General features: G+C 36.8%; 4 protein-coding genes and 1 long non-coding RNA gene across 6 annotated transcripts; 2 read left to right on the forward strand and 3 right to left on the reverse strand.

The window, feature by feature from the left end:
- Window positions 1-947: 947 nt before the first annotated feature.
- Window positions 948-2,468, reverse strand: LOC113080936 (GTPase IMAP family member 4-like). The gene is made up of 2 exons (XM_026252993.1): window positions 2,419-2,468; window positions 948-2,092 (listed from the first exon to the last, which is right to left on the reverse strand). The coding sequence occupies exons 1-2, from the start codon at window positions 2,435-2,437 to the stop codon at window positions 948-950; spliced, it is 1,164 nt and encodes a 387-aa protein (XP_026108778.1). The 5' UTR covers window positions 2,438-2,468.
- Window positions 2,469-21,595: 19,127 nt separating this feature from the next.
- LOC113080935 (GTPase IMAP family member 4-like) lies at window positions 21,596-22,776 on the reverse strand. The gene is made up of 2 exons (XM_026252992.1): window positions 22,751-22,776; window positions 21,596-22,598 (listed from the first exon to the last, which is right to left on the reverse strand). The coding sequence occupies exon 2, from the start codon at window positions 22,590-22,592 to the stop codon at window positions 22,110-22,112; it is 483 nt and encodes a 160-aa protein (XP_026108777.1). The 5' UTR covers window positions 22,593-22,598; window positions 22,751-22,776; the 3' UTR covers window positions 21,596-22,109.
- A 967-nt stretch (window positions 22,777-23,743) lies between these two features.
- LOC113080933 (prolactin-like) lies at window positions 23,744-27,019 on the reverse strand. Its single transcript, XM_026252990.1, has 5 exons — window positions 26,907-27,019; window positions 26,638-26,759; window positions 26,392-26,499; window positions 24,480-24,662; window positions 23,744-24,319 (listed from the first exon to the last, which is right to left on the reverse strand). Exons 1-5 carry the CDS (start codon window positions 27,004-27,006, stop codon window positions 24,131-24,133), a joined length of 702 nt encoding a protein of 233 aa, XP_026108775.1. The 5' UTR covers window positions 27,007-27,019; the 3' UTR covers window positions 23,744-24,130.
- Window positions 27,020-30,913: 3,894 nt separating this feature from the next.
- On the forward strand, window positions 30,914-37,646 carry LOC113080934 (uncharacterized). Its single transcript, XR_003282048.1, has 3 exons — window positions 30,914-31,075; window positions 36,239-36,344; window positions 37,373-37,646. It is a non-coding gene; the product is annotated as an uncharacterized LOC113080934 (long non-coding RNA).
- A 5,188-nt stretch (window positions 37,647-42,834) lies between these two features.
- LOC113080932 (serine/threonine-protein kinase BRSK2-like) lies at window positions 42,835-58,284 on the forward strand. Of its 2 annotated transcripts, none has more exons than XM_026252988.1 (18): window positions 42,835-43,640; window positions 44,015-44,100; window positions 44,268-44,408; window positions 45,343-45,459; window positions 45,541-45,574; window positions 45,693-45,761; window positions 45,960-46,106; window positions 46,633-46,664; window positions 47,245-47,409; window positions 47,647-47,744; window positions 49,289-49,439; window positions 50,974-51,034; window positions 51,498-52,101; window positions 52,179-52,227; window positions 54,157-54,280; window positions 54,388-54,601; window positions 54,682-54,771; window positions 55,762-58,284. In XM_026252988.1, exons 1-18 carry the CDS (start codon window positions 43,521-43,523, stop codon window positions 55,977-55,979), a joined length of 2,520 nt encoding a protein of 839 aa, XP_026108773.1. In that variant the 5' UTR covers window positions 42,835-43,520; the 3' UTR covers window positions 55,980-58,284. The 2 variants fall into 2 exon arrangements, with proteins under 2 accessions (XP_026108773.1, XP_026108774.1); XM_026252989.1 differs by having other exon boundaries at window positions 42,842-43,640; window positions 51,819-52,101.
- Window positions 58,285-72,089: the final 13,805 nt, after the last annotated feature.

The following is a 72,089-nucleotide window of genomic DNA, read 5'->3' on the forward strand; positions in this document are numbered from 1 at the left end:
GTTTTTCCGGGAAAAATCGGTACAGACTATCTTTCTCTTATGAATATAATAAAACTAAAGACTTTTTGGAGTTATGAAGGATGCAGTACTACTCTATAGGTACTCAAGATTAACAGGATATTGAGTGAAAACGAGCATTTCACCCACCCTTTAAGTTTCCTTTTAAAAAATGAGGAAAACACATCTCTTGGTTTTATTAGTAAAATGTCCTTATTATTTTCTATAAAAAAACTGAATAACAATTTTTTTTAATGAAATCTACACATTTTTAATTATCACCTTAACTTTTTTATGAAAATAACAAGACCCACGATCAATTTTTTACAGTGTACAGATCTTTTCATTACATGTTACCCCAAGAACATGTTAATATGCAAGTTAGATACAATGTATAGATACATTACATGAGTTTTACACACGTAAGGCATAAAGTAAAATAGTATATCTAACTGTGCTGTAATATCCTTCATAACAGTCAATTATTATTATTATTAATGGTTTCAGTAGGATATATGTTTTTTTTTTCATGTTTCATTTTATTATTATTATTATTATTTTTATTTGCATGTTTTGTGATAGCTTCTCATCCTATTGGAACTTCCAGGAACATATTTATTGATTATACCCAAAATCACTAAATGTTTTGAACTGTCATGTGCAATATACAAATTTAGTGTGCAATAAGCTTTTCTTAAACCACTTTAATTTTCTGTTTTATCATGGTTCGTGTCCTGATAACATCAAAATATATGTGAATAAAAATGTTCATGAGGAATGACTCTTTTTTAAAAAAATGTCTGCATTATTAGGTGGTAAATCTTGAAAAACATTTGACAGCTGAACTATTCAGATTTATTGCTGAAGAATATTTAAAATCACTTTTTTAATATTTTCTATAGTCTTTAAAACTTAAGAGGTTATATATTATTGTCTAAGTATACATTTTCTTATGAAATAATACAGTTTTTCTTTTTTCTAATGTTTTCCCGTAACCATTCTTGCGTTTCAGCCTCTCTCCTCTGTTTCTGTTGTTCCAGCTGAAGAATTGTTTTTGATATTTCTTGCTTCTCTCTTTCAAACCTCTGCCTCTCCGTCTCCATTCTCTGACTATGATGAGACGCTTCATTTTTTCTCTTTAACTTCTCCTTCTCCATGTATTGTTGATGTTTTAACTGCTCTTCTCTCTGTTTTTGCCTCTCTAGCTCCATCAACTTTTGATGTTCTGCAGCCTGGGCATGCAATGCTTTCTGTGTCCTTTCTTCCTCTTGTCTCCACTCATGTCTTTCAATTTGCATGTGCTCCAGCATAGTAACCATAATGAGGTTGTTTTTTGTCATTTGTTCATGCAGCTGTGTTTCTCTTAGGCTTAGGCGCTGCTGCTCCTGTTGCATGAGATTAATCAATCTTTGAAACTCAGCCTCTCTGGCTCTCATCTCTCTACTAGCAGCTTCAGCTTTCCGTTGTAGCTCAGTCTCTCTTCTCTTATATTGCTCCAGTAGCTGGTACGTTGAGTTGGTGTAGCATCCACCGCCATTGTCCTGAACCATGTTTTGTATCTTTTTAAGGAGTTTGGACACTTGTAAATAGCTTCTATCTTTATTGTTGAAAACATGGCATCTGCCTCCACATTTGTCAATTAAGGCTTTGAGATCTGCTGTAGCCTCTCTCAGATAGTCCTCAAAGGTTGTGTCCTCCAGGGCATCCCCCTTTGTGAACAAAATCAATGTGTATCTTGTAGCTCCTTCCCCAAAGATCTCCTGTAGCTGCTGGACTGTTTGCTTCTCTTCGTTTGTGAAGCGATTGCCAATCGCCAGGATGAAAAGAAAGACATGAGGACCAGGGTACGACATGTCGATGCATTTCACCGTGGCCTCTGTGAGCTCAGCCTCGGAGAGCTCTGTGTCACACCAGCCTGGAGTGTCCACAACTGTGATCGTTAACCCATCAAAAACAGTGGTGGCCAAACTGCATTGCTTCGTCACAGACTTAGAGCTTGCTGCTTTGTGAAAATGATCTCTTCCAAGGATGGTGTTACCAGTAGCACTTTTCCCAACGCCTGTTTTACCTATAAGGACAATCCTAATTTCTTGTGCTAGATAGACCAAGAAAGAAAATACAACAGTATAAAATAAAATTATTTCTATATAATAAAATATTAACAACGTATTAATAATGTCTTTTTTAGAATGTATTTGTATTTAAATAAAATTATCTTAGCAGTGTGAGGAAAATAAAACATGTTTTTTACAATTAAGGAACTAAATATCTATATAAAATAATATAATATAATATAATATAATATATCACATTATTAATGTGTGGCAGACAAGATCTAAAATGATCAAATAGGAACATTCAAAAAAAGCTCAATTAGAAAAAAAGAGTAAATAATAATAACAGTAATCATCTGCTACAGACCTGAGAGCTGTGCACTCATTTTGGCTCAGTTTAACAGAGACCCATAAGAGACACACTTGAGGAATATTAAAGAGAGACACTACAAGAGAATTTATACTGTGTTCTTTGTTCCAGCCCCTTTTAGATATTGGCAGTTTGACAAATTACTGTCTCAACTAGAAACTGAAAGCCAACCAAACCAAACCAATGCATTTTAGCAAACTTCCACAAGACATTAGGTAAAAGATGTTTGTCTCTTCCTAAATCAACAACAAAAACAAAAACAAACACAATATTTCATTTCATGTCTGTGGTTTTGAGAAAACAATGTAGGAAATTGCTCAAATGTTCTCCAACGAAAATTATGTGAAAAGTACAGCAATAATCCTTCTTTATTATTTATGTAAAATTTGTCTGTGTGATCCATGAATTCTCACCATTCTATTTCCACCTGATTTAAAGGTCAGTGGGGTTCGATTTATTGCACACATACTTACAGTAATCATGTGCCCTCATTGTATTTACCTTACCTTTGGTTGCAAAGTTCACATTATAAATCTCAACATCAAACAGGTCCAAAGATTAATCAGTTATCTATAGGGGTGCTCCGATCACGATCGGCCGATCGTTAATACGCATCTCATCAGTAAAGCCGGTTTTCTAATCAGCGGTTAATTCCATCAGGTGCCTGATTTCACATAGAGCAGCTGTTAATACACAGAGCCGTTGTTAATAGAGAAGATGCACAAATCCACTTCATTTTCAGCGTTTTTTGGTGCATCTTCTCAGTTAACAACGGCTCTGTGTATTAACAGCTGCTCTATTTGAAATCACGCACTTGATGGAATTAACCGCTGATTAGAGAACCGGCTTTACTGACTAGAATCGGCCAATGGTGATCGGAGCACCCCTAGTTATCTATAGAGTTATCTGAACTCTCGTATTTCCTCTTTTTAAGAGTTAAATTTAAGAGTTATTTCCTCTTAAATTTCTCTTAGATTTGTTAGATGATAGCTTCTGTGAAATTTTCATAATAAAAATGCAGAAATATTTGTATGTGGATTAGGTTTAAGTTATTCAATTCAATTCAAGTTTTTTTGTATAGCACTATTTACAATGCAAATTGTTACAAAGCAGCTTTACAGAAAATTACGTTTCTACAATATTTAGTAATAGCTTATAAGTGGTAACTGTCAGTTTGTGCATGTATGACAGGATTTGTAGAAAAATTAATACAAGACAAAGTCAGCCAGACGATGAACATTATTAATATTATTAATAATTAATAATTATTATATGATGCAGTCACACTTGTAGCAATATTTGTTAGTTCTGTTTGTTGATTCAGGGTTAGTATCATCTGGGGTCCTCTGAGGGGTCAGTTTCATCTCTTCTCAGGTGTTCTGGATCCAGACTGGAGCTTAAATCCTAGTTTAATCCTGAAACATATAAACAAATAGAGATATCATTAGTATAGCTGCTGTTCCAACAAATTAAAATAATTAGTTTAACCCAAGCTAAAGAATAAGAATGTGCATTTGATCAGATGCAACTACACTCACAATTTAAAGGCCATGTTGCAGGTTAACCACCACTTTTGATTAATGGGTACATAAATCACTCAAGATATGTATATCATTTTTAAAATGTCATCTAGTTACAATTCCGTGCTCTCAGAAAGTTTGGCGTAACTTGCCTGGAACGGTACAAAGTTGTTAGTAGTGATATAAAATAGTGATAACGAGCTCAAAAACCTGCCTGGAACGCAGCATCAGAACGCGACTGACTGGGATGAGGAAGAGGTGGCAAGAGCCAACATGTATGATGGCCCGCAGCCGTGTAATTTCGATCGAGCCAGCCGTGAGAGGGCAAATGAGGAATTGCCAAGAACTGATGTCCGTCAAAGCCTTATAATTTTATAGATTTTTTTTTTTTTTTTTTACTGTCATTGAGTAGCACCGAGTGAAAAAAAATCAATGTTTTCTTTATATCTAGTGGCAGTGATCATGACGTTAGTTCAGAGAAGTACTGGTAACCTTTGTCATAGTGTCGTAGTACTGGTAAACTTTGTCTTTTTCATCTAGAAATAGAAGGCATCATGCTAGCTATATGGACGTTTCTAAGCATTTATCTCTTCCTCCGGTGAAAATGTTGTTGCAAACGTAGCCGCGTGTGTGTCGCTGTGTTTGGCAGGTGCTTGTGTGGGCGGTGCTGTCCCATGTAAACTGCGTTGGAAAGCTTGTGCTGTAGGGAAGTGAGTGCGTTTGGGTCGCTGTTGGTCAATATCTCTCTATCTATCTGTCTGTCTATCTATCTATATATGTAGTCTATCTATCTATATATATATATATGTATTTATCTATTTATCTATAATCTGCGCTATCTGAATACTCTCGTCTACTACTCGTCTCTCTCTAGTCACTATCAATGCTCTCAAGGCGGCTTTGGTAAATTTTCTCCCCAACGTGACGTGATGCAATGCATTGTTCGGGAAAGGAGACCGCTGCAAGATAGTACCTACTTTTTCATATTATATTCCGTTTTGTGATACCCAACAACATAAAATACAATGGATTACAGTTTAAATGTGTATTACCAACAAGCAAACTGAACAAATTCGTTAGAAAATTAACCTTGCAACACGGCCTTTAAGAGATACATTATTCGCTTGGCAAAAGAGATGTGTTTTTAATCTAGATTTAAACAGAGAGAGTGTGTCTGAACCCCAAACATTATCAGAAAGGCTATTTCAGATTTTGGGAGCTATCCATCCATCCATCCATCCATCCATCCATCCATCCATCATCGTCCGCTTATCCGGGTCCGGGTCGCGAGGGCAACAGTCTAAGCAGAGACGCCCAGACTTCCCTCTCCCTAGCCACTTCCTTCAGCTCTTCCGGGGGAACCCCCGAGGCGTTCCCAGGCCAGCTGGGAGACATAGTCCCTCCAGCGTGTCCTAGGTCTTCCCCGGGGCCTCCTCCCGGTGGGACGTGCCTGGAACACCTCCCTGGAGGCATCCGAAATAGATGCCCGAGCCACTTCAGCTGGCTCCTCTCGATGTGGAGGAGCAACGGCTCTACTGTGAGCTCCTCCCGCGTGACCGAGCTTCTCACCCTATCTCTAAGGGAGCACCCAGCCACCCTACGGAGAAAGCTCATTTCAGCCGCCTGTATCCGGGATCTTGTCCCTTCGGTCATGACCCACAGCTCATGACTATAGGTGAGAGTAGGAACATAGACTGACCAGTAAATCGAGAGCTTTGCCTTACAGCTCAGCTTCTTCTTCACCACGACAGACCGGTACAGTGACCGCATCACTGCAGAAGCTGCACCGATCCGTCTGTCAATCTCCCGTTCCATCCTTCCCTCACTCGTGAACAAGACCCCAAGATACCTGAACACCTACACTTGAGGCATGAACTCTCCTCCAACCTGAAGTGGGCAATCCACCCTTTTCTGACTGAGAACCATGGCCTCGGACTTGGAGGTGCTGATTCTCATCCCAGCCGCTTCACACTCGGCTGCAAACTGTCCCAGTGCAAGCTGAAGGTCCTGGTCTGAGGAGGCCAACACGACAACATCATCCACAAAAAGCAGCGACAAAATCATATGGTCCCCAAACCAGACACTCTCCGAACAGAACCGGTGACAAAGGGCAGACCTGCCAGAGTCCAACATGCACCGGGAACAGGTCTGACTTACTGCCGGCAATGCAGGGGCCAAACAGCCCTAAGCAGGGGTTTGCCAACCCCATACTCCCAGAGCACCCTCCACAGGATGCCATGAGGAACATGGTCGAATGCCTTCTCCAAATCCACAAAACACATGTGGACTGGTTGGGCAAACTCCTATGAACCCTCCAGCACCCTGGAAAGGGTATAGAGCTGGTCCAGTGTTCCACGACTGGGACGAAAACCCCACTCCTCCTGAATCTGAGGTTCCGCCATCGTCCGAATTCTCCTTTCCAGTACCCTGGCATAGACTTTCCCGGGGAGGCTGAGAAGTGTGATCCCCCTATAGTTGGAACACACTCTCCAGTCCCCCTTCTTGAGAGAGAGACCACCACCCCGGTCTGCCAGTCCAGAGGTACTCTCCCGAACCGCCATGCGATGTTGCGGAGGCGTGTCAGCCAAGACAGCCCCACAACATCCAGAGACTTGAGGTACTCAGGGCAGATCTCATCCACCCCTGGTGCCTTGCCACCGAGGAGCTTTTTAACTACCTCAATGACTTTAGCCCGGGTGATGGATGAGTCCTCCTCCAAGTCCCCAGCCACTGCTTCCTCAATGGAAGACAAGTCGGTGGGATTGAGGAGATCCTAGAAGTATGCTGGTAGGATGCTGCTTCCCCCTCCTGAGGCGTCGAACGGTTTGCCAGAATCTCTTAGAGGCCAACCGATAGTCTTTCTCCATGGCCTCACCGAACTCCTCCCAGGCCCGATTTTTTGCCTTCATGACTACCCGGGCTGCAGACCGCTTGGCCTGACGGTAGCTGTCAGCTGCCTCCGGAGTCCCACAAGCCATCCAGGCCTGATAGGACTCCTTCTTCAGCTTGACGGCATCCCTTACTTCCAGTGTCCACCACCAGGTTCGGGGATTGCTGCCTCGACAGGTACCGGAGACCTTACGACCATAGCTCCGAGCAGCCGCAGCGACAATGGATGTGGAGAACATGGTCCACTCGGACTCAATATCTCCAGACTCCCTCGGGATCTGGTCGAAGCTCTGCCGGATGTGGGAGTTGAAGATCTCTCTGACAGGGGGCTCGGCCAAGTTTGGGAGCCAAATGTGAAAAAGCTCTACCTCCTGGACTTTGCTATCCTAGGAACTACCAAAAGTCCAGTGTTTTGTGACCTTAAGGAGCGTGATGGATTGTATCGTGGTAGAAGACTAGTTAGGTACACAGGAGCGAAACCATTTAGGGCCTTATAGGTAAGTAGGCACAAACTGATTTGTAACTGATACAGAACTTAATAGGTAGCCAGTGCAGAGAAGGTAAAATTGGGGTAATATGATATTTTCTTGACCTGGTAAGGACTCTAGCTGCTGCACCTTGGACTTCCTGTAGCTTGTTTATTGAAGAAGCAGGACAACCACCTAGAAGTGCGTTACAACAGTCCAGTCTAAAGGTCATGAATGCATGAACCAGCTTTTCTGCATCAGAAACAGATAACATGTTTCGTAGCTTGGCAATGTTTCTAATATGGAAGAATGCAGTATTTGTAACATGGGAAATATTATTTTCAAAAGACAAGTTGTGTCTAATATAACACCCAGATTTCTGACTGTAGAGGAAGTAACAGTACAGTGCTAGTTGAAGTTCCTTCCATGGAAATCTGTGAGTGTTTTTAAATAATTGCAGTGACTTTTGTGTTAAATGAGTGTCTAAATGTTTGTGTGTGTTGCAGAAACAAAAAATAAATATTATGCATTTCTTAAAAAACAGTTATTAGCAATAAAATCAAAGTTATTCTTTAGTTTGTGCCTATATGGTTTTTCACCAGTGTGCCTGGGATAGTTATTTCTCATGTCTGCAAAAAAACTGTGCATTGAGTTTGTGGCATTGGAACAATTTTTAATAGATTAAAGTTTTTCCTGATTGCTTAACACCTTTCTTGAAACTATGCCTCATATCCTCGTAACAGTACACAAACTTCTAACTCAATCCCACAAACTTCCTATATTCAAGTCAAAATAAAGCTCTCAAAAACTCAATCTAGCTGAAAAACCAAACTATGCTCTCTAAAATGACACACAAACAGTCAAAAACAAACACAATTCACAGTTTTACAAACTGATTAAATAATTTCAAAACAATATTACTAAAACCATTAATAAGTGTGATGCTCCCCTAATGTTTTATTCCATAATTTAATAATTTTTTTCAATACATTTAACAAGTTTCCTAAACTTTTAACGCACCAACACACCTAAAACACACAATTGGCAAAACGGTTAATTTCATGCTCAATTCACACATTGTAAACTAAACCCCAAAACTAATTCTCAAAATACAATAAACTAACAAAATACACTATATCTAACAATACACTTCAAACATGTTTCAAAATCAAATAATTATTCAAAACACTAACACATGGTCTCTTCCAACAGGAAGATTTAGTCAATCATAACACAATGACAAAATAAAAACCACTATCATCAGCTGAAATGACAGAAACTTCATTATTTTATGTGTCAGGTCTGCCCTTATACAATAGACAGTATATTGTATTGATCATAGATTGTGTTTTGCACTGTAGTTTCTTTTGAAGCCTCTACATTTTTGTTTTGTTGGGTTTAGTAAATGCATGCATTGTTTCTTTTGCTGCAGAAATTCAATTAATCTCAGAGTTAGCTTTATAAAATGTACACTTTATGTAAAAAAAACAAAAAAAAAACAACAACTCAGGCACAGATTTGTTGCAGTAAAGACTTTATTTGCAACAGGACATTAGAGAAGGAAAGAAAACAAAAATACAAGAAAAAAAAAGGGTGCAATTGTCAGGATACACACTGGAGGCAGAGGTAGTTGAATTCAACAGGGTTTATTATTTCAAGAGTATGTGAATGGTGAGTAGGAGATGATTTCAGGTGCAGATCACTAGTGAGCGGCAGAATGAGTCCATCAATAAATGCAAAGTCAAAGCCACACAATAATGGAACACTAATACTTGTCTCTTTTTCCCTTTACAGGAGAGGCCACTGCCCAGAGAGTCTTACGGGAACACAGGAGATATCGAAGCTCGTAGGGAATTCAGTTAACTGGGTTATCTCAGGAATCCTGGAGACAGTAGAGCAAAGACAAACAAGATTGTGAGGTCGAATCCTGTTGGAGGCTTGACGGTGAACTGTGGCTAAGGTGACTGCTTTATAGTCCTTGTGATGAGGTTGCTGATCGGGAACAGGTGTGGGTGATTAGCTTGACAGGTTCCTGACAGCAATGTAGCTGTCATTTACAGTTTTTTACAATCGCTATGACAGTTTTCTCAATACATTGTTTCCCAAACTCTTATCGCACCAACACACCTAAAACACACAATTGGCAAAACGGTTAATTTCAAGCTCAAAATCACTCATTGTAAACTAAAACTAATTTTCAAAATACTAATTTTGAAAACTAATTTTCAAAATACAATAATAAACTAACACAATACACTATGTCTAAAAAAACACTGCAAACATGTTTCATAATCAAATAATTATTCAAAACACTAACACATGGTCTCTTCCAACAGGAAGATTTAGTCAATCATAACACAATGACAAAATAAAACCACTATCATCAGCTGAAATGACAGAAACTGCATTATTTTATGTGTCAGGTCTGCCCTTATACAATAGACAGTATATTGTATTGATCATAGATTGTGTTTTGCACTGTAGTTTCTTTTGAAGCCTCTACATTTTTGTTTTGTTGGGTTTAATAAATGCATGCATTGTTTCTTTTGCTGCAAAAATTCAATACAAAAAATGAATGACCATCTCAGAGTAGCTTTATAAAATGTACAGTTTATGTAAAAAAAAAAAAAAATACAGACACAGAATTGCTGCAGTAAATACTTTATTTGTAACAACACATTAGAAAATGAAAGAAAACAAAAATACAAGAAAAAAATGCAATATAGCTGTCATTTATATATTATTTGTGTCATTATGTGAAAATACAAAATTTACAGAACAGAAAAAGCCACACTGGAATAAAAAGTAAATAATTCTAAGTTTGGCCACATGTTCTCATCCACATCACACCTGATATCTTCTCTGGCAAGGCATCTGGGGAAGTATCTTTTGGTATGCCTTATCCACTTCTGGTATTGTTCAGCTGTAATGCCTTGGTATGCAGCATCCATTGTATCCTGGCATCTCCCTCAGTGTGGTTGAGGAAAAGGGAGTAAGGACCAAGGAAAAGAGACATCATTGACTGACTGCTCTGGGAATGGTGGAATGCGCATTGTTCCATGTGATCACGTATATTGGCAAGTGGTCCCCAACCTGTCCCCTTTCTCTGGCACTAGTCTTTGGTACAGATCTTCTAAAATCTCACATTTACGCAGAAATGCACTTATCGACACAAGATCAGCTCAAATAGGTCCTCTTTTACTGCATACAGAATGATCATGCAATTGAAAAAACCTCAACACCTGAGTGTGGTTCCTAGATGGGAATCAGCTGTGATTTATATATTTGCATAACTGCAATAAGCTGTTTCTCATTAGCAATGGAATAAAATACAGGGAATATATTTGTGTTTCAATTCACAAAATGAACAGCTGTTCAGTTTGACTTTAGCCTATATAAGTTATGTTTAAAACATGATGTTATCTGTTCTGACATACAGTGTGAAAGCATTTGTAAATTTGACTGTAAAATTACATAGTTTTGGTCTTGGTTGAGCTTGTGTGTAAAAGAAGTTCAATCATTTTAATTTGGTGTTAAATGTATGCATTTTGTATTAAAGCAACATGAAATGTGTTACTTGTATAGCCTACAAAGACAACTGTGCTAACTGTGTTAAGAGTTTAGGAAACTTGTTAAAGGTATTGAAAAAAGCGATTGTAAAAAATAGTAGTATTTATAATTTATGTCATTATGTGAAAATACAAAATTTACAGAACAGAAAAAGCCACAGTAGAATAAAAATTAAATAAATAAATGTGATCTAATCTGCCCAAACTTCTACGTTTGCAAGTTAGTTGTAAATGCACATAATCAGTTGCATGAATGTATCTACGCAATCGCACTCTGGCTGACTCTGGCCCTTTATCCATCAAAGGTTCTGATTGGTGAGTAATACATTTTGACTCCATTTGGGTAATTGTGTGCTAATTAAGCTCAAACTGTACAATATTGAATGCTAGTGCTGTCGAAATGACCATATGGTGTGAGCACTGAGAAATGTAAGGATTTGTGTGAAGAGTTTTGCAGTAACTGTTCACCAAATCTGACTCGTGTGTTAAAGCAGGGGAATAGTGTTTATTGTTTTTTCTATATATATAATATGGTTTTGAAATTTTAGTTCAAAAGCCTGGTTATAGTGTTTTAGCAATCTTTTAGAAAAACTGTAAGATGGGGGAAGATGTTAAGAACATGTTAAGAACAATGTTAATTTACTTTTAAATTGTAAATTTTTTAGATATGAGTTTAGCAAGTGTGTTAATAAAGGGAAAATATAAAACAAATAACAAAGCCCACACCAGCACCCACTGATAATTTTAAAAGACAACAGTTAAGAGATACATGCTGTGTATATGTAGATGTTTTTGCAATGTTAAATACTGTGTTTCTCATCTGTGATTTTGAGAAATGAAAACCAGGTTGGGATTGCTATAATATTGCTATACTTAATATAAATCAGTGTGCAGAGGCTGCAAGTTTAATAGTGTGATATGATTTACAGTAAGTGAGTGAGGTTAGATTTATTACCCCATAGATATTTCCACCAAGTGCCATAATTGAAACAAGATTATATTTGGGTGCAAAATTCACTATTTGACCTAGTCAGTATCTAACTAGGTCTGAAGAGTTATCAGGATCACATAATTTCCTCTCTCTGAGTTTTGTTGGTTGATCCCTTCTATAATGAGTGCATAAAGGCAGAGGACAAAATGACCCCCTCCTTCTCATTTACCCTAACCCTACCCCATCACTCACACAAAACCATTGGCTTTTTTAGATACAAAAAAGTACATCATATAATTAAAAAAGACAACTGACAAAAAAACTTGACAAATTTTTAAACTTTTATAAGGAAACAGCCAGGCAAACAAAACATAATTTTACAAAAGATAAATTAAATGTTTTTATTTGGATCTTTTACATGATTGCCAATTATTTATATTTACAAATTTTAACATTGGTACAGGCTTTATATTTTTATTTCAATGTAGCAATAAGCAATTCATTTAATGTTATATTTGGACAGATTTGTTATGTGACAACATTTATTAAAGTTTCTTAAAGGGTCAAGATCATGTTATCTGCATCTCCTGCACTCCATCAAGCCACTCCCATAATATGTCATCACTCAAATTAAAGCTCCAGTATGCGATTTTTGTAATTGACCACAAGAGGGCGCATTTCCAACAATAACAAAGGCGAAGCTTGATGATGCTATGAAGCAGGTGACGTTGGGAGATGTCGTTTTTAATGCGTTTTCACCATAGCAATGTATCTAAATTGGATAAACGAATCATGATCACGGATGAGGTAATTTATTCGTTTTTGTATTACCTGTATATCTGATCGTATTATTTTATGTCATCATAATTAATGAACTGCAAGGAACGTGAAATGTTATACTATATGTAACTCCTCTCTCCCGGGTCATCTCTGACGCTCCTCGCACTTGCTCCGAGTGGGGCTCAAACCCGGGCATGGAATCTTCGGCATGGGAGGCGGACGCACTAACAAGGAGGCTAAATGGTTACAGCCACTAGTGTCTGGGAGTGAGGTTTACCTGCACAGCACTACTCGCTGGCCTCCGTTACATATATTATCCCGTTACAACTTACAGGTATTTGTTAAATGATTTGTTGGGTTAATGTTGTGCAGTGTTACGTGTTTATGGTTAATGCCGTGTTGTTTAACGTGCTCAAACCAATCGTTCTAAAAGTAAATTTGAACGAACATTTGCAAGTAATGACTAAATATATTTTTAACAACACGTATCTGATTGTATTTAATTGTACTGCCATAATCTCGGTCACCACACGTGATAAAAATCCTTACCTTAGTACAAAGAGCAATATAACTTTGTTTATAAGTGCTATTATTGAAACTGAAACAGTCCATTTGCCACGTTATGTTATTTTCTCACAGGTAACGTTATGATAAAAAAATGCTACAGTGACAGAATGTACAGGCATGTGGTGTAATTCATATCTATTAAAATCATTTTAACTGTAACTATTACGTTACTTGTACAATAACAAAATAAATAATTGATTTGCTTACCTGTCTATCAATACACTCGCAAGAGCAGAGTCTCTGTCAAGTCCAAGATTTTCGCGCAGCTCTCTCTATCTCGTAAACGCCGATATTTATCCTGGTTTTATTCCTCTGTTTGTCACACAGTCTGCGTGTATCCGAATATGGACGCTTACGTTTTACTGGCACTTCAATACTCGCCAAAGAGTAATCGTGATCCATAACAACGACAACCAAACCATACGCGCGGCTATAACATAACCACCACTTCCGCATTTGACCATGTGATATTCTAGAGCGGACATTGCGTCACTGAGAGGCGACATTTCTTTTCCGGGACGGCCAGTTATTTAAAATCGTAATTTCTCTGAAATAAAAAATCTTTGGAGACTTTTGAGATATTGTAAGTACACAACTGGAGGAAATATATCACACTGTGCAAGTTATTTTCGGAAATTTTATTACAAAATTCCTCCATATTGGAGCTTTAACGCACAACTCTGCGTTATCTGTACAGCATGTAAGACTTCAATACAATTATGAAGTAATTATGACAAATAAATCATTCAGTGAGTAAAACTGTGTCAGTATTAAAGACAATGCAGCATTATTATATTATCTTTAAATACATTTTTAAATGATTATTATTTTAAATGATTGTCCCTGGATCATTAGGATGCACTTGTAAATAAAATAGCAGTGACTGGGACAGATTTTAAGTACCGATTCTGGTTAAAAAGATGCGATCTAATCCTGTTTACATGAAATAAACCTGCTCCCAAGCAGGTTTAAGCTTTCGGACCTGTCACTATGACAGCAGCTCCGGGATGAGTTCCTAAGGACCAGATGATCCATCTCATGCTAAATCATCAACAATCAAATCCAGCTAACTGAGTTAGCAATGTATGAATAACGGGCTCATGGAACAGAGTCTGAAAATAAGTTTACTGAACAGAAACATTCTTGTGTCACAAAAATATATAAAAGTTCTTAATTCGTGTGTTAATTTGTTAATTTGTGTGTTTTGTGTTCAGGTGTGATGAAGCTTTGGGACATGTTTTTTTATTATGTCACAACAATTAAGCTTGGCATTTTAAGTAGATGTTTTCGTAATGTGATTTTGAGGGAATTGCTAATGTTCTCTGGAGAAAAAAAACATATGAAAAATATGTTCACAGCAATAATTCTTGTTTATCAGATGTTGTCAGTGTCTAACACGTGAATGCATATCATTCTGTTTCCATTTGATTTATCGTAAATGGTGAGTGGGTTTATTGCCCATGTACTTCTTGTTATACCTCATATTTAAATCAGTTATTGACTTTTTGTCTGTATTTGGTGGCAAAGTTCATTAAATTACAATGTCTGCATGACAGGTCTGAAGAAATATCGTTTATCTTATCTCTCGAATGTCTCTTTAAATATCATTATAATTTTTTATACTGTATTTGAACTTTCAGATAAAGGGTGAGTTACAGTAATTTGGCATTATCTGCCTGTATTTGTCTCACACAGGACATACAGTCATTGATTGTTTCATCTTTCTTGTACTGTATACTCTCCTTCTCTCTCTCTCCTCCTTCTCTACTCTTACATAGCCCAAAAATTTCCCCACAAGGTTAAAATTTACTGGTATCGTTATCCTTGAGGAGACATCTCATTCCCATAATGTGGGAAAAACCAGGTACACACATATGCACACCCTTACGAAAGGAAAATATATTTACCAATATATTTCTTAAAATATATTGTGATATATTCTAAAATATTATTTTCCCTTTTTATTTTCTAATATTATATATATTTGAATACATTTAATAATATATTGATGATACATATATTATATAATATATTGCAAAATATACAAATGATTGCCGCTTTCAATATATTGCAATATATTGGAAAAAATAAATATATTTAAGAATATATGCCTAATATATTACATTATATATTCTCATATACTGCAATATATTTTTGTTTCGTAAGGGCATGAACATCTGAGATAAATGGCTTATTTTGTAACCTGTAACAAAATTGAAAACCAGTTCTATACAATTTGTATCCATTGAAATATATAGAGGTACAAAATGATCAACTGATTAAAACTTAGTTTAGCTTGAATACAGTTTTCTCAATCGATTTGACACTTTTCTCCTATGCAGTGTACTTACATTTACATTTAATCATTTAGCAGACGCTTTTATCCAAAGCGACTTACAAATGAGAACAATAGAAGCAGTCAGGTCAACAAGAGAACAACAACAGTATACAAGTGCCATGACAAGTCTCAGTTAGTCTAGTACAGAACACGTATCTATGTTTTTCTTTTTCTTTTCTTCTTCCAAGAATAGGATAGACAAGAAAAGGTAAGTGCTAGTATTAGTTGGTCATGTGTTGGTGAAAAAGATGAGTCTTTAGATGTTTTTTGAAAATGAGTAAAGACTCAGCTGTACGCATTGAGATTGGGAGGTCATTCCACCAGCTGGGCACAGTCCAGGAAAAGGTCCGTGAGAGTGATTTTGAACTTCTTTGGGATAGCACCACAAGGCGTCGTTCCCTTGCGGAGTGCAAACTTCTGGAGGGCACATAAGTTTGAACTAGTGAGTTTAGGTATGTTGGTGCTGTGCCAGTGACAGTCTTGTAGGTAAGCATCAGTACCTTGAATTTGATGTGAGCGGCCACTGTTAGCCAGCGTAACCTGATGAGGAGAGGAGTAACATGGGCTTTTTTTGTGACTCATTGAAGACAACCCTCGCTGCTGCATTCTGGATCAATTGCAGAGACTTGACAGTACATGCAGGAAGTCCCGCCAGGAGAGCATTACAATAGTCCAGTCTGGAGAGAACAAGAGCTTGGACAAGAAGTTGGGTGACTTGCTCTGACAGGAAGGGCCTAATCTTCCTAATGTTGTATAAGGCAAACCTGCAGGAGCGAGTCGTTGTAGCTATGTGGTCTGTGAAGCTTAACTGATGATCCATCACAGCTCCTAGGTTTCTGGCTGTCCTGGAAGGAGTTATGGTTGACAAACCCAGCTGTATAGACTAGTTGTGATGAAACGGTGGGTTACCTGGAACCACCAGGAGTTCTGTCTTCGTAACGTTAAGCTGAAGGTGATGGTCATTCATCCAGCTAGAAATGTCACTCAGACAGGCTACAATACAAGCAGTTACCGTTGGATCATCTGGTTGGAATGATAAGTAGAGTTGGGTGTCATCAGCGTAGCAGTGATAAGAAAAGCCATGCTTCTGAATGACAGATCCTAATGACGTCATGTAGATGGACAAGAGAAGTGGTCCAAGTACTGAGCCTTGAGGAACCCCAGTAGCAAGGTGTTTTTGACTTAGAAACATCACCCCTCCAAGACACCCTGAAGGAACTGTCAGAGAGGTAGGACTTAAACCACAAAATTTAATTTCTGTCTTTGTTTATTTACTCACATGTAGTCCAACACCTATATTAACTTATATTTTTGTGCTGAACACTAAAGAAGATAATTTGAAGAATCTGTGTAACCAAACAGTTGCTGTTCCACATTGAATTTGATAGTAGGAAAAAAACACCAGCAACCTTCAAAATGAAGTTTATGTTTAGTAGAAGAAGGAAACTGTCACAGTGTCTGGGTTGTGTTCCTTGGGTTTCCACTAGATGTCCTCCTTTCCCCACGTCCCTGCCTAAATCATTGCACCCAGCTGTCACTGGTTATCTATCATTACACTCTGTCAATTTCCCATTAGCGTTCGTCTCTCCCTGTGTATTTAACCCGGTCTGTCTTAGTATGAGTCCTTCTGCATTCATGTCCGTCTGTTATCGTGATCTTGCCTTGTGTTCGTGTTTAATTCATGTTTTGTTTATGTTCTGATTGTGTTTGGTATCTACCCCTGCCTGGACTGTTTATTCTCTTTGGATTATCCCTAAATAAAGACGTACTCGCACTTGATTCTCTCTCCGTGAATCCTTGTATCCCGGTCGTGACAGAAACTCATTCCATTTTTTTTTCTTCACTATTTAAATTTTTGGGTGAATTATTCTTTTAATATTAATAAAACACCAAACACACAGAGAAAACTCAATCACTGCTCTTGACTGAAGAAATTTAATACAGTTTCTTTAATAAGAATCGTGTATATATTGTTTTATTTTTATATTTGTTCATTCATTTTTGTTTTAATGCTCCTGCTAAATATACATGTTGTACCTGAAATAATTCTTTGTTCTCATTTTTTAATTACAAAGATAAAATAAAGACAAAGATTTTTATCTTTACCCATACACTTTGGCCTAAAAATCTGCCACACCTTTTCATATTTTGTTACCTTAAAAGCCTTTATAATAGGGAAATTAGTTTGGCTGTGATGCTTGTGGTGTAATTTGCCAGTTCTCCAAAGAATCGAACTCAGTCAGGGATTTTTCTCTCAGAAGAAAAGACTTTATTTTAAGCAAAACAAAGCCGAGAGGTCCTGCAAGGAGATCTCCCGAAATGCAATTTGGTTTCTCCTTATATACACTATATGGGGCGTTTCCAAATAGTCAAACTTTTCCTTATGCTTGCAATTTTGATCCTCTCTAGGGAGGAGAGGCCCCTACTTGATTTACTCTAAACACAGGCCCTTCCTGGCCATATGTTTCTCTTCAGTTTTGTACATTCCAGGGTGTAGGCAACTTTCTCTCCATTACCTATAGGATTATAATGGAAAAACAACTAGCAACAAAAATGGCTTGATTCACATTGATTATTCTTGATTGATTAAAATCTTACTAATAAAAATCTTCCACATGCTCAAACAGCTTGCAAAATAGAAAATGAGGACAACTCAACTAACATTTAGCAGAAAATTTAACTCTTCATACTTCACTACAAAACAGTGCTGAACTTTGACAAATAGTATTTATTTAAAGTCATAAAAGTGATTTTCTAATGTTTAATTATAAATCCAACAAAATAAGGTGAAAATAACTATACAGTACATAAGAGAATGGAAATGGCAAGTGAATATATGAATCTTTGACAATTTTTCCCCATTGATTTGCAGAAGATTTTCTGTGACGGTTACTGATAGTTAGTGTTAGGAACGTTGCTTTGGAAATTTGGTTATGCTATTTAAAATATAATAATAGTGTAACTATTTCAATTGCTTTATTACACTGTAAAACCCGACAAGTTAACTTAACTCAAACCGTTTGAGTAAACAGATTGCCTTGATTTAAACCCTGTAAGTTTTAAAACTTTGCATTCAAGTAATTAAGTGATTAACTAAGTGCTGATTGAGAATTAGTGATGAACAGCTGCTGTTAACAAACAGAATCACTGAAGAAAAGAGAAACACAAGAACTACTACAACTGACTTCAGACACAGACTTAGATGAAATCAACTGAAATAAAATACATGAAATCTCTCAAGATCTGATTAAACAACCCCACAAACAGCATCACCAGCTCCACTTATTAATAACCAGACTGACTTTATTTCTGTCAGACGTCTACAGAAGATCTTATTGAGAATGAACTAAGGTTTAGATGTTGATTTATTGTTTCATTTGAAGTAACCATGTTAGAGATCAGTGTTTGCTTTAGCTGGGCTCTTGACCCTTGATTTCTGTCTTAGTCTTTTCTCTGGCTGTTATAACCGTGTGTTTCTAAAACACATTTGTTGTAATCCAAAAGTCCAGAAGAAATGCCATCAGGTGTTAACCTGTACCTAGATGTAGGTTGTTTTACTTTATATTGGTGATGATAATCATCAATTATTGAACTGCTAGGAGTCTAATCTCTGATGAATTAAGTGTTGTGTAATTTGATTTACTATAGTAAAAGTGATTCGAAAGCCAGTGGTTCTGTGATAATCAGTTAATACAAAGACTTTCCAAACAGTGAGGTCTTCTACGGTGTCAAACAGTCACACAAAGACATCAATAATCAGAATATGAACCTCAACAATGGTGACCATAAAAAAATAAAATAAAAATGCTGCAGAGCATGCTGGGCGCCATGGATGAGTTTTTTACTACAATGGTACCCAGCATGCATTGCAGCATGTTTTTTTGTCACCATTGTTGAGGTTCATATTCTGATTATTGATGTCTGTGTTTGACCAGTTACTGGAATAGAAGACAAATGTATGTGTACAAAATATTTATGAAGTCATTTTTATATTAACTATCACATAATAACTGGCTCTTAGTGTCATTTTTATTAGGTCCTCTTCTACTAATTACACATTTGTTTCATCAGAGATTAGACTCCGATTAGACCGATCAATATTTCTGAACAATAATGAATAATTATCATCACCTATATAAAGTATAACAACCTACATCTAGGTACAGGTTAACACCTGATGGCATTTCTTCTGGGCTTTTGAGTTACAACAAATGTGTTTTAGAAACACACGGTTATAACAGCCAGAGAAAAGACTAAGACAGAAGTCAAGGGTCAAGAGCCCAACTAAAGCAGACACTGATCTCTAACATGGTTACTTCAAATGAAACAATAAATCAACATCTAAACCTTAGTTCATTCTCAATAAGATCTTCTGTAGACGTCTGACAGAAATAAAGTCAGTCTGGTTATTAATAAGTGGAGCTGGTGATGCTGTTTGTGGGGTTGTTTCATCAGATCTTGAGAGATTTCATGTATTTTATTTCAGTTGATTTCATCTAAGTCTGTGTCTGAAGTCAGTTGTAGTAGTTCTTGTGTTTCTCTTTTCTTCAGTGATTCTGTTTGTTAACAGCAGCTGTTCATCACTAATTCTCAATCAGCACTTAGTTAATCGCTTAATTACTTAATTGCAATGTATATCTTCTTTCAATGAACTTAACTGAATTAAATTCAGAGTACTCGTAACTGTTAGTTTTTTCAACTTAAATGGTTTAAGGCAATCAGTTTCCTCAAACGGTTTGAGTTAACATAACTTGTCAGGTTTGACTGAGGCTGTGTCTGAAGTCAGCTGTTGTTCCTTTCTCTCTTTTCTTCAGTGATTCTGTTTGTTAACAGCAGCTGTTCATCACTAAAGCTCAATTAATCACTTAATCACTTAATTGCAATGTATATCTTCTTTCAGTGAACTCAACTGAATTAAGTTCAGAGTACTCATAACTGTTAGTTTTTTCAACTTAAATGGTTTAAGGCAATCGGTTTCCTCATACGGTTTGAGTTAACATAACTTAAGGATATCTGTTTACTCAAACCGTTTGAGTTAAGTTTACTTGTCAGGTATTACAGTCAAGGCAATCGGTTTACTCAAACGATTTGAGTTAAGTTAACTTGTCGGGTTTTACAGTGTAAAGTAATGTAACAGATTACAATTGATTACTTTTTGATTAGTTTTCATAATCTAAAATATTTTCAACTTTTAATAATTTATCTTACAATATAAACCCTGATTATTTTCAGACTTTCAAAGTCTTCACCACTTAAATGAATATTACAATCATTTAATTTAAAACCACAGCCACCACAAAATCAGACTTTAGCACCCTTTTTTTCTTTACTTTACTTTGAGAACAATCTGATTCTGTTCAAATACAGGTTTAAAATCATAACAAAACATAGTTTGCTAGCTATGATACTGTTTTTAATCAAATCTTTCCACAGCTATGACAGGAAACACTGGCATCTAACAATGCCTTGGGGAGGAAAAAACAGTTACTTTAAACATATGCATAAACCCAAATAGGAAATAAAACATTTATTCTGTATATACTTCTGAAACATTGGTGCCTCATGTTTTAGTGCTCTAAAACATGCTATTAAGAAATAAATTAATTAAATGTATGTGCATGTTTGTGTGAAAAAATAAATAAATGTAACCCCCTTTGTAACTGTTAACAGTTTCATAAGTAACTGTAATTTAATTACACTTTTTTTCTATATTTTGTAAATTCGTATTGGAAAAGCGTTATTGTTGCAAACAATCAAAACAGTGATGTCTTGGCTATCAACGTGCGTTTAATCTTTTAGAAAATCATTTGAAAATGAAATTATACATACGAAATAGTCAATAGTTAAAGTAAGTAATTTTATAGTTCATAAATCAGGTCAAAAATCTTCAATCTGACACAAAGTGTATTACTACTTTTGGTTAAAATATTAGGCTATTAAAAAACTGTAAATTCAGTAAATCTGGACAATGCAATTCAATATTTGTTTTGTTTATTACAAGAACAGTGTAATACAAAAATAATAGTATAATTTTTAACTGAAATGAAACCCAAACCATTAAAAAAAAAACTAGAACAAAACTTTTTTTTAATTTAATGTAGTATTTTTTTATTTATAGTTTACCTGATTAAAGATGCCAAATTTCACTGCACAATATTTATTTCTGTGCACCTAATACAGCAGATTACTTTAAATTTTAAAACTATGTTCCTGTTGTAATTTTCATTCAATTTTCTTCTGAAGCAGGTCTAGGTCTTTTTTTGTTTTTTCCAGTTCTCCTTGCACTGTTTTTAACTCTCCTTGCAGTTGCTGGATGTCCTTCTTCTGCTGGTCCATGTCTTCCATGTCTTTAATTAGCACATGAAGTTTCTGCTTTAACTCTTCTAGCTCTTTACTGTCATTCAATTCTTCTTCTCCCCTTTCTCTTTATCAGTAGCATCACACCTGCTGACTAGGTCATCATCACGTTTTTCATTTTCCTCAGGACGTTTTCTGTTTTCTGGCACTTCTTTCTTTTTCAAGTTATACGTAGCTTCGGTGTAACGTTTTTCTTCATTCTTCTCCACAATCTCATTCATCTTTTTTAGAAGTGAAGAGACTTGATGGCGATCTTTTTTTTCTCTGTTGTTAAAGACATGGTATCTTTCTCCACATACCTGAATTAAGTTTTTTCAAATCTGAGTGAAGTTCTTCCAGGTAGTCTTCAATAGGTCTCTTCTCCAGCTCATCCTCTTTGGTGAACAGCACAATCATGTATTTGATGACTTCATCCCCAAACTCCTTCAGGATGTTCATGACTGTTTTTATCTCTTCATTGGTAAACCTGCCAATAGGCAGCACTAAGAGAAACACATGTGGCTTGCAATTGATGACAAATTCGATGATATTCTGCTTCATTTCAGTCTGAAACTGTGAAGAATCACACCATCCCGGAGTGTCAATAACTTTGATTTTTTGATTGTCCACAGTGAAGAAGCTCATTGAACAAGCTCGAGTAACTCGCTCTGAGCTGGGCGCTGTGTGAAATGCAGGGCAACCCAGAAGAGTGTTTCCTGATGCACTCTTCCCTGCTCCTTGCTTTCCCAACAGAATAATTGTCAGCCTCTCCATTTTAGCCTTTCATTGGCAAAGAAAAAAAAACATTTACATCCAAAATTAATATGTATCTGAAAAAAGTATACTTTAAATAAAAAGTTATCTTTACAACATTATTCAAACCTCCTTCTATAAAAAAAAACAAAAAACAAAAAAACAAAAAATGACAGTACCTTTTAGTCTCTGCGCTCTGTTGTTTCTGCTATAATGAAAGTGAGGACTGAGCAGCACATTTATACTCTGACTGGATGCTCCACCTCCATCTGTGAATGTCACAGACTCCGCACAGGTTTATCAAGAGCCCCATCCACTGGAACTTATAAGATTAAGCAGGTCTTTGTTTTTTTATGATATAGCGGAAATACTTTATGTTGGTGTGTCAAGGTTTCTTGTTTCTCATTATGAAACAATATACTGATCTCATTATGATCTGCAACCACAACTGCAACAATAACTGTAATGAAAACTAGTTTGTAAAACAACAACAAAAAATTTACACACATTCGACAACCATCCTGATGCCAAGCACCAATGGCTTATGTGCATGATTAGATGATTAGATTGGCTTGTATCTTTAAATATAATGTACCTTATATGCAACAGTATTGAATCTCCACTGATAAGAAAACACTCTAATAAATGCTGGGTTGTTTTCAAATATGGACTAACCCAACAGCTGGGTTAGTCCATATTTGACCCAAAGTTGGGTTGAAACAACCCAGCATTTTTTAGAGTTAATTAGGTTTGATAAATCAGTTTACAGAAATACATGCTATTTTGAAATGTTGCAGCACCCCTTTTGGTCAGAACCTGACATGACCTGTTCAGATGTGCGTCCTCAGAATGTCATATGGTCTATCTGCATGTACTGCTTGGGCTTCACATTCAAAAGATATAAGTCTATTAGTTAAAAGAAGGCTAATTTTCTTTGGCTTATGTGTTTGCGATGTTTAGATGTGCCAAATTTCTTTGTCAGATTTTTGTCCTTAAAGTTTCAGATTTATGATCTAACTAGTGTAGAAGGCACCCAAGTTTAGAGCACATTTAGAGCAGTAAATAAAGAAGATCAGCACTAACAACAAGCACTGTCTGTTCTTGTGCCTCTAATAAAGATTTCCAAGTCTTATCCACGTGTATAAATAAAGTATTCACTGTCTGAGTCATTATGAATCTGCATGATAGAAATATATTGACATTGAATTGTACTGACAAATATTGCACAACAGAAGAGTATGTCAAAGCTGGTTAAAGATACATCATTATATCCTTAATAAATAAAATTAGATGACTCAATATGTCGTCAAGCTGTTCAAACATTCCAATAAATTCTGAGCACATGCTCAAGATATTTTAAAGTTTATTCAATTAAAATTCCTTTGTTAAATTTATTTAAATTTTCTATTGGTTAATTCAATTTATTTAAGAATATGAGAAAGTGAAACAATAAAGGGCATTTTTTACCCTTTGATATTATAAAGAAGCATTTCTGATCACTGCTCTGCCATTTTAACTTCACATACACACTGAGAGAAGCAGAGCACAGCATTTCCTCTCTAACACATCTCGGGTCTCTTCTTGGCTGCCCGGCAGCGGAGAACTTTGAGGAAACTGTCAATTTTGTGAGAGTCCCTGCGGAAACAGGACAGCAGGAAATGGAAATTGACAAGTCGGGAGGTTTTATCCTGGCCGAGGCTGTTGATGTCAAAAGGGAGAGAGGACAGGTTGTCTGAAGTTGAGTCCATCTGTCGAGAAGAAAACATGGTCAGGGACAATGAATAACCCAACCCTGTTTAAAAAGATTTCCTTCAAGGTTTTTATCCAAACACCATTCAGTTGTACTTCCCTCCTACAGTCGCCATTCACAATATACAATCTGTGAGATGTTCTCTCAAGTACAATCACCTTGTTAAAGACGTGCTCCAGACCTGCTCCCAGGCTGTTGATGTTGTCCTGCAGCTCTTTGGTCTTGCTGTCAATGGTGTTGCGTTCTGGATGTGCCAGGCTGGACGCCTCAGAGGAGAGAAGGGCGAGGGGATCGGACCACGCCAGAAGCAGAGACCGAGCCAGAGAGAGCAGCTCATCCTCCTGCACACACAATCAGATAAAACTTCATACACCGCTTGTCTGTTTTGCCTGTAACTACGATTGTGACCACAAGTAGGAGATGTTTAGTCATAGTTAACACTGCACATTAAAGGGTTAGTTCACCCAAAAAATAAAATAATCAAGTAAATTCATTTGTTCCAAGTCCATAAGACTGTTGAACCAATGAGGTTTCACGAATGCATGTTCGTAATTCTGCAAGAACCAGTGAGTCAGAGAGGCTATTGAGTTCACATGTATCACATATAATGTACTCTATTTATGTATTTTGATTATTGCTCATATGTGAATAAAAACCTAAATTAATCTATTCAACATGGTCTGATGGTCTCTTCAGAGGACTTTAACAGATAAAACAGCTTGATTCATATAGATTTATTTTTCTTCTATAATTAAACACATCATTTTTTTTATTAAACACATTTTTATGAATTATGTTTTTTGTATATTTTGTTTTATATAAAGTATCAAAGTCCCATAACTGTCACCGTCCCACCTGTGGGACGCTTGGCACTCTTTTTTTTGTTGTTGTCTTTTTCTCTATAAAATCTTTTAGTAATCATCATAAATCATATATCATTTGAAAGCTTAGAAGCCCAAGATTCATCCTGTGTATTTTGAAATCGGACATTGCTTCACCATGGAAATGGTACTTTCAATTCTAATGGCGGTCACCTCCCTCTTAGTGGGCAGGGCCAAGTGTCATAAAACATAATGCATTTTTCTAGAACCAAAACTTTTTATAATCTTGGCAACAAACATATGATTGGAAAGGTCTGAGTCTCAGGATGTTATTTTGAGATAGAAGTAAAATTCACAGAAGAATCTAGAGAAAAATTCATTAAGCAAAATTCAAAATAGTTTTGATGACTCCCAGTGGCTGTGTGTGGTATGACGCCCTAAATAAAATCTCACAGGAACCTCAGATTTTTTCATATTAACTTCAAATTTGTAACATAACTTATATAGACACAAGGCTTCAATTTTATACCAAATTTAGAGTAAAACCTGTTATGTAAAATATTTATAATAAATAAAATAAAATAAAATTAATATAGCACATTTTATTTACAGTACATTTAAACTTCTATAACTTTTTGATACTTTAATTTTTTTTTTAAATTCCACTTTTGCTAATTTTTGTCTTTAAAAAGAGACCAACGATAGGTTTATATTCCAAAGTGTTCATAAATTACAGTAATTTAAGTTTGGATAGTGCACTTTAATGCCTATTTAAAAAATGGGGGGGGGGGGGGGGGTGACAGTTAAGCAATTTAATAATATATTTGTATACTATAAAAATTATATTTGTATTTAAATTATCAATAAATGTATATATATATATATATATATATATATATATATATTTTTTTATTATACAATTGTTCAAATAACAAAATAATAATAAAATAAGCTGGAACACACTCTCAGAAATAAAAGTACGGAAGTTGTTACAGGGGTGATACCTTTTCAAGGTACACATTCAAACCTAAAAGGGTCCATATCTTAAATCTTAAAGGTACATATTAGTACCTAAAGTTTACATATTACAGAGATACAAAAGTGTAGAGATAAAGAAACATGTACCTTTTGAAAAGGTATCACCCCAGTTACAGTTGTCATACCTTTTTTCTGAGAGTGCAGGAGAAAGTTTATGACATTTGATATGATGATTTGAGATGAGGATGGATGCAGTAAAGCATGCTCTTACCGGGACTTTCAGGGCTTGGTCTTTGTCATTGGGAATCTGAAGAGAGGATGTGTGGCACATCGACGGACGGGGCATCATTACCCTTCCAACCGGAGGAAAGTGAGAATCCTGTGGAGGAAAACAACGTTAATATTAAACAAGCAACATCAAATCAATGAAAGAAATACCTGTTTGGATAAAACTGAAGTCAAATATTGCAGATAACCCAGTGAGTGGGCATACGACACCAGGGTGTTTGGGACTGACCAGGTCATTAGTGAGAGAGGTGCTGAGAGAGTGAAGTTTGTCTGAGAGTTGAGAGGCTCGCTCCAGTAAATCATTCAGACCGACACCGTTGATGGAGACAAACGCACACATCAGAACAGCCACTGAAACGCAAAAAGAAAAAGAAACCCTTCAAAAATAACATTAGGGTCATCTGAAGTCCAGTTAGCATGAACAGAAAATGGAAAAGAGGATGTAAAGAACGAGGGAGGAGAAGTAAAGTGTAAAATGTTGCAGGGAACTTTGCTTACCTGCAAAGTACAGTCTAGATCCTTGAGTCATTTTAACTGGTTTTAACAGGTCTTGGTTGAATCTTTGCAGTCTGATTTCCTCTCTTGAGCTCTCTGTCATTTTCTTCCCATTATATAGGCCTGCTCTTCTCGGTCCTCTCATTTGTATATGCAATGTCTTGCACTCCAGGTGTATTAGTTAAATCCTGAAACTAATGATAAACATTGATGTGAGGCTGATCAATATTTATAAGCTGTCTGAGTAGATACAGGACACAAAAATCAAATAATCAGAGGTCAGATGATGTACCAGTTAAATATATGTAAAACATTCTTTCTTCTATTTAACTTTTAAATGTAGTGATGATTATTTGTGACATTTAATGAGCTGTGTGCCAATTTTTTTTCTTCTAAAATTTTTTTATTTAAAAAAATAATTTGCGATGCAATTATTTTAGGGTGTCTGAATGGAAAAATGAACTGATTCTAATAGTGCACCACCAGCAGTGTCAAAAAGAGCGTTTACACCCCCCCCCCCCACACACACATAAGGAACTTGTCTTGGTGACAGGAGCTTCAAGTGCATAAAAAAAAGGTACAGGCATAGTGTATACATACATGTAATTTAACTAAATATATTGTAGAAACATATATTGTACAGCTGCTTTGCAACGATCTGTATCGTGAAAAGCGCTATACAAATAAACTTGAAGTGAATTGAATTTAAGATAATAAATGGGCTTTTGGTGTTCAGTGCTCTTTAGTGCCAGTTCAAAGAGAAAGTGGGCAGGTGTGAAGGGTCCAAGTTGATTTTCCCAGCTGTTTTTTTTCTTTTATGGAGGTTGTGTATTCTACACTCATTCTACACTCTTTCAGCCACATAAAGTTTAAAAAAGTCTTCACTTGTGACCCTCTTCCCCCAGCAATGAGGAAACACTCATTTGTCATCACCTGCTGTGAACGGAGAGCATTTGAACCCTTTTGTTTCTTTTCTGCTCTTTCCCTGTTTATTTATGTCTGAATGTGTTGGTTGAGTCCAATTCTTATGAAAGTTTCCTGTTCCTTTTATGTTTTCAGACTCAATAGTTAGTTACAGTGTGTGACCTTATAAGACTTTGAAATAACAGGCCTTTTGTAACATTTTGTGTAATGGGTTTATCATTAATTCATTTCCCATTTTCTCTCTTTTTTTCTCTTTGTAATAAAAGCGTTGTAACCATGTTTTTGGCGTACTGATTACCATCTCACTACAAAAACATTGTTAAATGATGGTTATACAGCAAAACCAATTTTTTTGGTTGCCATGGATTAGTATTTATTTTTTATAGAACCATAGTTATTTTTTGTATGGATTCATTCTGTTACCTCGAAATTGGCTTTAGTCTTTCCAAAACTTCTCATATATTCTATATATTTTGGGAACTTAAACCTTTTACATATAGCCTATTTCGACAAATCTATACTTTTTATAATTTCATTTGACCATAAGGACGACTTTTCCTTTAGTCTAATAACAGAGAGAATAGCATTGTATGCTTGTGCATTGGGTCGTTTCTCCTCCCTCAAGGCTCAAGGAGAAGGAGGCTACTTGATGCGCGTTCAACTTCCAGTTCAACAATATTCATTTTGTTTTCCAGGTAAATCTCACCAGATCTTTCCGGACTGCAGACCCAGGTAAAGTAATTGCTTGACATTTCATGCTAATGTAATTAGCTGCACTTTAGCTCGTTGGCAGCAGTGTATATGCATATGGATGTGGGTTGATTTTTTAGAAAACAGGACGTTCTTGTCTGAAGGTCTCCGTTAAATACCTCCGTCATTTCCAGATGCGCGTGCTGCTTTCAGTCATTTGTTCCTACAGCTTTAATCGCGTAACATCTTGAGTTAGACAGTCGGGTATTTTTTTTGATCATTATAATTCAAGGAACAATAAAAAACAATACGTTGCAATGCTTAACTTTTTAAATAACAGTTGAGGAGGTGTGTTGATGAAGAGATCCGTAAAAGTTTCAGATCTTTAGAAAGTAACCACTGCTTTTGTTGCAGTTAAGTATCCACATGCTCTCGGACACAATCGGATAGGCAGCTTGGCTAATACAAAGATAGGTACATTTACGAATTTTTATTTAATGATAAAGCCATTTTAGCCTTGATATAATAATAATTTTGTTTATTTAGAGAACATAAACAATAAAAGAGGAAAAAGTTTAATAAAAATACTAAACACTAAAAATAAACTGCAGCAATAAAAAGGTTAAAAAAATATGATAAATATTTCAAATAAAACTGTAAAACTGGCATTTAGGATACTTTAGGATACGTTTCGTCCCGCGGAATTTCAGTGTATTATTATTGTATCCAACTGTAATTTGGACTTTTTTTTTTATTTAAATTAACCAACTGTGAAGTGATTAGACATTTAAAGTTTCTGATCTGATTTATAGTCTATGTGAAGGGGTAAAACTGTTTGAACAGATGAGGGGTGGGTAAGTAATGAAAGACTCTTATCTGCCGTCGAATAACAGTATGTTGTATCTTGTTTTTTATTCAGTTTTCTCTCGAAAACCTAAATGTAAACAGGTTACTATATTAAAACCTATATCAAATCACCACTATTTTGAATATTGATTCAAATGTGTCCCCCTTTCTGGCATCAAAACTCTTAAAAGCCAAATGGATTTGCTTGATTTAGCTTTTAGTCAGGCTGGTCTGAACACCATATACAGTAGCTAGTTGGAATATTAGTTCATATTGAAACTTTATTCATATAGAAATAGCTTATTGCATTTTAATTAGTGCTGTAAAACGATTAATGCAATTAAAAATCCAAAATTTGAATAAAAAAGTTTTTGTTTACACAATAAAGCCTATGTGTGTGTAGTGTATATTTATTTTGTATATATATAAAGATATATATTTTATTTTGAAAATATGTTTAATTACATCATATTTATATTCATATAAATATATTTAATAGAAAATATAACATTTTCTTATACATGCATGTGTGTGTATTTATATATACATAATAAATATACACAGTATACACACACACACACACACACACACACACACATATACTGTGTAAACAAAAACTTATTTTGGACGCAATTAATCGCGATTAATCATTTGACGGCACTAATTTTAATGATCTCCTATATGACATCCATTTAGAGGGATGCGATAGTGAATGTAGTGCACAATTCACAATAAAAATTAAGTTTAAAGGTAAAGTTATAAAGGCAGAGGAAAGTTGTCAAATGTGTTCATTTTTATGTTTTCATTTAACCATTTTACATTTATTCATATATCTCGATTTTACACTTACATTTAGTCATTTTGCAGATGCTTTTATCCAAGTGGCTTACATTTAGGGATTACATAAAGAGAGATTCAAACAGACACAGGAAGTGCTTGTAATACCAAGTTTCAGGTATTGTTCAAATAAGTACAAACTAGAAAGGAAAGGAATAAAGGAATAAGGGAAGGATTTTTTAAAATCTCGTATTTATTCCAGTGTACTAGTGCCTATATTCATTTAAATCTTTAAGAAACAATAAAATAAGAAAGGAAATTATTTGCAATTTAAATGAGAAATTTAAATGAGATGAAAATAAATATGATTAATAAAGAAAGAAATAGTGTAAATTGGTGCACGTCATGAAAACATGTTGCCATTAGTGGGCGCCCGTGCACAGTACGTGATATCACACAAGAAAGTAGTGCAGCTTTTCTGTGTGTGGAAGCAAGTTAAGTTTCTCTGCATACTTTCCATTGGCTCAGCACACTTCATTACACACTGTTGCTTTAGGTGCAGAAAAAAAGCACAATAATTTGCTTTTTCCATATTAAGTACCATTCTTTCAAAAGTTTTTTTTTTTTTTTTAAGTTTTTTTTTTTATTTGTTTTGCTGAATAAAGTTGAACCAGATCACTGTTTGATCTCTTGCTCATATACATATGTGCCTTCTCACGTTCCCCCCTCCTTCCTCCCCCGTGTACTATGTACACTACCCCTCCCTCTGGCCAACTCTAACTCTCCATTCTCTCTTTTTCTCTTGCACATGCAACCACAGGAGCGCACGGATCACACCAACACCACAGAATCATGTCTGACTCAGAGACTGCAGCTCCTGCCGAGACCCCTGTCCCAGCACCCTGTGTGGCCATCAAGGCAGATCTAGACAAATGGTAAGTGACTGGATGGTGTATGGTCCATAAAACCGGTCCGTTGCAACTCTGTATAGACCGAATTAAAATTTATTAAATTCTCATACTCCAAAATGTGGATTTATTTCCACATAGATTTATTATAATTCTTAATTAGTTAATATTGGTGATATTTAATAGAATTATGATACGCAGTGTTAATACTGCATCGTGATGGCGATCCAAAATGGAGGGAAGAAAGGACCTTGTGGCGAATATGAGGTGGAAGGTTCGCGCAAAGGGATCCGGTGTTTTTAATAAGATGTAACTTAATTAAGCTTAGTGAGTTTTGTAAATGGTTTGATTGGTGTCAGTTTGATGCGAGTTGGCAGCAGCAGTGGGGCCGCTCATTAAGAGCATTCTGGGGTTTTTCTTCAACTTCAGTTCTTCCTCACGGCTGATTGGCTGTTGGGAATGTGTCTACGTCATGCTTTTCCTCCTGCTCGTCCTGCCATCCCTGATTTCCCCTCTCGGTCTTCGCCATTTCTGTCCCTGCAGTTTCCCTGGCCTCGCTTTTCACGTTTGAGTTTTGACCACTTAAATGAGAGCAAAGCACTGATATTTACAGGTGAACCTTTTCTCTGGTTTTCCCTGCCCTCCCACTAATGGGTTTTGCTGGATTTATATCCTGCAAATGAAGGAGATTGTGAACAGTGATGAACATTCATGCAGTATGCATACGCTGTCCTTCCTCCTATGCAGGGTTTCATTGTGTTCCCTCTCTCTTGACCACTGACACCAGCCATTGCTCAAGCTGTATTTTGACCCTAGTCCCCACAACAGCCTAAAAAATGTAGACTGGCTGCTTTTGGTGTTTGTAGTGTCGACAGGCCTGGGCAGCATGAGAAAGGAGATAAGGTTGCACATACGCTGACCTTTGGTGTGCAAGGACTAGATAGGGAAAGGGTGTGTGGGGGTGAGAATTTGGTTGAATAATGTGTCACCGTTTCATCTGAAGCAATGGCCATCACAGTCACCTTCATTTACAGCAGTGCTTCTCAACTCCAGTCTTTGAGACCCACTTCGCAAGATATTTCAGATGTCCCTGTTCAACACACCAAAAAGCTGATGAGATGAATCAGGTGTTTTAATTAGAGAGACATCTAAAACATTCTGGTATGTGGGACACTGCTTTAGCGGGTATAAAACCAACAAAATCCACTGTAATCCAAAATGGATTTAAGGGGGGGGCAGTGAAAAATGGAGAAAAGATGCATCTGTAAACATTAATAGTTTCCTCTCACATGAGCAGTCACCGCTCAAAATGACAAATCGAGACTGGGACGCTGCAGGGACAGACACAGTGGAGACTGATGGGAGAATGGCAGTACTGTTAATAGTTAAATGATGTAAGCAGGTCAGTTTCTCATTGACCTTTATGTGACCATTTTGACCAGCAACTTGCATGTGTTGCTGACTAGCTGAATGTTTAACTTTACAGAAGGCGACCTTAAGTAACGTACACCACATTGGTAATTATAGTGCCCTCGTACATGGTAATGCATACGTGTGTGTGTGTGTGTGTGTGTGGTGTGTGTGTGTGTGTGTCATTCATTAAACAGTGTGACGTACTATTGACTGGATCACTTTATACCTGGTCTAAGCATGTCACAGTGGCCATTTTGTCAGTTTTTTTGTCATGTTAGTCCACAAAGGGGATTCATTCATCATGTCTGGGCTTTAAACCCAGAATAAGATTAACCCCACAATCTAGCAGTTATTCACTAGGAGAATACATATACATACATACACATACAATACATATGCCTGCTTATTGTGGTACAGTGTACAATTTCTGACCTTATGACCTTGAGATGTTCTCCATTTTGTGTGGTTTCAAAGTCTGTGACTGAACATCAGCCTCAAAGTTAACGTACCGCCATTGGGTCCTATAAACTGTCCTTTCAAGAATGTAAATGTAAATCACAAATTAATCTTTTACACTTTAAGCTGATGTTTCCCTCTCATTTGTGTTAGCATGCCTGCTCTTGTAGCGGTTGGAATGCATTGTTCTAGTTTTGTAGAAGCCCCCCTCAGGGTAAACAGTGTTACTTGATCTATCAATAAACAAAAGCATCTGCTTTATCAGCATAAGATTGCTTTTTTACAGGATTTCCATGTGGAAATAAATCAATTCCATATGGATTCAGTATTTATTAGATTCCAGTTGAATTATTCTTTGGGTCAAGTAAAATTATTTCCTATTTGTTGTGTTTATGATCCGAGCACTCCTGAGCCGTGCCCTTTTTCCTTTTGCATTATATATGTGGAGGACTGGCCATCATGTGAATTATTCAGTCTTCATTTTGGGATACTTTTTGGTATCAGTCTAATTTTACACCTCCAAGACTGACAGATTTCAATATTTGACTGGTAATAAATATGGTTTGGTTCATTTAATGCACATTTGTAACACATTTTAAGATCAATTTATCTATAGTTCACGACAAAAAAAAAGAAAATTCAGTCATTGTTTACTCACACTCATGTCATTACAAACCATTTATTCTGCAGAACACATATGTGACTCTGGAAATTTTAGGTATTTCTTTTATGCCAAAAATCATTAGGACATTAAGTAAAGATCATGCTCCATGAAGATATTTTGTACATTTATGTACATTTACAGTTTTTCTCAATTGCTAAAACACTAAAACCCATTGGCTGAACAAAGTTCTCAGTTGCCTGAACTTATTTAGCTAATTGTGCAGTCTGTTGTCAATACCTTAAACCATTTCACATGGTAAAACACAATTTGCAGATCTCACTTAGACTCTTCAGCAAAACGCTAAACACATTCTCATTCTCAAAACACATTCTGCACTCTAATGCACATGTCATCCATACTGGTAAACACAAGTGACAACAATCAAATACAAATAGAGAACATGTGTCATTGATTGAACACAATCACTCAAAATTGATTTAACCTGTTTCAAATGATGTGACACAACCAATATAAGCCAGTTCAGAGAGCAAACAGGTTGTTGAAGGTGGGAAGGAGAAAGTCTGAAAATGGATAGAAGAAACAATGTGAGAGGACGAGTGCGTATGCGAGGTGGGCGACGAGGAGGAGGGCAAGAAAGAGGAGGAGGAGGGCGAGGAAGAGGAGGAGGAGGAGGGCGAGGAAGAGGAGGAGGAGGAGGGCAAGAAAGAGGAGGAGGAGGGCAAGAAAGAGGAAGAGGAGGAGGGCAAGAAAGAGGAAGAGGAAGAGGAGGAGGAGAAGGAGAGGCCGAAGCATGATTGGACAGCGGGCCATTGTTGAAGTCCCTGGTCAACGAGGTCAACAAATAACAATAATTACACTATCACAGAGACCAAGCACAAGTTTATGAGATGCAGGGTACAGTACTGTAAAAATAGGGGTAGAAGGAGGAAGAACCAAAAAAAAAAACCTGCAAAGAGCAAAGAAGAGTAGTAATTTCTGATCAATTTTGAGCTACTATGATAGAACATGTTTTTGTTCATCAAAAGACAAATGACGGAATAATATGAACTTTGTTTTGAGATTAAAAATTTACTTCTCCCTGAGAACTATGTTTTGAACAATGTATTTTCTATTTGTTGGTGTATTGTTTACTGACTGCTTGATAGTGTATATCATTTTGATCACTTTGTTTATGATTTGAGAGCAGTGTTTGATTTTGAACACAGGTAAAACTGTTTTGAGGCGAAAGTTTCATTTTGCAAGAGGAGTCAGAGGTTTTGTAAATAGTGCTTGAAGATGAGGTTTTGTGTTCAATGTTTTCAGAAAATGGAGCAAGGTTTCAGAAATTGTGTTTTAGCAATTGAGAAAAACTGTAATAACAAACCATAAATACATGGAAAGCTAATTTATTCAGCTTTAAGATGATGACTGGTTTTGTGTTCCATGGTCACAAAGGAAGAATGTTGGTAACCAAACATTGGACAAAAAAATATTTTATATTCCACAAAAGAAAGAAATTCATACAATTTAGTGGACAAGGTGTGAGTGAGTAAATGATGAACTATCCATAGCACTAGCTTTTAAAATGTGCTTTTGCCACCAATTTGACACCACAGATATAGTGTTTCAACATTTGCCTCCCAAATCAAAAGGTCTTTAAACACACCCATGCTCTGGTTCATATGACACAGTTTTCCAGAAATTCATCACCTTTTGAAAACAAACTAGCTTTTAAATGGACCATTCAAAATCCCAAAAGAGGGTGGTTTTCCAGTTGACTAGAAATGATTTTGTGATCTCTAATTATTGGTTGTTGAGGATAAACACATAATCTGACCCTGATTGTTTTTTGTCAGTTAGTCTTGTGCTTCACAATGGTCCATTCTCCCTTTGCATGTCTTCTCTCTGAATCTAGTATTAGTATTAAGATGGCTGCCTATGAAGAGGAAATGCCCTTGGCTCGTGAAATCCCCTCGTACATCCTCACACCAACATCACGTGGCTCATCTGAACCAGTCTGCATATGGCGCTTTATATTTAAATCGACCAGCTGTGTGTTACATCACCGCTCTCTGAGAAAAGACAGAAAGCGAGGAAGAGCATGCTTATGTCAGCATGCGAGATGCAGCAGATGATCTGTGGGGGAGGGAGAGACTAAAATCATTTTCTCTCCGGGGGAGGGGCTCTTTTCCTCATAAGTCACGACATCTCCCTCTTTTAGCAGGAGGCATGTCTCTTTTCCATTACCTGCTTGCTTTGTCACGTGGCTCTATCTTTCACTGGTTCAGCTGGATTATCCACCTCCCTCTCTTTGCATCTCTTTCCCCCTTTACTCTGTCATTCCTACCCTTGTTTTCGCTCCATCACTCTAATGCAGTGTGTCAGTGTCTGCCGTTGTTTGGTGTGGAGAGGCTCAGATAATCTCACTCTTACAAATGCATACATACTGTCTCATTCAGTCGCAGCAGAATCCAGCCTCTCATGAGTGCACATTTTCTATGACTTTGCGGAAACAAAAGACACAACCAAAGTTATGTAATTTCTTTATAGTGTGTGATACAGAACCTTGATGCTTGATCATGAAGTCTTGCATGCTTCAGAGGGACAAATCTGAATTTTTGTGTTGTATTTGTGATATGTTGATGTGAATCAGAGTGTAAGTGTGTGTGTGTGTGTGTGTGTGCTGACGTAATGAGCGTGTTTCCTGTGTGCTACAGTGTAAAGGAGAATGGCGAGGAAGCGTGTAAGGAGCTAATGGAGGCGTTTGCTGCCTGTGTGAAGAGCAATGCTGAGGCATCATGATGAGCTCAACATGCAGGAAAAGTAAAGCACATTCACTTGCTTCATTTCCCTTTACTTGATCAGATGAGTATTTTATTTATGTCAGATCAGCAGATACATTATGTACTATGTTTTCTTTTCTAAATATGTGAATATGGCTGACTGATCAGTATTTCAATTTAGTTGGCAATCGTCTAATAAGTAAGGATGCACAGATCTAATATATATATATATATATATATATATATATATATATATATATATATATATATATATATATATATATATATATAACAACAACAACAACAAAAACATTGTTTCCACGTTTGGGTGAGAACCGATAATTGGGTTATATTTATATTTCATACACAGTGTTAATTCAAAGTGCTTTACATAAAAGAAAGTAAAATAATCATGAAGAAAAATAATAACAAAAATAAAACAAGCAATTTCAAAACTTTTAAAATGATTAAAACATTTACTTAAAATGAATTTAAAAACAGTTAGAAAATGATTTTACATAAAGAAAAATTGTGAAAATATAGTGCAATCAGTTCGGACATTGCACATGCTTAAAATTAGTTTTGTTAAAGATAAGTTAGAGTACTGTATCATGGCAAATTTAAATTAAATGTAATGTGGGAAATAAAGTATTCAAGAATAAATGTCCAACATAGACTATAATGTTAAATTATATTCATAAATTACAATATTGTTTAAATTTCACTTTTAAAAAATGTGTCAAGTTTACTTTACTTTACTGCCTTAAAAGGTATGTTAACTTGACAATTATTTTAGATTATTTTAAATCAAATTAATTTTAGTGTAGTCAATCTTTTCAAGTCAGTGTTACTTTATTACTAACCAATTCACTCCACAAATGTTTATGTTGTTGTATCAAGTGAAACTATGTCAACTGGAAACATATATTTAATATTCTTAATATTACCATTTTATTGGCTATTTATTTAATCTTAAGCACATTTGTTCTGCTCTGTTTTATGATTGTCTTCATAATTTTTCATCTTCATTTGAAATGTATGATTCTCTGTATTTCTGTTTGTTTTTAGCGTTTTACTGCACTGAGTCCTCCACCTTCCCAGCATTCCCTGCAGCTCATGGCACTGGACTAAATGATGGGGTTTGGCAGCAGAGACCATATTTGTGTTTCTTCCCTTCTCTACCCCCTGTGAAGCTTAAACAGATTCCTCCAAGCACCAACCTCCCCTCCCCTCCCCGTTCGTGGCTGATTGTATTGATCTGACCTGTAGACAGTTTGAGAGTTGATGTAAATGATGTGTCTCAGATGCTTTCAAAAATGGAATAAAGATTTTAAAAATGGTTCGATATTTCTAACTGACTTTGTTTGACAATGTTTGTTTTCGTACTTAGGGAAACCCCTAAAAACAGCTTTCATTAACTTTCTTAGCAGATCCTGTCTTGCCAAAAGTGACTTCTAATGAGTCCCTGTGGTTTTATTTATAAAGAAGTCCAAAACTTTGAGATGGATGCAGTGAACTGGACTGTAGACAAGGATTATGTAGGCTTCTGTAATGGGTTTAGGTGAACTAAAGTAGGAGATTAAGCTTTCCAGTGTCACTAATACTCTAAACTCCTCACTTTGACTCTTTAAGAGGCACACAAATAAACCCACCCAAATCCCCAAATGCACTTATCTCATCAGTCAATCAATCAGATCTTATTCTCATTCATGAGCTGATCTATAAGCAAAGCTGGAAGTGTGAAGACTTGTTCTATAACCAAGACTAAAAATCCCCAGGGGTTGTACTACGCTCAAACATGCTGGTTTGGTGTAAATTAAACAGCACAAAACAAGAAATTCAAGCTAATTATCAAAGCAAAAGTCTTGTCACACCAATTTTACCGCTTGCATAAGCAGAGACAATTTTGGGTGATGTCTCCATGAATCACTGCTCAAATGTGATCAGATCAAGCAACCATCTCAACCAATATCAGAGCAGTAGGCTGGGAAATATTGGATAAGGATTGAGGTTTGTGAACCACTGGGGGTTCATGAGTTGATGAAAAGCTAGTCATTAAATAAATCATAAAAATATAAAATTATGACATTTCAGAATAAAGTAAAGAATATTTTAGAATAGCTAATTAAAAATTTTTTATGTGAAAAATAAATAAAACGAATTACCTTTTTTTTTTACAACCTAAATGCGTGATTTGTTACAATTATACTTACCCGACATTACCACATTTCCAGCCAACATCCTTCTGCATCCTCCATGCTGAAGAGAGATTTCGGTTGTCATAAGACTTCAAGAAAATAAAGGGAGGACGGTGTGCTCCTGCTTGAAGCCCTGCCAGACTGGTAAGAGTAGGGGATAACTTTAGAAAACGTTTCAAAATGCACCTATAAAGGTCACTGAATGTGTTTAACCTTGAAAACATCACGTGAGGGACGATATGAAAATGTTGAGAGTTGGATATCCAGGTGAATCTGCAGGAATCACATCTGTCTGCTGATCTCTGTCAAAAAACTCAATTAGAAACCCTGAACTGTGTCAGCAGACGTGTAATCTTGTAATGACTGAACACAGCATAGGTACTTTAACAGTTCATGCCTCACATGTAAAATATAGTATAATACGACTCTAGAGCAACGCCCCCTGCTGTCTACAACTGCCAGATACAGATTGGAATCAAAGATACTCCCAGTACTTCGCTATGCCTAATGTTTTGGTGAGATTAAGAAATAATACCCCAACATAAATGCGCATTTTACTGTTGGGAGATTGTTCAGTAACTTCTTGCTTGTAGAACACGCCCCATGTGTTTGTCTCTGCCCCCTTGTGTTCAAACATTACACTGCAGGGATGGTGCTAGGTAAAAAGTGCATTTCTACATTTTCTTTTCTTTTCTGCTCTAGCTTGCTCCCTAATCTAACTTTCTAATAAACCTGACAGTGAAAATTGTTGGATCTCTGACGAATTGTGTTCCTTTAAGTCACTTTGGTTACTGTTTTTTTTCAATCTTTACTTGTCTGAAACCTGACAAGTACACTAATTCTCGGCCTTTGTCTCATTTTTCAATTTCACAAAACACTTTTTGCAAAACACAATCCTCTGTAATATTTTTTTCACTTGCTTACATTTTCAAAACTTTACATCTTTTTTGGACACACAAATGCAAGAATTGCAAACACAAAATGCAAAATGCCTCACATCTTTTACAAAATGAAGCACTGCATTAAAAATATGACAAACACATCTCAAAAGCAAACATTTGCAAACACCTTTCCCATAATATTACAGTTTTTTTTTTTAAATTTCTAAATGACAGTGAGCACAACTGGAGCTACATGTGCAAAACTCGAACTACAGTCTGCACTAGCAACAGTCACCTGAGCTGAACAGTTCACATCACCTGCAAAACTGATTCCAAGCAACACTTACAGTTTCAGTGACTTCATACAAAGTCATATTTTCTTCAAAGAAAATAGGGGACATTCTTTCACATGAATTATTTACATTTTTAGAACATAATTCTTTAAGGTAAATGAAAATGAGCAGTTTGCTTCAATAGTCTGCAGTAAATTTACAGTAATTACAACAATTACAGTAATGAGAAAAAAAAAAAGGTTGAAACTAAAAGTTCATACTGTAATTCGAACAAATAATAGAGGGTCTAACCCTGAAATTGCAATCAGCAGTATTTGAAATCTCTTCTGTTTTGAATGTGTGCTTCACAGTTTTGACAGCAGTGTGTTAGCATTTGAACAAAGTGCTGTAAATCCACAGTGTTGTGCAGGTTGTAGTTAAAGTGTGTAGAGTTTTGAAAACTGTGTTCAAGTAATGAAAAACGAACTAGAGTTTGGTCCACATGAACTGTTGCTGTGCAGACTGTAGTTAGAGTTTTGCACATGTGACTCCAGTTGTGCTCACTGTCGTTTAGCAATGGAAAAAAACTGTAATTCCTGTTAGATTTGTGTGTTACATAGAGAAATATGTTGTGTTTTGCAAAAAGTATTTTACGGAATTGAAAACAGAGTCAAAGGCCGAGAATGAGAGTATTGTTCTGCAGATTTGGTGTGTGGTTCTGCTGTTTGAGTGTCAGCTTTCAGAAAGTGTGTAAAGATTCTGTGTAAGCAGTTGAAAAAAACTGTAATATTATGGCAAAAGGGTTTGCAAATGTTTCTTTTGAGATGTGTTTGTGATATTTTGAATGCAGTGCTTCATTTGTGCTTCATAAAAATCTGCTAAATGCATACATGGAAATGTAAAAAGACTGAAAACTACTATGCAAAAACCCAACTAGTCCCATCAAAGATGGATATTCCTGCAAGCCTGTGACTGCTTTTTTCTTCTTCTCTTTTTTCCCCCTAAAAACTACAATCTAGCCTAGATGGGACAGCTAGTCCATAAATATTATGATAACACGATCTGAAAATATGTACATTCATCAAACAATGGACAGATGCTGCACAATGACAATAATGGGTTCAATAATAATGTGAGGGGCGGACGTGGGGTGGGGTGGGGGGCTATGACGAGCATGTTCAGTGGGAATCTTGTGAGGGAGGGGACGCAAGCAGCGCGGAACCCGGATGCTGATGCTGCTCGTGTCGGATGGGGAGAAGCAATACAGGGAGAGTTCGAGCTAAAAACCAGAGAAAGGCCCACTGACAGAGGGACTGCTATCCTCGCGGTCACAAGGCAAGGGAAGCGAACGGATTAAAGCCAGGCGACTCGAGAGGATGACTCCGCGCGCGGTATCCGAGGCGACGGGAGGAGAGCGCGAGGAGATGCTGTGATGCGCTGCACATAGCCAGCGCGAGGGAGGGTGGAGGAGGCTCCTGCGATAGTTAAAGATGCTCGCGGTTTGACCAGGAATGTGTTCCGTGCGAATAAAGCCAGGGATTTCTGCGCAAACACTATAGCGCAATGCACTCCTGGATTAACTGACGGATTCATGTGACGGAAGACGCAGAGGCTTTCTTCCCCGAAAGGGTGGCTGTTTTCTCCCGTGCAGTTCTCCCGTATTTCCGGATGTGAGGCCTGGAAGATACCGTAGTTTATATCAGGCACGGGACGCTCATACGCTGCATCCAAACATTAATTAAATCAAAACGAAACATTTTGAAGAGTCAGTGACAAAAGAAAGAGACTTAGAATAATAGGCGTAAGGTGTTACAAACCGGATGCGCGAAATGTGGCCAAGTTTTTAATTAATAAATAGATCAATTGCAGTTTGACAATAACGGGAGGCTACATGAATATTTATTTTAAAGATGAAATCCGGCGAAAATAAACCGATGACTGAACCAGGCTACCAAATACTCCTGTTAGGCTATCTTTATCTGTCCTCAGTATTCATAATCATTGTGCTGTCGTCCGCAGCTATTATCTGATCTAGTCATAGTGTCTTCTCGTACCCTGACAGATTTAATCGTGTCCCCTCATCCTTCTTCCAGCAGCAGCTGCAAACACAGGCCGTGTGGATCGCAATAGCTGCTACAGTTTGGCGTGTAGGCTCGGCTGGACACGCATTTCTCTGTTCACTTTTGATATTTTCTGACGGAACATGTTACCGATCCGTTTCCACGAAGTTTAAGGAGTCCCGGCAGATGTTTGGGAGTAGGCCACGGCACTGACAGCACGCCTCAGCATCCCTGTGTCATCGCTCACCGTCTGTGATGTCTGCACGGCGGAGCTATTGCGTGAGCAGGACAGACGCCAGTGGATACATTGTGAGAATACACTGATCACCCCCTTTATATCGTGACACAAAACCGCGGTCGAACGAAATGTCCAGTAAGGAGGTGTCTGGGAGTCAGGCAGCTCAGTACGTCGGGCCCTACCGACTGGAGAAGACGCTGGGAAGGGCCAGACAGGTACGAGCAGTTCCTCTTTGGTTAATGCATTGGAATCAATTCTGCTCTACTTCGCGCGACTCATTATATTAGTAGCCTAATCTATTGAAAGGCTGGTTCGTTCGGCAATAAGCAAAGCGGTTAACGTGGCTGCTTCAGCTGATGAAATGTAATGAGGCAAGCAAGCAAGCGACAGTAAGGGCAGTGTTTGATGAAGGAAGATTATTTCATCCTTCTGGCGTTTTGTTTTCAAATCATGAGTGGCAGTGATTCATTCGTGCTGTTTTGAAGCTTGAATGCTTTTAAAAAAATATATATATATATTTATGTTACTAGTACTTGTATTTGTTGTCTAATAGTGACCGTTAGTTGCATTTCTAACGTTCATTAGATGCTAGTACTTTTCCTAGGCATATCTATTTAATTATTTAAGGTTGCTAGTAGACTACTCTTTTGCTATCCCATTAGAGACAGATCACTGTTACTTGGATCTGTGGTTCAACTTGTCACTTTCCACCTTTGCTGGAACCTGTTAAGGTTTTACAAGTAACTGTTCAATAGGTTCTTACCAGTTACTTTTCCAATAGTTATATCTATTCTCACAGTTTTATTTGATATCATGAAAACTAGTAACTACCCAAACTGTTATACCATTTCTTTTTTCAGTAGATACAGTTTTTTTTTTTTTAGGTTGTACATGTTGTAGGTAATGAGTAGTCCGTTACTTTAGTTCAATTACACAAGTAACAACTTAAATACATACGAGGTAGTGTCTAATCATAAAGTACTAGGAAATCTTGAATTGGTACTAACTTAAAATTTGCTTACAAATTGCAGTTTGTTACCAGTAAGAAACAGGTAAAGCAACAAATGAGAATCTGTATTATAGTGTAAAGTAAAATGTAAAATAATTCCTGTCACTATTAGATTGCTAGTAGCCTAATTATCAAATGTACTAGTCATGTAAACCTAGATACTAGTTAGTTTTAAGGTATAATAATGGCTTGCAACCATTCTGTTCTGAATGCAAAGGCCACTAAGATCGTGTTTGTCAGTATATTGTTGCCTAAATAGGATATGAATGTTCACAAGAATGATATAGATCTACATACATTAAGAAGTAGATGCTTTATGAGACTGTCTATGAGCAGTATGTATTGGTGTTTTTATGTTATTTTTTTGGAGTGTGCATAAGTCAGTAGTGTTTTTCGTAGTGCTGCTTTTTTCATGTGTAATGGTCTGTAAATGGGAATTGATTACCTAAAATTGTGCTGTCTGAATGTCGCAGACATATGCTGTCTGCTTTTCAGTTTTTACAAGCGCATCTCATCTGGATTTGAATGTTGTCCGCTTTTAAAATGCACCTGTGAAGAATGACGATCTGTGTTCCTCCTGCAGGTCTGGTGAAGTTAGGAATTCACTGTATCACAGGACAGAAGGTGGCCATAAAGATAGTTAACAGAGAAAAGCTATCCGAGTCTGTTCTTATGAAAGTAAGTTTTGTGCACTATGAATTTACAATGCAAATTTCTAAAAGTTCTAGTTTTTCTCAGTCGCCTCCTGCTTATGTAGCATTTTCTCATTTACAGTAAGTAGTAGCACAGAAGCTGCATAACTCCAACTGCTTTATTAACCACAGTCTTTGCTGCATCTGCCCTAATGTTCTGTGCTAAAGAAATGCAAGACTCTTCCTGCTAAGCCATTTTTGTCCGTGTCTACTGTTGATTGTCAGACTCTTGTTAACATATTGACTATAATAGTTCTAATTGAAAGAGATCGTCTTTGCTTGGTTATTTCCTTCATCAAAGTTGTTCCTTTTTCCTATTCAACTCTCATTCAATGTTCCTCGCTCTCCCTGTTTCTGCAGGTGGAGAGAGAGATAGCTATTCTTAAACTAATAGAGCACCCTCATGTCCTAAAACTGTATGATGTGTACGAGAATAACAAATATCTGTAAGTACTGCTCTGTTTCTCCACACATCTGAAGCATGTCTGGCCTTGTCTCGTCTTGTCTACTAGACTTATCACATCCTGCATTCTCTGGAGGTGTGATGTGTGTACCATTTCATGTGCATCTATCTCTGTGCATTTGTGTCATAAATGTCTTTCTTTTTCTCTAGGTATCTAGTGCTGGAACATGTATCTGGTGGGGAGCTGTTTGACTACCTGGTAAAGAAAGGCAGATTGACCCCTAAAGAGGCTAGAAAATTCTTCAGACAAATCATATCTGCTCTGGACTTCTGTCACAGTCACTCTATATGGTAGATGTCTCTGTTTACCTTTTTTTATTTAATGTGCAGAACACACAGATTCTTTAACAGGCACATTTTCTCATAATATTTGCGCATAATCAGCATTCTATAGATTATGTGAATGTGAGTGCGGATGAAAACTTGCGGATAAGTTATGAACCCCAAGCTGACTTGCATTTTATCCAAATATGGGTCATTCTATATGTACTCAGGAACTCTACCATACATAGATTTGGGGTCAGCACATTGTTTTTTTTTTATTATAGGAAATTAATCATTCTATTCAGTAAGGGTGCATTAAATTGTTCAAAAGGCATTCATAATGTTATACAATGTGTCTACTTCAAATAAATGCTGTTCTTTTGAACCTTCTGTTCATCAAAGTATCCTGAAGAATATATAATGGTTAACACAAATATATTAACCAGCACAACTGTCTTCAACATTGATTAGAAATGTTTCTTGAGCAGTAAATCATCATATTAGAATGATTTCTGAAGGTCACGTGACACTGAAGACTGGAATAATGATGATGAAAATTCAGATTTGACATCATTGGAATAAATTACATTTTAGAATAGATTATAATAGAAAACAATTTCATTTGTAATAATATAAATGCAGCCATGGTGAGCATGTTAAGAGACTTCTTTCAAAATTATTTAAGAAATCTTACCAACCCCAAACTGTTACCAACCCCCAACTTGAACGGGAGTGATGATAGATAAAAAAAAAAAAAGAAAGTTAAGCATGTGTAATTGTGTTACAAAACTTGTGATTTATTTGATTTGTTCTTGTTGCATGTTCTGCTGGGTATGCATTATGGAACGCAAAAATAGGTTATTCTCACTGTCTAAAATAATTATGGTTTCCTATACTTACGGAAAAATATTACAGTATACAAAAATATATTACAATGCTGTCATTAAATTGTTTTTTTCAGCCACAGAGATCTCAAGCCTGAAAACCTCCTGCTGGATGAGAAGAATAATATCAGGATTGCTGACTTTGGCATGGCCTCCCTACAGGTTGGGGACAGTCTGCTGGAGACCAGCTGTGGGTCAGTAGTTTTGTCTTTTTGCCCTTTTAATACTGTATTAATGAAGATGAAATATTAATGCTCTATATTATGTATCTGCAGATCACCCCATTATGCATGTCCTGAGGTCATCAGGGTAAGGACAAAGCTCTTAGAGCAAAAGCACCATATGTTTTAACGTATAAGTCTCATAGATTCATATTATACAATCAGCCAGTGCTTATCTGTACTTAGTGTTTTTTTTCGATTCACAGGGAGAGAAATATGACGGACGTCGGGCAGATGTGTGGAGCTGTGGGGTTATTCTCTTTGCTCTGTTGGTGGTAAGAAGCTTGCTGCATCTTATTTGTGTCATTTCTGACATTTCCACCCACCTTTAATACCTTCCTTGAATGCCTTTTTTATTTAATGAAAAAAAGTGAATGGCTGGAAAATATGTGTTTTATGTCTTAAGTTTTATGCCATTGACTGTGGGCATATTGCAGACTTGATGCTCTCAGTTGTAACATCTCACCTCACAGGGAGCGTTGCCCTTTGACCATGATAACCTGCGTCAGCTGTTGGAGAAGGTGAAGAGTGGGGTATTTCACATGCCCCACTTCATTCCTCCAGACTGCCAGGCTCTCCTCCGTGGCATGATTGAGGTCAACCCTGAGAAACGCTTCACGGTATGCAACACTTCTTTTTATATAGAAATTGTCTGCACACTACTATTCACAGTGTTCAAAGGGGTTTTTAAGAGGCTGCATTTATTTGATCAATAATACAGTGAAAACAGTTATATTGTGAAATAATATCATGATTTCAAATAATTGTTACCTATCCAAATATATTTTAGAATGTTTTTTATTGAAAATGTTATTACTCCAGTCTTCAGTGTCGTATGATCTTTCAAAAATCATTCTTATATGCAGATTTGGTGTTTAAAGAAACATTTTCATTATTATGTTAAGAATAGTTACAGTTGTACTAAATATTACTATTAAATATAAATATTTTTGTAGAACCTGTGGTAACCTTTTAATTTAAAAGACCGTCATTTAAAATAAAAGTTAACGGTATACGTCATAAATTAATTTAAAACATCTTAACTGTCACTCTTATAAATTTAATGCATCCTTGCTGAATAAAACTATAAACTTACTGTATTGTCAAGGAATGTTAATGTTAATTCTTGTGTTATTCTTTTCTCAGTTGGAAGAAATACAAAAGCACCCTTGGTATCAGTAAGTATCATGTGAGGTACCTTGAAAAGTTCAAAAAAGAAAACTGTTCACTGTCTGTCATGCCATGTCAACACAAAAGGAGAATTTGAAAACTATTTGAGCAGCACTTTTTCATAAATCATCAGTTTATAGTATGTCTGTCAAGCTCCAAAAAGCCTATCATGATTGTTTTTTGCAACAATCAGACTGAATGTTCATTTTGAAGAAAAATCTTGCCGTCCTGTCTAGAGTTCAGCCAAATATCATCATTTACATCATCAAATGTCACAGGTTCTTGACCTTCTCATGATCAAATGTCATTAACATAGAGGTTTGTGTCATACGTATGAGGAAAAATAACTTGAGTCTGCTCTTCACACAAAGCTCTCATATGTCAACTGAAGATCTGGAATATAGCCTATGCATCATAAGAACCACGTTTATGTCACTGTGGTCACTGTGCAGTGCAAAACATTCACTGTCTGGGTTACACAGAACTATTCCAATAAAAGTGGATTTTATTTTATGTTGTTGCATGTAATGCCCACAATGTGCACTCCACATTGACTTGCCTGTGTGTCTGTGTGTCGTCCTGTCTCAGAGGGGGCAGGAACGAGCCGTGTCCAGAGCAGCCAGCCCCGAGGCGTGTGTGTGTGAAGAGGATTCTGTCTCTAACAGATCTGGACCCTGATGTTCTGGAGAGCATGCACTCCCTGGGCTGCTTCAGAGACCGTGTCAAGCTCACCAGAGACCTGCAGTGTGAAGAGTGAGTCTGAACTTCAACACATCTCAGCCTGTAATTCAGAAAAGAATAATGCACAAACTCAAGATTTCAAGGAGATGATCTGATGGTTCACTCAAAAAAAAAAAAAAGATATTACTCATTCCACTCCTGTATGCCTACTTTCTTCTGTGAAACCCAAGAGAAGATATTTTGAAGAACGCTTCTGTCAATACAATGAAAGTCAGTTTGGTTTTCTGACTTGCAACTCTCCCTTCCCAGAGAAAACCAGGAAAAGTTGATCTACTATCTTCTGTTGGACAGAAAGGAGCGCTACCCTAGTTATGAAGATGAACATCTTCCACCCAGAAATGATATTGGTGAGTGAGCTTTTGCAGTTTAGGCCTGTGTGTGTTGCTGTCATGTTCAACACCATGAGAATAGCTGGTAACCTAGAAAGCACGCTGGTGCTTTAGGCCTGAAAGTAAGCCAGTTTTATTTAAAGGCTCTAAGGCAAACATCAGTGATTTGTTAATGTAACATATTGAGGGCTTGTTCCCAAAATAAACAGATCAAGACAAGACTAGGACTAGAAAGACACTTCAAGGTGGAGGATCATCATCATTAGGAGGTTGACAGGGAAGTCGTAGCATGTGGTTGTTAGGGCAGGTGCTGCAGGCTGGATCAGAAAGGGACTTCCTAATGTATACAGAACAAAAAGTTCTGTAAAAAGTAAAAAAAAGTCAAAAGTTGTCCATCTGCCATTGATGCCAACATGATTTTTGACATTTCTATTTACTTTCATACATTTTGTTAATAAAGAGGCTTATTGTTTGTATGGTGTGTCTCTCCCTGGTAGGGCTACACAATTAATAATAATAAAAAAAAATAATAATCAAAATAATTCACTTAAAAAAAAGAAAGAAATCAAAGCATTGCTTATAATGTTCTCTGAGAAAAGCAACACTTTTATACATTTATGTAAATGTAAACATTACAAGCATTTTTCCACGAAAACAAAAGCTTGAGGGTTTAACATGTGAAAGTAAAGAAATTAGGATGGAAATATATTACCAAAGAAATACAGTGAAATAATTACTACAGTCTTTAAAAATAAGCTAGTAACAAACAATGATATAAATAATAAAAATAATACTATTATTCACATTGAAAATGATCCAAAAAAAACAAAAGTATGAATGTAAAGTCGACTGATAGATTATTAGCTGAAGCTGACTAAAGAGATTTGAGTTGCCTTTAAGTTTCAGGTACAATGTGAAAATTAAGAGAAAAGATTTTTTATTGGATTTTTTTTTCACTCAGTACACTTTTTTTTACTGAAATAATTATTTTTCTGGCTATTTAGATGAGTTTGGGACAATCTGGAGAAAAGCTTATAATTTTGTAGTTTTTGCACACTTTTTTCAGTGTAATTTTTAGTCCCTTTTTCTTCAAAATTTAAGCTGCAATGAACTGTGAGATAGTCAGTGTTTACTGTATCACAGTGCACATCTGAAAATTTGAGAAAATAATTGCAATCAGATTTTTGGACTTAAATGTGCAACCCTATTATGTTAGTCCATCATTTCACTGTCATGCCATGATTCGTCTCTCATAATGCACATGTTGTATTCAGGTACAATTTACCCTGTTGCTTAGAAGCATTCCGTCTCTCATTAAGACATTGAAAAGGACTTCTTTTTCAGCTTCTATGCTAATTTCCCTTCAAACATTGTAATACAGATAATCTGTGCTGCATTGCAGTTGTATATTTTATATATAGTTATATAGTATATATATAAAACAAACCTTAGATTCCATCATGGATATAGTAAGGTTTGTAATGTGAATTGTTCATGAAGAGCACACAGTAGATGTTTGTGTTACAGTGGCTGTGTGTGTGTTGTTGTGGTTGTGTGATCAGATCCTCCCCGTAAGCGGGTGGACTCGCCCATGTTGACCCGTCATGGGCGCTGTCGGCCGGAGAGAAAGAGTCTGGAGGTACTGAGTGTGACAGAGCAGGGCTCTCCAACACCTCCCCGCAGAGCACTGGATACCTCTGCACATAGCCAGAGGTACATGCCAACTGTTTGATAACTTTGTATTAACCTTCATCTGAAAGTCAAGCATGATGTACCACATGTGTCCTCTGTTCAACTTCAAGTGCCTTTCAGATACAATACTGGGTAAATTCACTGATGACTTGCACAAATTTGGTGTGATAGGCCTATTTTGGCACCATTTTTTTTTACTATTACAGTAAATATTGCAACTTTAACCATGCGCTCTTGTGCATTTATATATTTTTTTTAATATGTAAGCTAGACTCATAATAGATGGAACTTATTCCCCCCAAAAGCTGTTTGCCTCTCATAATTTATTTAAAAAGAAATGTTTGTATGCATGTTCTATTTATCATTATTCATGGCAGCAGTGAAAAGGAATTTTACATGGATGGTACTGTCACACTCTCCCGCTAGAAGGGAATGAAGAAATGCTGGAGATAATAATCCGAAATAGAGAAAGGAAACCAAGGAGACATCCAACAAGTAGAACTGACAAAACAAACTGAAAGGACTAGGAATTTAAACACATGACAACTGGGAAAACACAGGTGCATGGAATGACTAATTAAAGGGAACACAGTATACATGGGGAGGGAAAACACAACAAAATGAGTCTGGGGCGTGACATAACTCCCCCCTCCCGGAAGACGCATCCCATGCTGTAACAATTCTATCAGGGAGGGATGAGCGGGCAGACAGAGTCCATGGTGGAGCCGACGGAGGGAGGAGCCATGGAGGAGGAGTGGCTGCCGACCAATGGTGACGGAGCAGGTGGAGGAGGAGCCCAAGGCGGAGACAGATAGCCAACAAGCTAGGGGGATGCCTAGGTTCAGGGGGCCCAGGTTGAGGAAAAAAGGGGGTAGTTCAATCTCCAGTTCAGACTCCCAGTCTATTAGATCCACCTCCCGGTTTTGGTACCAACACCGCTCCATAATAAATACTAGCAAGTTAAAACATTCTTGATCTCAGACAATTACTGTATAATATTGTATTTTTTGCAGTATCTAAGTGAAAGCTAATGAAACAAATTTAAGAAATTGAAATCAATGTATGTGTTATGTTTAGGCACATAGAGCTCAGGAAAATCTGCAACAGCAAGTATTATCTTATTTTCTTTCATGTTGTTTTTTGATCACGTAAAAGCAAAATGACAGCTGTGATTAAGGTAAATTGCTAAAACACCCAAAAAAACGTTTTAATCTTCCACAGTGTGCGCTGCTAGCTAGCACAACACAGCACCTGGACTCTTGTGAATGCCAAACATTGCTGGCCCCGTCTCTCATAGTCAAAATGAACTTGTGGTTGCGGCATACCATGTAAAATATTCCTAATTCATCAAATAAATGACCGAAGGATCAAAAATATATATCCAGAACCACAGAGCAGAAAATACAGATGAACAGCAGTATAAGTTGGTGCTAGTGAATTCCTAGTGAATTCCCTACTAAGACTTGTACTCACACTAGAGGTGTATATCTAAGATAATGAAGATATCTGTGAATATAAAGGGATGTTTGACTGATATGTCCTGGCGTTCTGACAGGTCTCGGTCAGTTAGCGGAGCTTCAACAGGCCTCTCATCCAGTCCCCTCAGCAGCCCTCGAGTAAGTGACTCCACATCTTTAACTGATACTGGATTAGAAGTAAAATACTACTTTGTAGAGCTCATTTTACAATGGTGAAAGGTTTCGTGCTTGTTTTTGATATTGTGCTATGAATAGCAAAGCTGAACTGGATTCAGCTGCTCTTTTTATGTTCATCTATCTCATACTGTCCTCATACTGGAGTCATTATCCACACCAAACACACACACACAAATGTTAAGAGCTTGTTTTAACTTGCATTTTGCACCTCAATTAAAGACCTAACATTCATTACTAATTGATACTAGATTTCACGTGCTTCTCTAAAGAGCTTTGCATCATTTTCCTAACTCTTCTCAGTTTAATTCTAATGTTAATAATCATATACCATATCTTTCATTAACGCTCATGACCATTGCTGTGTCCATCTCTCCATTCCTCTTTCCCTCTCCATCCTTCTGTCCTTTCTCTTCCTACCTGTCAGAGCCCAGTTTTCACTTTCAGCCAAACTGAAGTCACCACTGCTTCCACCACCCAGTCCAAAGACCCCAAAGCAGGAAGTTCCACCACAGCCCGGGTGTCCCAACGCGTGCCTGACCAAAAAACCCAGACCCTACCCACAAAAGCGGCCTCTGACCGCCCCCACCTGCAGTCTATGAAGTCCCTCCCCCTGCAGACTCCTCCGTCTCCTTCACCCTCCCCCTCTCCAGTCCTGTCCCCCATTCCTCGTTTCTTCTTCCCTACTCCTTCTGTCCTGAAGTCTGTCACTAAGACCATCTATCCTAACTCTCCCCATGTGTCGCAGGTCACCCCACAGGGCTCCCCACTCCCCACCCCTCTGGGGACCCCTGTGCACCATCCCCAGCACCCCCCTCCCACCCCGCCCTCCTCCTCCTCCTCTTCCTCCTCTTCACGAGCTGAAGGAGGTGGTGGTGTGGGCGGTGGTTCCATGTCCCTAACCCCGCCCTCCAGTCCTGGGGGAAGTGGTGGAATGGCTGCCAGTAGTTCAGCCCACTGGAGGACTCGCCTCAACTCCTTCAAGAACAACCTGCTGGGTTCGCCACGCTTCCACCGTCGAAGGCTACAGGGTGAGAGGAGCATCTCCAAAGTATTGCTGTCATTGAGTTAAATGTCATAGTAAAATATTTTTTATTTGTGTCAATAGTTCCTACGTCAGAAGATATGTCCAGTTTAACTCCAGAGTCCAGCCCAGAGTAAGTATTTAGAGGAATAAATCAGTATTTTCACCAACCCAAATTTTTTTTAAACCAGTTATTTCTATCTTTTGCTGTAGTGTGTAAGAAGGGAATATCACTTTACTTTTACAAACATTGCAAATATTTCAAACATTATTTTTGCCGTTAATTGTAATGATCCAGTAATATTTTGGTTTGCACACAGAGTCTGAAAACAGCCACAGAGAGGATAATATTTCCAAAGTTTTCACTGTGTATTCAAATGTATTTGGTTTTTGATGGCTGCAACGCATTCCTGAAAAGTTGGGACAGAAGCAAAATAAAAGTGAAAAGGTTACAGAATATCCACGTTAAACTGTTTTGAAACAGTTGACAGTAAGCAGTGAAATGGTAAAAAGTCAGGGTATAAATATTGGGTATAAAAGGAGCATCTCAGTCTTTGCAAGCAAAGCTGGATCATGGCTCAATCGCTTTGTGGCAATTTTAATGAGAGAAGTGTCAAACAAATCAAAAATCACATTTCACTACGCAAAATTGCAACAAATTTAGGTTTTCATCCACTACCATATGTAATATTGTGAAAGGATTCAGGGAATCCAGAGAAATCACAGGAAACCTCAGTTGAATGTGCTTGACCTTTGAGCCCTCAGATGGCATTGCATGCTGCAGTGTTAAATATAGCCACATGGGCTCAGGAGTACTTCAGAAAAACAGTCTGCTGCTGCATTAAGAAATGCAACTTGAATCTCTATGTGGCAAGTGGGGCGGGGCCGAGAGGCATGGGAACGAGGAGTGAGGCCAGCTGTAGTGATTGAAGATGAGCTGCACCTGCGCCCCACCACCGGTCTCGAGTCCCACGTAGGAGATGGAAGGATATGAAACTGGAGCGACTATAGTGAAGGACGAGAGTGGACCAGGCCTGGGCCATATTTTATGTTTGCTTTTTATTTTGTGTACTATTTTTTATTTTAGTACTATTGACATGGAGGCATATATTGGGATTGTACAGAGAAATATACTGCCATCAAGATAATGTCTTTCATGGGAAGTCCATGGTTATTAGATCAAGATAATGCCTGCTCTCATTCTGCATGTGATAAAACAGTGTGGTTTGTAGACCCAGAGAGAATATGTCATGAAAAGGAGAATCAGACAACGATGATCAAAGCCTGCTGAGCTTCTGAAGTCTTGTATCAAGTGAGTTTGGACACAAATGTAACTTGCAAAACTTTAACAATTAGTATACTCAATTCCCAAACAATGAAACATTGTATTAAAAGGAAAGTTGAGGTGACCGCATTAAACATGCCTCTGTCCCAACTTTTTTGGAGTGTGTTTCAGCATCAAAATCAAAATTTGTACATTTACAAAATACATTTATGTTGATCAGTGAACACTTTAGAATTTTTTTCTTTGTACTTTTATCAGTTAAATAATGGCGAAAAAAAAAAAAAAAATAATGCAATTTTTTTTACTATATGTTCTATTATATACTATAATAGTACATAACACTGAAATTACACTGTGCATTGTAATGTGATACTAAAATTCAACAGGAGCATTTAAAACCACTGGTTTAACTTTTTTTTGTGTTTAATTTTACATCAATTTACACAAAGTAGAATTTTGATAATAGACATGTATTGGTTATCAACCATATAATGAAAACAGTTACTGATTTTTAACATTGATGCATTTTATGTAAGCAATGTGTCATACGCTCAATGTTGCTACAGCAAAAACCTGCTCCTATGATCTAGTGATCTAGTGTTTGTTCTGAAGCTTTTTCAGCATTATCTGGCTACTTTACCTTGAATGTGTACAGTTCTAGGAATGAAGGCAGATGAGAAGACTCTGCATTTTCAAAGAGAACATTCTTGTATAATATATGTATGTGAACTATATATTTTGTATATTTATCTGCATTTTTGTCATATTTTTCTATAGGCTGGCAAAGAAGTCTTGGTTTGGAAATTTCATCAGTCTGGAGAGGGAAGAGCAAATATTCGTGGTGATCAGAGACAAACCACTAAGCTCAATCAAGGCTGATATTGTCCATGCCTTTCTATCAGTTAGTATATTTTTAATGTTAGGTGTTTGCTTTCCTCACTTCAGATAAGCTTTGTTCATTCTCTTCTGAAGATTCAAACTTTGATGTACATCTCTGCTCTCCTCTAGATTCCCTCCCTGAGTCACAGTGTCATCTCTCAGACAAGTTTCCGGGCGGAGTACAAGACCTCCGGAGGTCCATCTGTCTTCCAGAAACCTGTCAAATTTCAGGTTGACATCGCCTTCTCTGAAGGAGAGAGAGAACGAGAGCGGGAGAAAGAGAGAGAAAGGGAGGGAAGGAGGGAGACTGGCATCTACAGTGTCACCTTCACCCTATTATCAGGTATTTAGGAGACGAGAGAGCCAGTGTCATGAGTCTGTACATGCTGTCATTTCTACAGATGTGATGATAATGTTTTTCAGGTCCTAGTCGCAGGTTTAAAAGAGTGGTAGAGACCATTCAAACTCAGCTGCTCAGTACACATGACCAGCCCTCGGTGCAGGCGCTTACAGGTGAATGTTACATGCACACTTCCACCCAAAAACATAGCATCATACAAAATAAATTAAATCAGATATTTTAATTCATTTTAGTTTAGTTTTAGCCACATTTAATCTTAAGCTATTTTTTTTTTTATTTACAGGGGTGCACGTGCGCATACCTGACCAAAATAAAAAATGCGCTGTGTAAATGAGTTCAGACGGCTCATTTGCATAACGTACTTGACAGCTGTTAATGCACAATTACCATTTTAGGTGGACAAACTGTAATAATGTATAAGATTTCTATTCAGACTGAAAGCATACATCTAGGCTGCCGGTTTTAAAGCACAATGCATAAAATTCATATATAAAAAAGTAAATATTAGCATTTTATTTTTAAGTTTTATATAAAACAATTGAATTGTTTATTTAATGTTCTCTTTATTTTAAATATAATAGCATCTTCACACTTTTTTATTGTTATTATTTATTTTTTAAATTTAAATAACATGCAATTACATTATTATCATAATTATTAATCTTTTTATTTTTTATTTTTTTTTAATAGTTTTATTTAATGGATCCAATGTGAAGACCACAATAAAAAGTCTCAGTGCTCTTGTGAGAACCAGGCTGAAAAACTTATGTGCGCCCCTGATTATTTGTGTACATTAGTTTTTAAGCTTAGTAGTATATTTTTTTAATTAAAATTTTCATATTTTAGGGCAGCCAAAGTTTATTATGGTAAATGTTATATTTAGATATTAAAACACATGGTTACGCATGCCATTTTAATGCATAATGCAGAAAAAATGATAAGGTTTATATACCATGTACCAAAATCTAAAACTAAAATTAATTTGTGGCCATTTTTAGTTTGGTTTTATAGATCTTTAATCTTTAGTTTTTTATTAGTGAAATGTGAAGGTTTCACATTTTAATGTACCATGTATAAAAATCTGAACTTAAAATTCATTTCTATTTTTGATTTTAATGTACTTTTATTTGTATTTCTCCCAGATGAGAAAAATGGGCTTTCGTCTCGCGCACCCAGCACACCGACCCGACAGAACTCCCGTCGCTCGGAGGGCGGAGGTGATCGCGGTGAGCGAGCAGAGCGCAGCGATCGAGGAGAAGGGAGCAGTATTGGCGGTAGTGTGAGTGTACTACAAAGAAAGGGGTCTGGGAAGGATAAAACTCGCCTCCTGTCCTCAAATGGGACCCAGTCTCAACCCTAAGTGAACTAATCAGACAAGCTGTCAAGCGGGTGGGAACAATCCCCGCTCTTGACTCCCCCCAGACATGACTCCCTCATAGTCCATCTGCACAGTAGACGACAACAGGTATACTCAGCCTTGATTCTCACATCACTAGTGGAAACCCTGGGATCCAACTGCGACAATAGGAGAGTCAGGAGTCTATCCACATGGAAGTGTTCTTTCATGCAAATAATCTTCTGATGAAAAAGAATTACGATCAAGTATCCTTGTTAGGAACAAAGGATTTGAAAAATGAAAGCAAGCTGTATCGCTTAATAGAAACCCCAGCTATAAATTATTTCATACTCTACAAACAAGGAGATTGACATCCGGTGGACATCTAATGGCAACAAACTATACAAGGAGGAACAAACACCAAGTGGGACAAGAAAGAATGTCTCCAAAACGTATAATCATCCTCATTATCATCCTCATCCTCATCATCATAATCAATGATCCATCAGAAAATCACAATGAGCTGTTTGAGGTAGAGAAAAGCAAACATTGTGGGAAAAAGTGGGAAGTTCTCCATTCCTTACAGCACTTGGAACACAAAAAAGGATTTCTAGAACACTATGTAAAGAAAATAATAGGGATCTTTAGAATGGCGATCTAAATTTTGTAACACAAGTCCTGTGTGATTATACCTTCATGAGCTGAGGACGGATAAGGCCTTTAGTGAGATGTTACGTGTTGAAGATATAGGCTATGTTTAACACTGATTGTTCAAGCTTGTGTTGTAGATCCTGAACTCTGTGATATGTTGTGGATCTGAAATCAGTCAGTGTCAGAAATGCAGTGGAGAGCTGCCCACTGGAAGCTGCAGTTGGCAAAATTTCCAGTTCTGAAAGTATCTCAGATTCATCCCACTCACTAAGCAGGGCACGGAGGGATGAGCAGGCATCCAGATTTCCCATGACATGTTCACACAGAGACCGAACAAGAGGAACAAAATAGCCAGTCACTCCTTTGTGTCTTACAAAGAGATAGTGTGAGAAAAAATGTGAAAGCCTTCACCAGTTTCTCATGTGATTCCTGGTAGAACTTCCATCATAAATAGAAGTCCAAAAAAGTATTTTTTGCTTTACATTTGAATATTTATATTATAATATTTCCAGCAACAAAATTAAGTGAATTAAAAAAAAAACATTTTAATTAATTAATTTATTTAAATATATTTATTTCAGTGAATATTTATTTATTTATTTATTTATTTATTGGATTAGTGTTGATGCTACTAATGTCCAAACGACAGGGGTGGAATAATTTCTAACTAGAAAATGGCAGAAAACTTCAAATATTTGATATCAATGCTGCAAATGTCCTTTTGAAAACCATTTGAGTAGCCTTCGTTTACCCATCTCATTTTCATTTCATTTTCAATAAAAAAGAAGAAAACTCCCAAAGGAGAAAAAGCTGGAGAAAAACTTCATCCAAGCAATGGCTCCATGCCTTGGACGTCTCCCACAGGAAAGAGACTTCTAAACCCTCCAGGATGTATGACGTAAAGACTGAAGTGAACCTTATGAAAGCAGAGGAACAAAACAGAGGGAATGAGAAGAAGGCCCTCTGTGTTCACTCTTCATCTTTGAGAATGTTACTCAGACAAGAGCCCAAAGTTTCGGACTCGTGCGTACCAGGCCAGCCCTTCGTACGAAATGCGAGCAGTATTCTTTTTTCACACATGCACACACACACTCCTTTTCAAAACTGATCTTGTAAAACAAAATGAATGATAACAGGACTTTGAAACTGGAATGCAGTGTCCTAAAAAGAGAATTGTATTCAAAAAAATAGTTGTCCCTTTCCTCGCCTACCCACGGGAATCAGTGAAGTGCTCTCTTAAGTGCAGACTCAGGATCAGTGGGGCTTTTAAGCTCATTACATGTGTGAATGGGGGAGAACCTGATCCTGAATATCCACTTAAAAGCTCTTTCTCCAATGAGCCTCTGCTCTGAAGCCCAGAATCTGACCATAATGCTTCACTCTCTCTCTCTCTCTTTCTCTCTCTCCATCTCTCCCTCCATTCCACTCTTTTCCTGACGCAAGGAGCACTAAATGCAAAGCAAGGTTTTGCTCTGGTCCTCCCTCTGCCACCATCCCGCAGCCATCACATACACTTCTGCCCAAAAATAGTATAGCTGAAGACAAAGCTTCGGACGGTTCAGACATCGAGCAGCTCCTGCATCATCCTGAATTGATTTCCCATAGCACATTGAATATATTTCACTACTGTTGAATGTTTAGGTGCATTGTTCATTAGATATAATAGGGGGTATGTTCTTATTTTAGTACACATCAAATGCCTTAAAGCCACATATACAAAATGGTCAGCATGTGCGCTCTCAAACTTGCCCGCTTGCAGAGGCAGAGAAAACGCCAGAGCAAAACCCAGAAGATGTTCTTTGTTCAGTTCTGTTAGTTCTGAGGCAGGGTAAGTCTGGGAGTGTGCAAATACAGACTCTGAATGAATGTGAAATAGACTTCACATGGTTTCTCTGTGTTCATGACATTCTCCTGCTCTATGTGTCCATCCTCTCCTCCTCCTCCCTTTCACATAATGCACTGAATGATATTCTGTTTTTGTTAATCGCCTCACACATACAGCACACGTATCACATTTCATATGTATTGTTAGTCTTCACTTATTACCATACATTATATACCTCGTCCTGCTCCTGACTCCCAGTCATAGAATTATACTTTAGACCACCCCCTTCCCTCTTCTCTCATTATATACATACACCCTGCCTGCCCCCAATGTATGCTCCCCCCTCCCCCCATCTGTTCGTTGTAAACAGAAAATATTACTCATATCTTCATTCTTTATCCATTCTATATTCATCTGATGATTATTGATTACCTTTGTCGTCATTACTGATAACTCCTCTTAAGATTGTAAAGCTGTACTCTTCCCCATCGCGCACAGTAGGAACTTTTTTGTAAGAAATGCAAGTCATTAAATTGGAAGGGAAAAAAATAATGATGAGAAAATAAATGTCTGTGTTATAATTCAAAAAATGAAAGTGCACTATTATTATTGCCTGTGATAAAGAACAATAAACAATACAAAAAAAAAATCTCTGCCATTGTTTCCTAATTACCTTGTTTTGCTCTTCATTTCATTTGTTAATAATTAATATTTATGTTGTTCTAATATATACATCATTTATATATATATATATATATATATATATATATATATATATATATATATATATATTAGTGCTGTCAATCGATTAAAAAAAATTAACTAATTAATCGCACAATTTTTTTAAATTAATCGCGATTAATCGCGATTAATCGCAATTAAAAGACTGAAACTTTTTGGATATGTAAAATGTAAATAATTAATGTAAACTCAAGACAACTATTTAAACTATTTAAATTCAAAATATGATTGTTTATTGGAATTTTTGTTTAACTTGTAACACAGATTTTCTCATGTAAACAACATACCTGCAATAAACCATCAATATCCTCCAAATTAACTGTTGGCTTGAAAGCCATATTTATTACAGAAATAAAAACACAGGCATGTAAGTACCATTTGAATTTCAAAACAATCAATGCCAATAAAAAACAAAAATGATTTCTATGTTGAAGTCTAAGTGGACTGCAAAAAAATTCCAAAGTATAGTCATTGCCAGTGCTTTAAGTGGGCCAGTACACACCGGTACTCAGTACCGCCACTTCCAATATAGCTCTTGAGCGTACCACCACCTCTCCGTGCGCCCAGAACGTGCTTGTAGCGTACCGGTACGCTCATTTGGACATCTGTTTTAATAGAGGTTTTAATCTTTTACCTGCACTGCCGATTTTCAGAGCGCCCTTTACAATGCAAGCTTCCTAATTCATCCCACCCAGAGCAGAAACTACATTACCCATTCACCCTTAAGTTATACAAGTGAATAGCACATGTGTTGCTTTTCCCACTGTTAAGTGTCAACAACTCAACGTGGCCGGAGAAGGTGTGTGAAACTCGTTGTGAGTTATACTAAAGCAAAATCTTGAGTATTTATTGTCTGATAAACATTAAAAACTGTCTGCGGAGGTTGAGTCGTCCTGCAGCCCCCGCTGGCTGTTCATTGGCTGCAGCATCTTTTTTCTAAGTTCTAAAAAAATACCGTAGACGGCAAGGCACAAATTTAGATATTAATTTATCTAATTAATCTATAGCCTATGCACAAAGATAATATGATCTTTTTGTCCCCTTTTTGTTTTAAAGCTTGATGAAGAGAGAGAGCGCAAGTTGCTGCAGCTGCGAGGAGGACAGTGATGCACGCGCACAGGAGTGATTGACAGTTCGCGGCACTGTGTACAAAAAATACTCCGCTACACAATTATTTCGTTATTTTCATTTAAGCTTATTAACGTTAGCGTTACAGAAAGGTCTGATTTACGCACTGTTACATTAGTCATTGTTTTTTTTTTTTTTTTTTTAAACAATGACATTTGAGTTCATGATTTTAATGTTGCTGTTTCTTGTGGCAGACTGAATGAAGAGTAATGTTTCTTGTGGCAGACTGAAGAGTAATCCGGCAGAGTTTTATACTGAAACTTTCCATCTAAAAGTCCTTCCTTGGTCTTATCCATATTTCTTTGCACGTTGAACACACATAGGCCACAACTGGAAATAAAAAAAACTGCAACCACGTTAATTGCGTTATTTTTTTTTAACGCGTTAAATATTTCAAATTAATCGAATGCGTTAACGCGCTAATTTTGACAGCACTAATATATATATGTGTATGTGTATATGTGTATATATATATATATATATATATATATATATATATATTATAACAACATTTTTGTTGTTATTATATACATTGCTGCTTGAAAGTTTGTGAACCCATTACAATTTTCTATATTTCTTCTGAAATATGACCCAATTCATCATCTACGGAGCCCCGCACATGACACACAGGAATAAATATAAGGCTAAATTGTGTGCACAATTTACTAATTTGTTCCCTCAATGTAATAAAAAGTGCACACGATTACTAGCATTCCCTCAATTTACTATTGCGTTCACTCGTTTTTTAAATTGTGTGCACAATTTACTAATTCGTTCCCTCGAGTTGCTAAATCGCATGCAAATTGAGTGAACACAATAGTAAATCGAGGGAACGCAATACTAATCGTGTGCACATTTTAGTAAATTGAGGGAACGAATTAGTAAATTGTGCGCACAATTCATTTATTTTTTCTTGCATGGCATATACGGGGCTCCGTAATCATCAGTTTCACACAGTTCTGAAAGTAGACGAAAAAGAAACCAATCAAAAATATGAGACAAAAATATTTTCTTTATCATTTATTTATTGAGAAAAATGACCCAGTGTTACATTTCTGTGCAGTGCAAAAGTATGTGAATCTATGATATCAAGTGTCCCCAACTAAGCAAGCCAGAGGCGACGGCGGTAAGGAACCAAAACTCCATCGGTGACAGAATGGAGAAAAAAACCTTGGGAGAAACCAGGCTCAGTTGGGGGGCCATTTATCCTTTGAGCAGACAAAACCAGTAGTTCAATTCCAGGCTGCAGCAAAGTCAGATTGTGCAGAAGAATCATCTGTTTCCTGTGGTCTTGTCCCAGTGGTCGTATTATTATTTTGTTATGTGTAAGCCAGGTTAAGAGATGGTTCTTTAATCTAAATGTAAGAGTTTAGGCGCTAAATAGGGAAAGGATCTGCCGCCCGCAGTTGATTTTGTGTTTTGAGAACACAGCTGATGTGGAGGATTATAATGTAACAAGAGCTCATTCAAATACTGAGGTGGTAAACCATTCAGGGCTTTAAAAGTAAAAAGCAAGATTTTAAAATCTATACGATGTTTGACAGGGAGCCAGTGCAGTGTTGACAGGACCGGGCTAATATGGTCATACTTCCTGGTTCTAGTAAGAACTCTTGCTGCTGCATTTTGGACTAGCTGTAGTTTGTTTACTACTGTAAGTGTAAAGAGCAACCACCCAATAAAGCATTACTATAATCTAAACCTTGAGGTCATTATCGCATGGATTAACATTTCTGCATTTGACATTGAGAGCAAAGGCCATAATTTAGATATATCTTTTAGATGGAAAAATGCAGTTTTACAAATTCTAGAAATGTGGCCTTCTAAGGAAAGATTGCTATCAAATAGCACACCTAGGTTCCTAACTGATGACAAAGAATTGACAGAGCAGCCATCAAGTCTTAGACAGTGTTCTAGGTTATTACAAGCAGAGTTTTTAGGCCCTATAATTAACACCTCTGTTTTTTCAAAATTTAGCAGTAAGGAATTACTCATCAACCAGTTTTTTATATTGACTATGCATTTAGTTAGTTTTTCAAATTGGTATGTTTAGCCGGGCTGCGAAGAAATTGTAATGGAAACAGGTCAATTTAGCTCAAAAGGAATCATTTAATAATTTAAAGGGAATTTGAACAGAATCACTGTTTCACGGCTGATCACTGAGACGCCCTGCGATTCAGTGAACGAGCCGTTTAACATCAAATCTGCACTGGATATTAATATCCAAACAATAGTGAAAACACTATAAATTAGCACAGCAACAAGATCAGCAGTTTAAGACATTAACTTCAATATGAATAAGGCTTTATTAGATAAATCTAAGACATATAAACTAATCTAAACATAAACGCACGCACACACACATTCACACAAGTTGCAGGAAGATCGAAAGGTAGGGAAAGATGAGTTTAAGAGAATGGAAATATGGAATCCCAAGTTTACAGCAATACGTTAAATTGCATAGACATGAACAACCATCAAGCACTTAATTAACGCTCACACTGAGTTCCTCAATGGGGTTAAAATTATATTAGATACACCAGCACAAATGTCTGAGGGTACATTGCCTTGGTTTCGTGTGAAAGGGAGTCGCTAAATTGTAGTCGCTGAATTGACGTCTTGGGAAGCTCGTGGTTGTTGGGTGTTGGCTGAAGGTGCAGAGTCGTGTGCGCTGGTTGAAGTTGAACGGGCATCCGAGGTCAGGCGTCGGAGACTCGACGTTACAAAACTTAACTCAGAACACAAAACTCTCAAACGGAAAAGAAAAGAAATAAAGTTTGACGAGACAAGGTTGTGTTCCTTCTCATCGTGGCTAAGTAGCAGCAGGCTTGCAGGCCGAAGCACGTTGGAACCGCGCTCAAAGAACAGTGATTACTAAACAGCATGGCTAGAAGCTAAAGCTACAAGCTAAAAGCTAAGAGCAGGCATGAATAGTAGCAGAAGCAAAGCTAACAACTAAAAGCACAGACATGACTAATAGCAGAAGCACAGCTAGAGACTAAAAGCAACAATTTTATGGTGTCCTAAGTATTTAAACTGGCCTGTTGGCCACACCTCAAATGTTGTCTTGACCAATCAGATATTGTCTTGGCTCGGGGGTATCATAAATCATATGATTATCTTACCAAGCATGTGGTCCGAATTTTCCTGCCTTGCAGGGTCTAATTTTGGACATGATTCCTATAACACGAATATGATGTATTTGACAAATAAAAGATTGTCTGTGCTAATTCAAGCAAGCAAATTCGATCACACACATACCAAACATAATTATGAATCATTAAGCTATGCTGTAGTTATTAAAAAACATACACAATAAGTGATTATAACATGATAGTCAAATGTGTGGGTTACACATAAATGAATATGGAGTGAAGCGATGGACTGATTCATTTATAAGTCTTTTTGAGTTCATTCTGGTCCATATATATGTACAAAAAGCAGTTTCTTTGCCATTCTCATGACAAAGACTTCTGTGGAGACCAAAGGTTCAAAGCCCTTCCCCCTTCGTCCCCTTGGAATTATAAGGTTCTATCTGCGTTCTGAGTAGTTTTGAGATATTGAGCTTTAAAGTTTTTGTGTTCCATAGACTTCTGTAGATAGAACATTTTTGTTTTTTCAATAAAAAATCCCAAAATGTACACAACTTAAAATAAAACATCACATAATGTAAATAAATTGTCACAGAATAAGAATATGTGAATAACTCAATTTTGACAAAAATGTCAGATGTAACCTTATAATTCCAAGGGGGAAATTCCTTAGGAATTTCAGTCTGGTTCTGCTAGGTGGGGGGAAGTCAATGGAAGTGTTTAACTCGATATCATGGGTTTACATGTGATGTCCAGCGTTGCATTTCAATTATGAACAACAAATTTGACAATCTCTTCTGCGAATTAAAATTGTCAATAATTGTTCTAGTGGTGTTAATGTTGAAAGCTGTTGTGTGAACAAGTTGGTTGGTTGGTTATCTTCCTTTGGACTTGTGGCACAGAGTGTTTTATGACTTCCTGAGGAATTTGGCTCGTGTTCCAAACACAGCTTTGATAGACTCTTTAATTTTTCTGGTTCAACTCATTTCTGTTACAAAATATAGAGCTCAGTACCATCACCATAACAGTAAAAGCTAACACCATGTTTCCTGATGATATCTCCCAAGGGTATAATGTAAAGCATAAAGATTAACAGCCCTTGTACTGAGCCTTGAGGTACTACGTATCACTTGTGATCAATATGATACCTCTTCATTCACTGCTACGAATTGATGGCGGTCAAATAAGCACAATTTAAACCATGCTAATGCACTTCCATTAATGCCTTTAATGTTCTAGTCTATGCAAAAGAATGTTGTGGTCAATAGTGTCGAACTCAGCACTAAGATCTAATAGCACTAATAGAGAGATACAATCACGATGTGATGATAAGAGCAGGTCACTTGTTGTAACTCTAAGGAGAGCAGTCTCAGTACTATAATACGGTCTAAATCCTGACTGGAAATCCTCACAGATACCATTTTTCTCTAAGAAGGAATATAATTGTGAGGAAGCTACCTTTTCTAGTATATTGGACAGAAAAGGGGGATTTGAGATCGGTCTATAATTAACTAGTTCTTTGGGGTCAAGTTGTGGTTTTTTGATGAGAGGCTTAATAACAACCAGTTTGAAGGTTTTGGGGACATATCCTAATGACAATGAGGAATTAATAATAGTCAGAAGAGGATCTATGACTTTTGGAAGCACCTCTGTTAGGAGCTTAGATGGAATAGAGTCTAACATGCATGTTGCTGGTTTAGACGATTTAACAATTTATACAAAATTTCCTCTCCTATAGGAGACAATGAGTGGAACTGTTCCTCAGGGGGTCTATAGTGCACCGTCTGATGCGATATTGTAGCTGACGGCTGCTTGGTGACAATTTTATCTCTAATAGTATCGATGTAAGAAGTAAAGTAGTTCATAAAGTCATTACTGCTGTGATGTTGGGAAATGTCAACACTTGTTGATGCTTTATTCTTCATTAATTAAGCCACTGTATTGAATAAATACCTGAGGTTATGTTTGTTTCCTTCTAAAAGAGAGGAAAAGTAATTTGATCTAGCAGTTTTTAATGATTTTCTGTAGGATAGATTACTTTCCCGCCAAGCAATACGAAATACCTCTAGTTTTGTTTTCCTCCAGCTGTGCTCCATTTTTTGGACTGCTCTCTTTAGGGAGTGAGTGTGTTCATTATTCCATGGTGTCAGACTGTTTTCCTTAACATTCCTTAAGTGTAAAGGAGCAACTGTATTTAAAATGCTAGAAAAGAGAGAGTCCATAGTTTCTGTTATATAATCAAGTTGTTCTGAGGTGTTGGAGATTTTAAGGAATTCGGATACATTTAGTCTTTTGTGGTAGAAGTGATGGTTCTACAATACTTGTAACAAGAAGTAGAATTTACAGTTTTAGCTATATGAAGAAAATACTAAACTAAATCTAGATCTGAGATATCATCGCTTGGCTGCATAATTTCAACACCAACAACATCAATTCCATGTGACAGCATTAAATCTAGAGTATCAGTGTGTGCCCTGTTTTATTTAGAGAACAGAGATATATGAAAGTCTGATCATGTTTGCGGAAGTGAATCATTGAACCAGCAAAAGGAGATATCTGAGGACCTCAGAAAAAGAGTTTCTGTTTGTCATCATGCTGGAGAAAGGATACAAAACCATCTCTAGAGAGTTTGGACTCCACAAATCCAGAGTCAGAAAGATTCAAGACCACTGTTACCCTCCCCTGGAGTGACTGACCAACAAAGATCACTCCAAAAGCAAGACGTGTAATAGTCTGCAAGGTTGCAAATGAACCCAGAGTAAATTCTAAGCAACTAAAGGCTTTTCTCACATTGGCTAATGTTAATGTTCATGAGTCCACCATCAGGAGCACACTGAACAATCATGGCAGAGTTGCAAGGAGAAAGCCACTGATCTCCAAAAAGAAAATCACTGCCGTCTGCAGCTTGCTAAAGATCATGTGGACAATTGTTTACTGAGGCCAAAAAGTAGTATGTGAGCACTTCACAATGTTAAAAGGCAAAAGTCATGGAATGGCTGGGTATTTGTATGCATAAACCCTATAGAGTATCTAACAAAATGGACCATAAAGTCAATATCTTGGTTAATCAAGGAGAGTACCCTTACCTGAATAGAGACGGTCACACCTGCATTTTTTCTTAAACTAAAAAGAGAAAAGACAAAACAATTAGCATTTATAGACATTTTAAGAAAGAAAATCAACCATTTACCTGTTGAGAGTGTGTTGACAGTCTGTGTAGTTAGATGGTTGAGCTCCAGAAAATCAGTAATGAGGTTCTTTGACAGTTACAGATTAAAAAAAAAATGTGGGAATAAAGACCTCTAAACTTTAACAACAAAAAAAAACCATTTCCACATAAAAGGGTGCTTCATGATGCTATGGTTCTAAATAAACCCATTACTGCAGGTAAAGAACCTTTAAAGAACCATCTTTTTTATTTTTTAAGTGTACAAAACCAGCACTGGCTCTGCACCCCTTTACCTAAATTCAGTAGTTCAGACTTATGTGCCTCTAGAAGCTTGCCTTCTGCAAGTGAATGATGCTTTATTGTGCCAAGAAGCACAAATTCTCTTTCACAGTAAATATTCCCTTCTGGTGGAAGGACCAGTCCATCTTCAAGAAACGACCAAATGCACATCTTTTCTATCTTTATTTGACCATCTAACTCTAGCACTCTCTATTTTCTAATTCTATTTTATCTATTTGTTTTCTTTTTTATATTTCCTCTAACACTAGCTTTCTATATTCTTTTTCACACACACACACACACACACACACACACACACACACACACACCACACACACACACACACACACACACACACACACACACACACACACACACACACTTAAACTTAAGCTATGTGTTGGGATAATTAAGACAATTGGATTTTATTGCTCTTTTGGTCTTGATTGCTTCTGTTGTCCTCATTTGTATGTTGCTGTGGGTAATGCCTTTGCTAAATGAATAAATGTACATGTAAAAGACTTTCAAGATGATAGATTTAATGCTATAAATAGCTGTACCACATATGTCAAGGGCTGTTGTTTATAAATGCAACACTAGGGGGCATTGATGTCTTGGTTGTACTATAGATTCATGAAGTTTGCCCTCACATTGCCACAACTAGCAGGTTTACTAGATGTCACTGGTGGTATATTGACAGCAGATTCCTTTTGTGATCTTCATTATATTGATATTTATGCCACAGATATTGTTCAAAGTTCTTTCAGTCCTTCTTGGGTTTGCAAAATTAGTTTTAATAAAAGGCGGAACAGGTACAATAAAACAGAACAAAAATTTGCGGAAACCAAATCAGACGAGTGATAAATTAAAAAAGTATATAATGTGTTACTATGTGTGCGCGTGCATTCGCCTGTGATTTAGAAGATTACATATATCTAAGATTTACGTTTATATTTAAGATTTGGATTTAGCATTTATACTTAATTAAATTTGATAATTTTATCATTTAAGTTTTATCATTTTTAATTTAACACTGAGATTTATTTGCCTCTATATTTAATATTTAAATTGAAAATTTAGAGTTAAATAGAAGTTGCTTAAATAATACAGTTTGCATCATTTTTGTGTTAAAATCCAGAAAATCCTGCATTAAAATATTTTGTTCAATAGTTTTTATTTCTAAATAATCCTTCTGTTAAAAAAAGGTTATAAATATGATTTCATTCTCAATGATTGACACACAGCAACAGTACATAACTGTAAAATAAATGAATAGAAAAAAATATTTGTAACTTATTATTTATTTATGTGGTATTTTGGAAAACCTTTTTGTGACACAAAAATCTTTTATAAAATTAAAATGTCTCAATTTGTTGTACCTTTCAAGGAGAAACAATAGAGAAATCTTATTGGTTTGTTTAATAATGAATACACTGTGAAAAAATTGTCAAATTAACAGTAACTTACTGGCAACAATTATCCAGTAGATGCTGTATTTCATTCAACAGTAAAAATACTGTAATACTAACTACAGTAGTGTTTAGCTTACTGTAATATTGAATTCAGCATTTTACTGTATTTTTTGTACCATTACAAAGTACAGTATTATACTGTTGATTTTTAATAATACTGTATAGTATTATACAGTTATGAAATGTTATTTTTTATAGTGCTACTGTATAACGTTTAGAATTTGTAGAAAACCTGTAAAAGTGTTATTTCAACTGCTGATGGGAAAAAGGAAAAATAACAATTGAAGCTTTAATTGCACAAAACAGTTTATTTAAAATTTTTAAACAATACATTAGTAAAAAAAAGGCAAAAATCTAACTAACAAATTAAAAGAATAACAATTTATGACAAATCATTAAAATAACAGAACGACACATTAGTAACAATAGTATATAATACAATAAAATGTTTTTTAAAAACAAGACTAACAAAAAAAAAAGACAGAACAATACATTAGTAATAATAATAATAGCATATAATACAACTGTGGCGAGTGGGGCGGGGCCGAGAGGCGTGGGAACGAGGAGTGAGGCCAGGTGTAGTGATTGGAGATGAGCTGCACCTGCGCCCCACCGCCGGTCTTGAGTCCCACGTAGGAGATGGAAGGATATAAAACTGGAGTGATGACCGTGAAGGACGAGAGAGGACCAGGCCTGGGATATTATTTTATGTTTTGGTTTTTATTTGCGCGCACCAGTCGTCCGCGAGGGGCTGGTGCGCCGTTTTGTATTTACTTTTGAGTATTAAAATGATTTTTGATTGTGCACCGGTTCCCGCCTCCTTCTTCCCGATGAATATGGAGATTTGCATATTGTTACAACAACATTATGTTTTAAAAACAAGACTAAAAAACAATTTATAATTAAAATTGAAGTAACTGTGACAATGCAACAAAAATCTGTTTTTAAACACAACTTATTAATTTATAATTAGTAATTAAAATCAATGAACAATTCATGCAAAAATTAATAGGTAAAATACAAACTTACACAACACAGTAGAACAAAGAAAAAAGGTGAGGATGAAGGCCAAGTGAGGAGGGCTGGTGTCATGTGGAAAAAGTCACACTTCTGATAATCCTGCAAGAAATGATAAGCACAAATCAATCGTTGAGGCCAAACACAACTAATCTTCAAAAACCTCACATTATCAACACCTTTAAATGGTGGGATAGAAGCAGTTTCATCAGCTTCAAACTTGTTGGTATCACTCACTGCCATTATAAAATTTGGATTCGTCAGGATATTCATTAATATATCTCAGACTGTGTGTATTTTCAGTTGAAAGTGAACTAATCCGTTAAAAAGTAATTCACAGTGTGATGTATCTGGTTGCCAAAACAGAAAGCAATAATGTCAAGCAATTTTACACTTACCTCAGGAAAGACATTTAATGAATATATAAACTGATATGATATGACTGATATGAAACATTTTATCAAGATAATTTTTGTCCATTTCAATCAGCCCTATGAAACAGAAATGAGTGTAAACTCCATGAATAAAATGAGCACAGCACACCTGCAAATCAAATAACCCCACTGCTGTTTCGGTGTGTCTTTCAGAAATCAGGTATTGTTTTACTTGTTTAAAGAAATGTTACAATTATAATTTAATATATATATATATATATATATATATATATATATAAATTCTGTGAGTTATACAAAGCATATTTGTTAAATGAAAACTGTGAAGGGGACAGAATTACATACCCTAGTCGTCTGATCTTTTTTTTTTTTCAAGATAGAGTCTCATGAACCTAATAACATCCCTCTCGCCTGGTGTTAAAGGGTTTATTACTCACCCTCATGTCGTTCTACACCCGTAAGACCTTCGTTCATCCTCGGAACACAGATTAAGATATTTTTGATTAAATCCGATGGCTCAGTGAGGCCTCTATAGACAGCAACGTCATTGAACATTGAACTTGAATCTTTTGTTTCGAATCAGTGATTCGGAGCGCCAAGGTCACGTGATTTCAGCAGTTTGGCACATAGACATCATATAGGTAGACGCCCTATTGGCTTCTGGGCGATGAGATTTGTGGCCGCCATCTTGAACCGGTCTTACTCCTAGTTTCGTTGCGTAGCAGCAGTTAAGATGCCAGAGCACTGTGCAGCATTTTCCTGTTCTAATCGGCGGACCATCGCAAGTACGGCTCGGGATTACTTTTCACAAGTAAGATTTAACATTACTATTGTACTATTGGTTGTAGTTTGTCCTTAAATCCATAGAATTGAGAAGGAGCAAGGATCTTTGATAGTACTGTACTGAAATCGTAGCTAGCTAACGTTAGTTAGACTATGTATCTCCCTCCCTCAACTCAAGTGTTTCCGACATAATTTACTATTCAGATCAGAAAGAAGTTAGAAAAAGCAGTTGTTAGATGCACGAAACTTACTTTTAGCGTTAGGTAACGTTAAGTGCCTATTACCAACCAACCTGGTCTCACAGAATTCCGTGAAATGTCCACGGGTCCTTAACTCAAAATCCGTGAAGCCGTCACGGAATTGCCCCAAATTCCGTGACCCGGCCACGGATATTTCTCCAACGCAAGTCAATGACACTGACCTCCCGTGATCCACACACGGATACCCGTTTCAATGACGGAGTACAGAACTCGCTGAACGGACGTGCTTTCTCATTTGGAAACGCAACATTTGAAGTATTTGTTTCTTTTCCAACATCAAATGCCATAATGACATTAACCAGACAGCTGTTGTAGTTATTGCATTGTCCTGTTATCATAAAAATTACGTTTGTTTCAGTTACAAAAGTCCCGTGATGGCACGGACCTCCACAACCTGACCTCACTCACTTGTTTAGGAACTTACAAGCTTTTCGTCGACACTGTTGCAATGGCATGTAATTAACTTGGCATTTTTTCTCGTCCTGTCATCATAAAATCCAGTTTGATGGCGTTTTACACACATTTTGGCTATAGTCAGAACTAAAATCTGTGATAGGAGCACGGAGTGAGTCTGTGTTTAGATCACGGATAACTCTAACGCAAGTCAATGACACTCATCTTCCGTGGTCCGTACACGGATCGTTTCAGTGATGGAGTACAGACCTCACTCAATGGACGTGCTATCTCATCTGGAAACGCAACATTTGAAGTATTTATTTTTTTAAACACCAAATACCATGACAAACCTGACTGTTATTGTAAGTATTGCATTGTCCTGCCATCACACAGATTCACTTTGATTCTGTTAGCCTAACTAAAATCTGTGATAGGAGAACGGAGTGAGTCTGTGCTGAGATCACGGATAACTCTAACGCAAGTCAATGACACTCTTCTTCCGTGGTCCACACACGGAAACCCAGTCTCACGGCAGTTCGTGATTTTGTCACGTAATTTAATCTATTTATTCGTGGCAGGCACACGTTTATTTCCTTATTTTCATGATTGCAGCACGTTTTTTTTAAACTAATGCATTTCAACTGGAGGCATCTTTCGTGCATCAGCACAATATTTTCTGATTAATTATTATTATTATTATTTAATTTTTCACAGGACAACAGAAGAAACTCACTGAAACTTGAAAAAAAAAATCGGAGCTTAACTTACTGTACAAAACTGAGCAACATACTGTATTGCTGGTGACAAAAACACATTAAAACTTTTTTAGCTGTAAAATGCGCAATGGTTCTTTTTTTACTTTTTCATTGATTTTTATTTTTTTCATAGGCCTAGATTTAATTCAATATAATTCAATATCAAGTCCTTGGCAC

This window comes from Carassius auratus, unplaced genomic scaffold (assembly GCF_003368295.1).
Source record: "Carassius auratus strain Wakin unplaced genomic scaffold, ASM336829v1 scaf_tig00032588, whole genome shotgun sequence".
In the NCBI taxonomy this organism is placed as follows: domain Eukaryota; kingdom Metazoa; phylum Chordata; class Actinopteri; order Cypriniformes; family Cyprinidae; genus Carassius; species Carassius auratus.

What these genes read in the sequence shown, in the direction of transcription:
- LOC113080935 (XM_026252992.1), bottom strand. Translation starts at nt 22,592, where the DNA reads ATGGAGAGGCTGACAATTATTCTGTTGGGAAAGCAAGGAGCAGGGAAG.
- LOC113080933 (XM_026252990.1), bottom strand. Translation starts at nt 27,006, where the DNA reads ATGACAGAGAGCTCAAGAGAGGAAATCAGACTGCAAAGATTCAACCAA. An exon ending in ACCAAGCCCTGAAAGTCCCG is followed by an intron (nt 24,663 to 26,391) that starts GTAAGAGCATGC and finishes TTGTGTGTGCAG; the next exon opens with GAGGATGAGCTGCTCTCTCT. An exon ending in TGGAGCACGTCTTTAACAAG is followed by an intron (nt 24,320 to 24,479) that starts GTGATTGTACTT and finishes TCTTCTCGACAG; the next exon opens with ATGGACTCAACTTCAGACAA.
- LOC113080932 (XM_026252988.1), top strand. Translation starts at nt 43,521, where the DNA reads ATGACGATCTGTGTTCCTCCTGCAGGTCTGGTGAAGTTAGGAATTCAC. An exon ending in TTCTCTTTGCTCTGTTGGTG is followed by an intron (nt 45,762 to 45,959) that starts GTAAGAAGCTTG and finishes CTCACCTCACAG; the next exon opens with GGAGCGTTGCCCTTTGACCA. An exon ending in ACTCCAGAGTCCAGCCCAGA is followed by an intron (nt 52,228 to 54,156) that starts GTAAGTATTTAG and finishes ATTTTTCTATAG; the next exon opens with GCTGGCAAAGAAGTCTTGGT.